Source organism: Cryptomeria japonica, chromosome 1, assembly GCF_030272615.1.
Source record: "Cryptomeria japonica chromosome 1, Sugi_1.0, whole genome shotgun sequence".
In the NCBI taxonomy this organism is placed as follows: domain Eukaryota; kingdom Viridiplantae; phylum Streptophyta; class Pinopsida; order Cupressales; family Cupressaceae; genus Cryptomeria; species Cryptomeria japonica.
In genome coordinates this window covers 59,995,467-60,067,555 of record NC_081405.1, presented here as the reverse complement: position 1 = coordinate 60,067,555, position 72,089 = coordinate 59,995,467, and the positions used below count along the sequence as shown (strand labels likewise).

At 36.3% G+C, this 72,089-nt stretch overlaps 1 protein-coding gene across 2 annotated transcripts; it reads right to left on the bottom strand.

Annotated features, from left to right (window-relative positions):
* Nucleotides 1–23,624: 23,624 nt before the first annotated feature.
* On the bottom strand, nt 23,625–64,684 carry LOC131063222 (uncharacterized). 2 transcript variants are annotated; one of them, XM_057997017.2, is made up of 4 exons: nt 64,248–64,670; nt 64,071–64,151; nt 24,195–24,292; nt 23,625–24,039 (listed from the first exon to the last, which is right to left on the bottom strand). In XM_057997017.2, exons 1-4 carry the CDS (start codon nt 64,570–64,572, stop codon nt 23,800–23,802), a joined length of 744 nt encoding a protein of 247 aa, XP_057853000.1. In that variant the 5' UTR covers nt 64,573–64,670; the 3' UTR covers nt 23,625–23,799. The 2 variants fall into 2 exon arrangements, with proteins under 2 accessions (XP_057853000.1, XP_057853001.2); XM_057997018.2 differs by lacking the exons at nt 23,625–24,039; nt 24,195–24,292 and adding an exon at nt 24,299–25,036 and having other exon boundaries at nt 64,248–64,684.
* Nucleotides 64,685–72,089: the final 7,405 nt, after the last annotated feature.

Below are 72,089 nucleotides of genomic sequence, written 5' to 3'. Positions count from 1 at the left end.
TGGCAACAACATCACATCGAAAATTTTGACGATAAATTGAGCATTTTTCTTTGAATCAACATGTGATCACACGTCGACTCAAAGAGGGGCAAAATGTAGACACCTAAAAGTTGCACAACAAATTACGTGAATTTTATTCATTTAATTATCCTTATTTCTTCTAATTAATTAAATTAAGATTTAATTAATATCCCCTTTTCTCTAAATTGACCATTAATCAAATTAAAGATTTGATTAATATTTCCCGTCTTTTAGCCATTTTTAATTAAATTCACATTTAATTAAAATCCCCCTTCTAGCCATTTTTAATTAAATTTACATTTAATTAAAACCACCCACTTGCAAAATTCAAATTCACATTTAAATAAATCAATATTTATTTATCAAATGCAAGTTGCAACCAACAATTAAAATAAATCAATTTTATTTTAATTAAATCCTATTTTCCCTCACCCACTTGCCTCCTAAACCCCTTCTAGATTCTTCTAATCACTTCCAATTTAGCCTAATTCATCTCCTAATTATTGTCACATTCCAAAGCAAAGAGAAGTCACTTCTCAAAGCCTCCAAAGTCTTTGAAATGCATTAAAGGCTTTATGTATTCAACAAGTTAACCCTCAAAGTCTTCCTAACCATTAATGGTTAACTCAACCTTCTTGCATGGTTAGAGACTTTCCTCTAACTTAACCCTCATCTAACCCAAGGGTCTCATCAAGCATTCATGGCTTTAACCTTGGTTATCCCTTTAAACCTTGCACAAGAGTTTACCTCTTGGGTAAAAGCTTTATCCAATGGATAACCCTAACCTAACCTTAACCCTTACCTCCTAAGGTAACCTTCGTGTCTTCTCAAACATTTAATGCTTCTTACATCTCCTCTCAAGCAACCTTTTGTTGACAATTGTCACCATTTCATTGGTGAGAATTGTAAACATGGATTGATTAACTTTCAATCTCGGGCCTTGTTAAGATTATCCAATCTTGATCATCCATTGCCCTATTTGCCCTATAAATAGAGCTCTCATTCCTCATTTTCATAATCTCCAAGTTTTCATGCATCTACATTATAGCCTAAATTACTAAACAATTAGTCTCTCTTTGTTAAATCATCAAAATAGCATTTAGAAGCATTTAAATACATCATAGAATATTCATGCTAGGATAGTATGTCATTTGCTAGGATAATTTGCTAGTCTTTTATCATATCATTATATTTATGATAACTTAATCATCATAATTCCAATATCATACATCTTAGAATGCATCCATGCATATAAATCAAACATGACTCGTTCTTGGAGTTGTCATTCCTAAGTCACGTTGCTCAGTGATATGAGAGCAAAACATTGACTTTAGGGATCCTGTGAGATGGAGAACAATGGGACACCCCTTGGGAAGTTGAATTGATTGAATTAGTTCATATACTTGCACCAAGAGTCTCATTGGTGTGTGGGTATCTTGGATTCGAGTTATTCATTTTCGTCACCACATTTCCCCCCCCCCCCCAACCACCACACACACACACACAAAGAGTTTTAAATAATAATAATCTTTATATTAAAAGTGTTAATTATTAATAATAAAATATAATTCTAATAAAATCTAAAGTTTATTTTATATTAAGACTATGAAGTTTCTTTATATTTAAAATAGGCATGGAGCTTTTATTCCTTTTAATAAATGCAATATGCTTTTATATATATAGATTTAAATTTATAAATAATATTGTATCTTTTTTTTTCTTTTCCTATTTCTACTTTTAAATTAGAATATGCTATTAATATTACTATTACAACTTATTTAGTGTTTACTTAATAAAATGTCTTCAATTAAATTCTCAATTTAGAATAATCAACCCATATATTTTAATATTTAAATTATAAATGTTTCTATTTAATTATTTTCTACAATAAATCTAGCTTTATTATTATTTTAATAATACAATAAATATAATTTTAAATATATATGATACATATTATTATCTATACATATATCAAATTGGAAATATTGTGCATGCAACTGCCCTTATTAAAGGATTGAAATAATGTTAATAATATTATTTATTGAATCTATAATATCAATAAATGTTGACGTTTTAATTATGTATAAATTAAAATATATTTATATAAATATTTTTACATTTTGAATATTTAATAATTGTTTAGTACTATAATATTTAATTTATTTACTTATCTTTATATGACACCAAACAAAATAGCATTTTAGATTTATGTATAATAATAATAATAATAATTTGAGTATTTGGAAGTCTCCCCTCGGGATATTCCCTCTTCTTGCATTAGTGTCATTTTTTAAGTTTTCCTTTGGTTGAAGTTTGGGGTCAGGGGTCTCTTGTTTGATTTAGTACATGGCAGGTGTATTTTGATCTTTGTTGGGTTGATCTTTTCTTTTTGCGGTCTGTGGCTTTCATCACATTCCTTGTTGGTTGCGGATTTTCTTTCGTGTATTACATTAGGGAGGGTGTTGTCTAGCCTTATGGCAACATTTTTGCTGATGGCATACTCGATAAGTATTTCCTCAATGAGTAAGGAGGGTCATGGAGCTTCATCTGTACGGTTTGTATCTTGTCTGTCAGGTCGGATTTAGTTGATATTTTTCAGGCTTTGATGCCCTCACACACTTGGTTATTATTATTAGTAGGCATTTTGTTCTGCAGGTTGGCTGTTTTTGTTTTGGTTATCATGGTGGGAAGCTTTGCTTATCTTCATTACATTAAGGAGGGTGGTAACTTTCTTTGATGATGACATTTTTGGTAAATTTTTTCTTTTTTGAATGTGGTGGGTGCTTGAACTTCATCTGTGTGGTCTTATCTGTCTGGTAGATTGAGTCTATTTGGTAAATCATAGATTTGATGCTCGGGGTTTATTTGGTTAATCATTGATTTGTTGTCCGTTCACTATTATGAGTTGGCATTTCTTTATCTTGATTCGTAGTGTTTGATTTGATAATCATGTTGTGATGAGCTTGGGTAAGGTGGCTTGCGGCAACTTCTTCATGATGTTGTATTGGTTAATCATTTTTTTGGCAGCTATCTTTAACATGGCTTGCAGTTTGCTTGCTTGATTGAGTAATTATGCTTGGTTATGCTTTGTTCACTCCCTTGGCAAGTGGGTTTGATAATTATGCTTTGATATGTTGGTTCCTGCACTTTCTGTGTTGTATTGTGCTTTGCCATGGTTGCATTCATGATGATCTCTCACTTGGTTTGGCTTATAGACGAGCTCTGTTTTTTCTTTTTCCATGCTTTTCTCTCCTTTATTCTGGTGGTTCTTCTCATATGTTAAGATGATCTGTTTCATTCGAAAGATTTTGTTAAGGCTTGGAAGATGGTGGTTGTCTTCAGGGCCTTGGAAATTGCAGGTGGTTTGGTATATGCGGTGGTTTCTCATCTCTCTTTTGCTAACTTGGTTATTTCTATGGGCTATTCTTTGGCTTGGCCTCATTTTGGTTCCATCGAGTTTACAACATCCCCTCCTTCTTCTTATATGGATTATTTTGTGTTTGCTTACGGTTTTTGTCTTGGCGGGCTCAATTGTAGTGGTTTCTCTTCTTGTTCTTTGTCTCATGCTAATCCGTGGATTGGAGACTTGTTCTCTATAGGCAAGGGTGGTTCGTGGTCGACTTTTTTTTTCTTCTGATCTTTCAATTTTTTGGTGGATGTTGATCTTCCCGATGATTCGAATGGCAGTTTATACTTGTATGCCTCTCATGGCAGCTTCTTTTGTGTCTAATGAAAATATTATGTAATATTGGGAGGGTTTTGGGTGGAATGTGCCCATGGGGCTTTTGTAATGGGTAGGTAGGCTTTGTGGATTTTGAGCAATACTGAAGGGTTTTCTTACTAGTTCTTTCCCTTCACTGCTCATTGAACTAGACACCTTGTAAAAAAAAATTATATATTAATATAATTAAGTGGTATATCCACTTTTATCAAAAAAATAATAATAATAATTTTCTTTTTAAATTGATAAAAAATGAATTGGAAGAATAAGATAAGTGTAAATATCTTTTTGTTATCTTTTCTTGATTTTTATATATGTTTTATTTTATAAAGCATATTTTTAATAAAATAGAAAAAAAAGGAGTATTATATAACAAAGATATTATTAGTATTTTTATTATTATTTTAATGTTAGAAGAATGTTGGAAGAAATTTCTACAAGAAACATATTGACAAATTTATTCATATGCACTTCAATTTTTTAATTTTATTTTTCCTTTACATTTCCCTCAAGTATATTCCTTATCTAATAATTTTTGTAACATTTAATATTTACCCAAGTAAATCTAAACAATCATCTCCTAGTTTTTCAAATGTAATGAATTCAAATAATCCTCCTTAAAATACCAAGAAACTACATGCATTCAAATTTAACTCAAACATATGTAATGTATTCAAATAATCTCCCTAAAAATACCCAAGAAACTACATGCATTCAAAAGAAAATTTACTTGCATTCAGATTTTACTCAAACAAATATACATATTTTTAACACTTTTAACAAAATGATAATACTTGCATTTGAAAATATAGAAAAGAAGATTAAATAGAAAAAAACCTAGATTCATAAATAAGATCAAATCCTTCTCCATGCTTCTGCTTCCAACTTCCTTTCTTGAAATTCCTTCTCTCTTGCAATTTTGATAGCAATCTCCCCACTAAAAGTAGTATCTATATTTTATTCAAATTTCATCAAAGAATCTCCTTCCAAAAGTAGTATCCATATTTTGTTGCAATAAATAATTTATATATTAATTATTCACTTAATTATATTATTTCACTAAATAATTGATGCCTTAGTTAGTATATAATTATTGGCATTTATTAGTTAGTTAATTAATTAATTAATATTTATCTCCATGCATAATGCAAACTAGGAAAAACAAACTATGTTTAGATTTCAAGAGTTTCATGCATTAATTAGTCTATTATGCTATTTGTGCATACATGACTGATTCATGCATTGTGTTTCAACTCTCAGTCTATCTTGTAGACTCCACCATTTAGGGTTTCTATCTTTAGAGTTAGATTTCTTTATAAGTATGTAATATCCTTCATTGTAATTAAGCAATAAGCAATAAGCAATAAGCAATAAGCAATTTCAAAGCAATACATTCAATTATTGTTAATTGTCTTCAATTCTCTTTGTTGTTCAATTTTCTCTTTATGTGTGACAGGTATTCTTGTAGAAGATAACTGGACTTGCAGATTCGCATTTCACGAATTCTAACATGGTATCAGAGCTCCAGATCTGAAGATTCTTGTTCGCCTTTTTGGAGATTATTTGCATTTACATAGCAAATTGTTCACCTTGGGTTAATTTGAAGCTCACCATTAGTTCCAAAAGGTTCAAGAAAGTCAGGATCGCCTTTCATTTCACTGAAATCCGATATACAAAGTCCATTTTGCAAGGGTTTATCTTTGTTCCAGAGGGTACCTGAAAATTCGAAGCATTTTGGGCCCAAAAGGACCTCTCAGTTGGATTCAAAAGGCCGATTCCATGAATTTTCATATATACTTTGCCTATTTTCGATGAAAGGGGCATCTGAGGCATGATTTTTTATTGGCACATTTTTCAAGGCACAAAAATATATACGGTTGTATCTATACTTGCGTCAGAAATATTTTCCAAAAAAATCAGTAAAAATAAATAAATTCATTGTTGGTTTTTAATTTAAAAAAAAAATTAAAAAAATCAAAAAGTGGGTGCATGCTATTTCAAAAAGATTGATTTTTTAATCAACTAAAAGAAGTCAAAGTACCTTCAACACTTTTCCAGCTGCTGAAATCAGCATGACGTCATGCTGATGTCAGTGATACAATCAACATGGAAGGCCCCTCTTTGACCCTTTGTGCCTTAAAAGAGGGGGTTGGTATTTTGCTCATAACTTGAGCATACAGAGTCGAAATTGCGCAAACCATATATCGTTGGAAAGCTATTTCCTAGCCCTATCCAAATATGGAAGTATATTTTTCTGATTTTTTTATTTTGTGAGTTTTTTTGCCATTTCAAGTCAGAAGTTGCAGTTTGCACTCTCGAGGGCATATCTTGTGCATCCGACTCCGTTTTTCGCAAACGATATATCGTCGGAAAGTTTATTTAGCGCTCTATCCAGATCTCAGGTCCATTTTTCAGATATATTTCCAACTCACTACCTCTTCTTGCTGAAGTAATCAGTGACTTCCTGACCCTATTCTGTCCTCCTGTGATCAGAGCTCCATCGTTTTGGCACACATCTCTATTTTTTTTAGCATCATGGAGAATAGCATTCAGATTTAGTGTACCTGTCTTATTCTCCCTTGTCAGCATTATGAGGGGGTTTCTACTATTGTTGCTAATGCTTCCTTTGTTTCGCGTTGGAGTGTTTTTTGTATTCAATACTTGTTCCTATGTACTAGGAGATGCGGGGCCATTTACCCATGCATTGTCTGTGAGATGGATTACTTACCTATTTATTCCTATGTACTATGAGATGCATCGTGGCCATTTACCCATGCATTATCAGTGAGATGAAATACTTACCATATCGACACTCTAGCATTCCTATTTTTGGAGGTTCTTTTTTCAGCATCATAATGAAAACTAGGAAAAACAAACTATGTTTAGATTTTGAGAGTTTCATGCATTAATTAGTGTATTTTTTTTTTGTGCATACATGGTTGATTCATGCATTGTGTTTCAACTCTCAATCTATCTTGTAGACTCCATCATTTAGGGTTTCTATCTTTAGAGTTAGATTTCTTTATAAGGATGTAATATCCCTTATTGTAATTAAGCAATAAGCAATAAACAATTTCAAAGCAATACATTCAATTATTGTTAATTGTCTTCAATTCTCTTTGATGTTCAATTTTCTCTTTATGTGTGACAGGTATTCTTGCAAAGATAATTGGGCTTGTGGGATTCAACAATCGCGAATTCTAACATATTTAACTCATATTTCATCAAAGATCTGTAGTAAAACCTGCTCACAAAACTTCTAATCTAGAACTAATTCATAAAATGTAAATTCAATAACATCTTTCGAAAGGAGTGTGTAAAATACATACAATATCCTCCTAATTTATAGATTTTGAAGTTGTAAATAATTTTTTACCATTCGTAAGAATAATTTTCAAATTAGAGAGATACTTCAATTAATAGTTGTAAGAGAATATGCCAAAAATAAAATTGTAACTCCCTTGTTGTCAATTTATTTATTTCTTCCATTTTTTTCAAAAATGAATTTTGTAACTCCCTTGTCATAAAAATACCATGAATAGAGACATTCCTATCATAGAATTAATTTGTAACTCCCATGTCATAGCATTTGGTAAAATAATATTTATTCCTTCCAAAATGAATAAATATTGTAACTTCCATTTGTCATAGAACACGCTTATAATATATTTCATCTTCTATTGTGCCAAGTGTCTTGGCCTTCCCCTTTCTCCTACACCATGTGCTTAATAAAAAAATATATGCATTTAAATAAATATAAAATAAGTATTTAATTACTTGCATCTATTTATTATTATAATGCTAGGAAATTTTTTTTTGGGGGTCTTCTAATAATTTTAGTTTTATATATATTAGTCTACTATTATATTGAATTATTTAATTTAGTACATTTATTAATTTTGAGTTTATTTGATTTATTCGTTTATTTTAAATTTATTATATTGAATTATTTAATTTAGTACATGTTTAGTGGTTGACGCCATTTGCTTTGGTTTGGATTTCATTGTATTGAGATCACTTTTGAAGAGTGCATACATGAAGCATGGCATGGGGTGTGTGGTTACATGCTTGGACACATGGAGGATGCATCAGGGGAGCTTAATGTTTTAGAAGTATTCATGGAAACTCTATAAGTTATTTTAATATTCTTATTGTTGGATAATGCATTGAGTGTGAATGCTTTTGGAGTCTAGGTTTTTCCCTCTTGAGGGTTTCCCTAGGGTATATCTTGTGTTATCTTGTGGTAAGTCTATGATCTTTTCATATGGTTATTATGTAAGCTTCTATGCATGATTTTCTCTTATGGGGCTATACAAGAAATGATTTGATCTTTAATGATTTATCTAACAAGTGGTATCAGAGCCATGGTTGTGTTTATGGGTTATGAGAGGTATTTGTGTTGGTTTAACCCTTGTATGATCATATTTGGTGTAAAGTTAAAGTCATGATAGTGTTGGAGAGATTTCAAACATTTCAAGGTATGAGATATGTTTTTTATTAAAATAAGCAACAAAACAAGGGTGTTGACCCTTTAGACAATAGCCTATAGGCGACAAAAAGAAAGACAACAAAACAAGGGTGTTGACCCATAACAAATCAAGGATGGAAAGGCCTTTATATAAAAAATCTAGAAGTCCACTGTTAAAACCCTATCAAACCAACAACAACCCAAAACCCAACTCAAGAGTGGAGAGAAACACCCAAAACTTGACACATAGGGGTTTAAGGCAAGGTGGAGGGGGGGGTACTTCCCCTTCTCCCTGTGACAAACAGTAGTCGAGAAAATACTACTATTAGGGACATCAAAAGAAGAATCAAGTGGGGAGGTCTCCACAGAGTTTTTGTCTGCAACAACAAACTACTGCAAAATATCATTTGGAGCAGATTCGCCATGAGTGGATCGATGTTGTAGAACAAGAGAAACAAGTGTAGGAGCCTCAGGGTCAGAGGAGGCCAAATCTGTAGTAACAATAGGGTCAACATAAGCTTCAATAGTAGTAAGAGGCACAACCTCATCATGTGAGGAGTCATCAAAATTAGAATCATAAGCTTTGACAGTCAAGTGATCAACAGTGACGTCCTTCCACCAAGTAGCAACACCTTTGTGGCATGGGAAAGAACAATCTGAAGCTAAGTGAATTGTTGAGAAGCATTTTCGATAGGGAAAGGGGAGGCCCTCATAATCCAACGATTGAGTCCATGGCCTATCCCCAACCATAAGAACCACATCCCCAGGGAGAGACATAGAGATGTCAATAACGATTAAAATGCAGGCAAAGGTAGAATGAGCCATGCTAGATGTGGAATCATCAACCTTCAAAAATCGGCCAATAGAGTTACCAATGGCCTCGTAACAAGAATGCTCCCAGAAATGAAGGGGAAGGTTAGGAAGGCGAACCCATACTAGATGCACATTAAGTGGTTTAGTAAGAGGGTTAAAAGAAGTTGTCCAGGGTTTGACAAAGAGAGAGTGAACTACCCAAGCCCAAAAATTTCCCAACATCAAATCATGATCATGAGAAGTAAAGGAAGCAATAAAAAAGCCTCTTGTACAAAGGAAAATCTCAATGCTACGAGCAACCAAAGGCTTCTAGGAATCACTCACCCAGCGATGGAGGTCCAGGAGAGAAGGCCAAAACCCAACAAATATGCATACAAACACATAGTGTTGGTAAAAACCAACATTTTCCACAATCTCCTAGCCATGAACCACCACAGTGGAGGTCTTGGCACAAGGAAGAGAACGAATCCCCTTGGGGGGATGAGCAACAAATATGGCCACGTGAGAAAATCTTCGCCCACCAACAAAAGAAGAAGGTCCAAGAGGGACCTTAGCACCCGCAATAGGATCACCATCAACAACAAAGGCAATGACACTAGATGGAGTAGCCACAACTCCAACACCCATGACATCATTACCGATACCCACAACAAAACTAGAGGCAATTATACCAGACGAAGCAACCACAACTCCAAAACCCACGACATCAGCAGAACAACCAACCATCGGTATAGAGGAGGGTGATTTCAAACTGGTATGGGTAGGAGTCACAAATGACAACGCAATAGGCAAAGGCTCAGACATCGTAACGAATTGAATTCCCTTCATTATAGGCATGATATATGTTTTGTAAATTGATATTTATAAATTTAGGGTTTGCAAATTTGTGGCAATTTTTTGTAGATCTAAGGTTTGAAAATGAGTTGCAAAAATGGTTTTTTCTATGTGTTCACCATGAGGGTTTTGTAGGGGAATTTTCGTAGATGACTCTCTTGTGACAAGGAAAATATTTCCAATGGATCTAAGAGGCTCAAGAAATAAAGATGGACATAAAATAGGTTATTTTGACCATTGTGAGGGGAAAAAATCACCCTCCCTATTTTATTGTATGGCCATATGATAGTCAATATACAAAGTGGAAAAAAAATCTCGACCAACAAAAAAATTATTAATTTTTTAAAAATATCATAGGTTAGGGGGTCCATAGATCCCCTACCTTGCTACAGTAGGCATGGTGTACCCCACTAACAATGAAGGTACTAATCATTGTTGATTGTTGACTAGTCATTAGGGTTGGAAATATCTTTATCCCTTTGTCCTTAGTTCTTGGTCAAATTGATAGTTAGTCTAGCCTCTTGTGGGCTCCAATGAGTTCAAAAAAAATAAAATTAAAAATTAAAACAAAATAAAATCCCTTTGGAAATTTTGCCATCAAGAGCTAGCCTGTCCACTCTCAATCTACAGTGTTGTCATTTCACTAGCCACCCATTGACCACTAGCTAATGCAAGGTAATGTTAGTTGACATATGGATAGGTATCTTATACCTCCTTACAAGATTTATAGAGAATTTTTTTCCAAGGGACATTAATTTCACTCACAATTTCAGATTTTTGACTTCTAATAGATGTTGACAAGATCTCTCTGAGCACTACGAAATTGTCTATGTTTGGTTGCCATATTTTGTTATTTTTATCATTTGTTTGCATCATAAAGCCGAACATTATTTTCAGAAACTTATTTGGTAATAACTTTTGCATATAAAATTAGATTTTTAATTTTGAATAGGTGATGGGGATAATTTGCAGTGTACTGCATAGTGAATCGAGTAGTTATTCACTTGGATAAGTAGATAGAATATTGTACTTGTTTGATCACTTGTAGGAGCCTAAGTTTAGAGGTATGATTCTATGAGCATCCAAATGAATTGGAAGGGGAAAAGTTGATGGAGTGCATGCTTTTATGAGAGATTATGGTATTGTAGATTACTAGATTTTGTGCTTCCTAATATAGGTCTATAGGTGTTTTCAAATTGTGGACTTTGACGAAGATATGTACATAAGTTGTTTTCTAATTTTGAGGACATGATTGATACTTTGAAGACTTGGACTCTTGGTATAGTGATGATTGGCATAGGTACAATGATGGGGATAATTATTGTGTCGTGGATCCTCATGTGCATTTGAGCTTTGGAACAACATGATCATATATGATGTTGATAGGTAGTGGTGTGGTTTAGTGTTAAGATGTTATTTTCTCTTGGATGCTTTTTAAGTTCCTTGACTATGGTACTTGATTATGGATTTTCTTGGTAAATCAGATCTACGAGTGATCAAGTGTTTGAGTCTTGAGATCTACAAGCTATCTTATTATTTATCTTAGTTTTCAATTTATTAATGTGATGGCGAGTTTGCATTTTGCATTGATTGAGGGTCTATGATTTATGCAGTTGTGTGGATTAGACACCCATTGATAAAGGGATACCTAAGACGTGGATTGTCTATATCCATAAGTTTTTTAGTGTTGTAGATTCAGTTAATTGGTTTTTTTTGTGGTCATTTGTGAATTGGTATGTTGCATTGAGATGAGAGGATGGATGACTATAGTGCTTAAAGATAGTCAATTACTAGGACTTGTAGCATGTGTTTATCATGATTTTGTGGATAGATTGGTTACACTATTCAATGGGAGATTTTGACTGTGATGTTTTGGTGGTGGTTGTATCTTCTTGTATTGAATATCTTCATTATACTTTATTCTCTAAATTTGTTGGTATTATAATTGAGTGTGTGCGGGCCATGAGTGGCCTTCATTTAAGAGATGGATACCATGATACCATGGAGAGATTAGTATCACATTATTGTGGGAGCTTTGACAATGATGTCGATTTTATCATTTGGTGATGGATGATCTTTTGTAATGGTTGTTAGTATCATGGGAGGATCTCTTGGATCATGTTTGTTGTAGTGAGTTATTTGAAATTTTCATTGTCAAGAGATGACTATATTCATGTGATTCAAGAGGTTGACATCTTGGTTATCCATGGAGAACTCTTAGAGTCTTTGGTTGAGGTGCCATTTTTATGACTTGTTAGTTTTGATAGGTGATCCTTGGTTGAGAGGATGTTTTGGTGTTGTGCCATGGTGGACTATTGTTTTCACATTATCTATTATTAGCATGCTAGTGTTAGATCATGATGTCATGATATGTTCCTCATTTTGTAGACATATAGTTGGAGTTTTGAAAATGGTCTAGATATTTCTCTTGGTATTGAATACATTGGCCATTCTCTTGGGAGCTTCATGAGAGTGTAGTGTTGCATTAAGATCTTGGCATGAAGTGATCAATTGGAGGTGCTCATGGATACTTAGAGACTTGGGTGAGGCATTTTTTGAGATTTCAAGGATAATATCACTTTAACAGTAACATATATTACATGTTCTTTACCATTCTCATTTTATTAGATTAAAAAGTTAACCCATTGTCACTTACATAGTGACAAAATTATATAATAGTTGGTTTTTTTCCCATAACTTCGTCATATGGAGTCAAATTGAGCAAACCATATATCATTAGAAAGTTGGTTTTGACGCCAATCTTCTTGTGGTGGTAGTTTTTCCAGATATTACACCAATTTTTTGTACCAAGCCTCCAAAGTCAACCTTCAGTTTTGTGTCTTTGGGGCCATATCTTGCACATCCAGACTTCATTTTTTCAAAACCAGATATCTTCAAAATCTCTCGACGTCCTTTACTAAAATCTTAGGTCCTTTTTTGTATATTTTTCATCAGGAACTCAAAGATATCAATCTTATCCTTTTTGGGTTCTTTCCTTGAAAACATGCAAATCAATTATTATTTTTTGTGATTCAAGAGGAATTTTTGGTATTGAGAGGATACATACTGATGTATCAATCTATTTCTATAGTAGTTTTTTAATAATTTTTCATGGATCCAAATCATATTTTTCCCCTTACTCAATTCAACTACTATGGCTGGAAAAAACAAATGGAGATTCACTTGAAGAACCAGGGATTACATAGAGCGACCATGGGTACAAAACTTAAGCCTATAGGTGTGATGAATCTTTTGGAATAATGTGCATGTCTATGTATCCAAACTTCGCTTTCATGTTGAGTCTTGCACCACACCTAATTGAATTTGGACTACATTGGAGTCCTTGCTTGGGAAGCAAGATACATTGCAGGATTTCTAGTTGGAGAATAAGCTTATTGGTTTGAATCCTAATGATTTTGACAACATCAAGAACTTATTCAACATTTCAGATGAAGCAAGGAAAAATTAAGGAGGACTCTTAGTTGATTCTCTTTGTCCCTGCCAAGCTTGTTCTTGATTATTCGGATTTTATTTCTACATTTTATGTCAATAAAGATTCTCTTGGTACTTGTTACACCATGCCTTCACTTGATGAGTTTGCTTCTCAACTCACTTGAGAGAAAACAAAGTTGGTTCAAATGGGTTGATTGAAGTCTTCCAAATCCTAGGCTCTTGTTACTTCTCAAGGCACCATAGATCAAAAGGCTTCACAAGGTAAAGGCAAGAAACATAAACACAAGGATTCCAAGTCACATGAGTAGCCCAAGGACACACAATCACATGATTCTTCAGACTCTTCTTCCTCTTCTAAGAGGTCGTCATCTATAATGTCCTCTTCTTAGCCAACATCAACCAATTAGTGTTAGTCAATCACCAGGTCCTCGTAGACTAACATTATGGACAAAGGATCCATGTTGGGTTGATTCTCTCAAGGTTCAAACATCATAATTAAGTGAACTGGGAGGTATCAAAGCACTATTTTATGATATTGCAAAAAGGTTGTTAAGTTAAATTGACATTTAACTTAAATTACAAACATCAAAAGTGAACTTTATGAAACAAGTCACCTAATATCTTAAAGAGAGAGTATGGACACCTTAGGAGAGAGAAAGTGGAGTTCACTGGATTTTTAGGTTATTTGTAATATTGCAAATGATATTTAAAGGTGACTCTAAAAACTAGATTTATAAAGTTATGAAAATGAATTTATAATAAAATCACTTTCCATGGACACCACTCCAAGTGGAGTTGGAAATAATAATAAAAACAGTGACTTAAAGTGGGCAACCTTTTGAGGAGAAAGAAAAGATAATAAAAGACATTATAAATAAAATAAAACTCTAATTAAAATCATAAAGTAGCACTTGGGAAAGAAACCCTAGGGTTTTGGAGTTTGATAAAAGGCAACTTGGAAATCATTTTGCCATGTTATGTTGATTATTACTCTCTTGTCTCCTAAGATGAGCTAGCTAAACCTAAGGGTTTAGAACCACTTTGTGAAGACGAAATCCTTCATGAAGATTCATACCTACATAAGTGAGAGATCTTCCAAGGGTAATCCTGCTTCAAGAGTTTCATTTGGGAAACAACGGAATTAGTTTTTCAAAGCTTCATTGCTAATTTTTTTGAGTGAGCAACCTGCCTGTCTAGCCACACCCTTTCTTGGCCATTTTGGAGTTGTAATCAGCTACCCATTGCTGTTTGGTATTGGGCTACATCAATTATTTCATGCACAACAATTTGGAGCAAGTTTACAACATTTTACAAAGGCTCAAAGGGTTATTTCAGTCAAAAATCAAATTCAGCTAGGCCATACCAAATCCTTAGAAAAGTGGAGATTCTAGGCTAAAGTCACCTAGATTTTGACAACTCTTTTGCATTTCTTGAGTGCCTAAATCAAACTTACCTGTTAAGAGGTTTTTCAAGTTGAAAAGGGCAGTTTTGGAAGAGTTACAATTAGTTTTTTGAGTGACCTATGTGGTTGCCAACTTGGTGGTTTTTGAGTATCCTATGTGGCTTCTAGCTTGGTGATTCAAACCTATAAGACAACTATTCGAAGCCTTCATCAAGTTTCAAAGTAATTTTTCTAGGTATGCTTTATTCTGATATGTAACACAATTTCTTGAACTAGGTTGCTCTCAAAATCAACAAATCTTGTCATTTCAAACCTGCAACTAAATCTGGAAACTATTGTTTAAGAGGATATTGTACTGTTACATCCATTTCTCATATCAGACAATCAGTCCTAGGGAAGTAGCCATTAAAGTCATTGTAACAACTGATATATGTTATTTTGTGATCATAATAAATACTTGAACCAAGGAGCTATTAAAAGGGTATGTATTTTATATGTTGTATGTCCAAATCATTAAGTTAATTAGGTTTACCATTGCCTACTATAGTCTGATTTTCATATCAGACGAATTATTTTGTAATCAGACTCATATCAATAGTAAATAAAGTTCTTTTGAGGTTGGGATATCATTATTATTATTGTCAAAGAAGTGGTACATGTTTATTGTATGTTGGTTTATACATTTACATTGAAAAAATCTCAAAACATGTCCTAGAATCACACAAACATGAGTAAATTAGTCACAATTCAGAATACAGAGGGTTTGTGTGTCATTTGACAAAATTCCAAGAGAACAATTTTGAGATTTTAGGATGAAACTGGATTGCCCCAGGACATTACATCATCGAAGAAGGATAAGACGAAGTGTGCATATTGCACTAAGCTAGGACATGGTGAGCATCAGTTTTATGCAAAGAATATTGATGAGCCAACAAATCTTCTATAGAAGCACAATATTCAACCGCTTTCATTTGGTACATCTTCTTCTACCACTTCATAATCTAGAAATTGTAGGTCTTCTTCATCAACATGTGGTAAAGACAAGATGAAGGGCCATGCTCTCTTTGCATCCACACATTAGTCCTTCAGGTGGCTTTTTGATTCAGGAGCCTCACATCATATGACATCATTAGAGGGTATGTTCTCTTCCTTTGAGAATAATTCTTTTTCACATATTCTGATGGGTAATAACACTCACATGAGTATTAACGAGTGGTTCTATTGAGGTTAATGGTGGTACATTCAATAATGTTCTTTGTGTCCCTGCATTATCTTCCGATCTCCTTTCCATTCACCAGATTACTCACAATGGGACATGCGAGATAGTTGAGTTCACCCCTGATTTAGTGCTCATCAAAGATCTGCATAGTAGAGAGCTTATTGCAATTGGCAATGTTAATCATGCATCCTAGTTGTATGAGTTCTCTCATTTTTCTCCCATTGAACATGCAATTCCATTGACTAGTCCTACCTCTCATGCATCAAGAGTGGATGAGAAATCTGAGGAGAGGTTCAATCACTTGAACCTATGTACTTCAATCATCCATAGTGGCTCCTGAGATTCGTGTTGATCCTCCTCCACCTCCTACAAGTTGATTGTTCCCTTCCAATTCTAGTAGAGATGGACGAGTACTTGCTAGATATTGTAGTTTTATTGGAAACATCACACACTCCAAACATTGGGGACATGACTGAGGATATTCTATTCCCCCTTGATGGTAGTTTGACCATTCTTGTCATCTCATCTTCAATGCCTTCAAAGGTTGTTCATTAGGTATCTTCACAGTTGTTTGGATTTGCTTATGTTGATTTTGCATATCTTGATTCAGATAGTTGGACAATTGAGTAGTCTTCCATGGAACACATCACGAGACTATTGCTTCCATCTCTTTTCATGGATTTGTTTGAGCCTTGGCCACTTGATTTGGTTCTTCCTAAGGGGAGGAATGTGGTTTTCTTCTCTTGGATCTTCATCAACATTCATCCTCAAGCCTTCATCTTTGGCATTGGAGCTTCTCTCTTATAGGAAGATATGTTGTCTCTTCTTTTCTCTCCTATGGGAGGAATCTTGATTGTACTTATGTGTCTGATTCAATACTTGGGGGGACATCTTAGGTCCTTCATTCTTGTCACATGTTATTTATTTTTCTCTTTTGGAGTGGAGTTCTCTCCCACTAGATTTTTCTCCTTTTCTCTATTTGTGAGAGTTGCATTGGTGTGTACATGAGTACCTGATCTGGCCTAGTTGTCGGGACTTATTCATGCGTGCATTTTGCATTCATCTATTAGCTCTTTAGCTTATCACTAAGTTAATATTAAGAGGAGGTGTTGGAGTAATTAGGGCATTTATCTAATTATTTAATTAATTAGGCCCTTTAATTGCTTTTTCACTTAAGCTAAAATTAGGTGCTTTTTTATTATCTAGAGTTTTCTTTTCTAGATGTAGTTGAGCTTAATTTGGCTCCTACTTTGCATTGCTTTAGTTCTCCTAATTTTATCATTAGGATTTTGCACCTAGGGTTTCATTCATCCTTTATAGAATTCATCCATTCATTGTAATTGTATCTCCAATATTGTTTTTGTGCATAATGCAAAATTCTCTTGTTTTAATAGAGTATACAATCTTTGCTTGATCTCTTGTGTGCGAAAGATGTTTTGCTTGCAAATGAATCTTGGCTCTTGTGGTTGATTGTCAAATTCTACACTTTGGGATGGAACAAATATTCTTTCATTTCATCAAATGATTTTTTTATATTTAGTATTCCTTTCAAATTTAACATCTTTTTTTAGTATCTTCTGAATGGCAAGGTATGATTCACAAATTAAAATATGTGTCTTCTGGTAAGCTTGAAGTTGGCTTATAATGTCTAACAAAGACATTGGTAATATGATATAGTAAAACCCAACTTCCCACTATCAATCTTGAAAACTCATTTCTTAGGAATCAACTTCATTTGTTATCACTTTAAATAGTCAAAGATTGTTCACAAGTCATTGAAATGATTGATTTTATTTTTTGATTTGCCTAAAATGTCACCCAAACAATCGTTTAGAATATCATGTAGTAATTCATGTGAAAGATTACCATATTTTCCTTTAATATGGTACTCCAAAATTCTTAAGCTTTTCTCACTTTTTATTATTGAAAATATTACAAAAATATGCAAATATATTTTAAGTTTAGTTGGAATATTTTTATTCAAATTCATAAGAATAATATCACTTATATGTTTTCGTATCAAGAAGAACTCTATCTTTCAAGAAACATGCATATTTACCCTTAATATAAGTTTTTAATTAGGTAAATTGGTTTTAAATGGACCAAAATCTTATAACTTAGATAGAACAACTCAAAGATTACACAACAATCCTAGAAGGAAAACATAGTTGCAGCTAGACTACCAAATGAGAATTAATACAATTACAACCAAGTTGCTAAGAACAAAAGAGTACCCAAGGATCCAAACTAAATAATGCTAGACCCTATCCTATTTAATTGCACACCCTTCACTCTAATATGTGTTTGAGGGATAGATTTGGCTAGATCTTTCTTCCACGTCTTCAAACTTTAGAGAAGAGGGGTGGTGGTGGGGTGAGGATTCTCCCTTAGAGGGCCCATCCAAGAGCATAACAAATACAAAGGAATATTTAACTAATGTTGCCAATCATCAATCAACTACCTCAAGAGTAGATGGATGTTGCACCAAAGTTGAAGGTAAAGGTACAATAGGAACAAAAGTATGGGACACTAAGTAGCCTAATTAGACAGTGGGTAAGACTCACCATTACAAGCTTAAGAAGTTGGTCTCTCCAGAGTCATTTCAACTGCATGAGAAACCCCCTTTAATAATTTTGATCACCATAATTAAAAAATCATTATTAGAAGATTTCTTGCAAAACATTTCAAAATCAAGATTACAAATCAACCTTGGTATTACAAAAACAATGATTAAATTATATCAAAACCTTTATAATTGAGTGGGGTTTCTTCTTTTTTGACCATTCATTGATGGTTATAATATGAGCGATGCATTTTATTTAATCATTTTTCACTTCTTTCCATTGTATGTGCACCCAAGGTAAATGCCTAAGATACAATATTGTTGAAAAAACATTATTATGTCATGTCATTACTAGTATTGCAAAGTAAAAGTGGTTTTAATGGCTTAGATTTATTTTTTGACAAATGTGATTTAAGGGGAAATTTTTATGGGTAAGGGTTCTCACATCCCTCCTAAAACAAATGTATAATGCCTTTGGACATAAAGGATTGAGCTTGCCATATGGAGAAGAGGAAGAGAAGACCCAAAATCTTGAAAAGATTTGTAATTCTAAGAAGAGCCAACAACCTCAAAGTAATAAACATTAATAGTCAAATGATCTTCATATACATTCCACCACCATCTAACAACCCTTATTTATATGCACATGCATTTTTATTATCGTCATAATAATAAAGGTTTTATATAATTCAATCATTATTTTTGAAATACCAAGATTGATTTGTAATTTTGATTTTGAACTTATCTTGAAAGAAATCTTATAAGAAATATGTTAATCAAAATTATAAAACATTCTAATTTTAATATTATGCTTTGTATAATTTTTGCTTACTATATTAATAAGTAGAAATTAATTGCTAATTATAAATGATATAAATTATGTTGTTGACAACTAATAATAAAATGCAATTATAAAATATTAATAAATTGATATATATATATATTACCCCCTGTCCCCATGCCGCTGCTTAAGTGCATTATAAGCAGCTGATGTGTCCCCATGCAAATTTTTATTTAGGGGAATTGGATAAATTGGAATCTCTCCTATTTTAGTGGAGCAGCTACTGCTTAGAAATTAAAAATTAGCTTTGAAAAAAAGGGGGGGCTGAAAATAAGCAGCAACTGCTTATGGAGAAAAATGATATGTGGCTCCACAAATTTCTTCAAAGATAAGCAGTAAAATTAAATATCCATGGGGCCACCAGCTATATAAATTGCTCCTAAAAATATTGAGCAGTGACTGCTAGCAAAAATAAGCTTAACAGCCACATCGGGACCTGCCCTTAGAAAGTCTATGCATGTTGAGATATTACATCAAACTGATGAATAGAACCCAAACGGTAGAGCTCCTGAGATGAGCATATAAGCAACTAAATTTCTGAGAATATCAAAAAAAAAAGCCCCTATCAATGGGCAAATGTCCTAAATTAACTCATAAGCAAAAACTATGTATTGACTGGGATGAGACACAAAATTCAAGACCCAAGTATGAAATTCTGGCTTTGGCTTGGTGGTTGCTCCTCAAGCAGTTCCAGAGGTTGTTGTTCAAATTTGTTATCTTCTTGAGAAATGAACAACCTTCAACCAATCCGTTGTGATGCTCCATAATTGAAATTGCCTTGTTGAAGTTACCCAGTAATGGATGCCATATCACTGGCACTCCCTGGTTGAGAAAATGAGGGATATCAGATGGGCCGGGAATACCAACCCCAATCGAGCCGCTGCTAACACCACATCCAAGTCCCCTAGGAAATCCAAATTCACCAAGGATGGAACCAATGCCCAAACCCTCCCTTTTGGCTCTCACAAGTCCAACAGGGAAGCCACAAACCTTGAGATGTTTGAGTTCACCCAATGACGATCCTATGCTACAAGAAATTCCACACCCCAAACCATTTTGATGGCTTCCAACATGAAGCCATTCGGTGCAAGAGAAACTACTTTCAATCTCTGATCAGTGATAAAGCCCAGGAATGCCATTTGAGGGCGTGAGCTCGCAAGCTGAATAGGAGTGTCCATCTCTGCTCCAAGGCTAATCTTAACTAAATTCAGAAACTGAAAGCCTAAAAACCTACTGGCCCCTTTGTCCCCAAATGGGGCTGCATCTTGCACAAGCTAAGCGAGTCAGAGAGCTTCATTGAAATGGAATTAATGAGCACCATATGTGGGAACCCCATTAACGAGGGAATTTTACAATATTATAATCGTTAATTTTTAAATAAATTATTTTAGTAATTTTAAAAAAATATGATACAATAAATTTTGCAAATTTGATTTTATGTTTTAATTTTTTAATGAAAATGCGAAAATTAATGTACTGATTTGTGCAAAAATGACACACAAAACTTATCACAACATTGACACAAATGTCGACATAAGTTGATCAAGTGTCATTTTGAAGTTCAAAATTCCTTAATTTTTTTTCCCAAACCTTGATGTAAACACTAATACAACAAATGACACAAACCAATGCAATGTTGACATTGTGATTATGCAAACCTTGCATGTATGATGCAAGAGATCTGTTATAGAGTTTAAAAATACTTTCAAATCTCTCGCACGCAAAATTTGACACAAAAGATATCAAGTTGAGTGAAAAAGCTAACATCTAAGGGAGAGGATCGGATAGTTGAGCACCCTAACTTTGCACTTCTCAAGATCTTATGTGGCAATTTCAAATCACTCCTAATTTTTTACAATAGCTGACTTGACAATCCCCTACTTATAACTAATGTTTTAAGACTACATCATCAAATATGATGCCGCCACATCAGCATGGTTTTTATTGATGTGTCCAAAATGGTCCAAAAAAGGTTATACCGTTAGTTGTTCACCAAGTCATGTTTTATTGGTGCATTAATGTGGCATCACATGATTTGTTGCTTTTTAGATATAAGGAATAGATTTCATTCAATTATTGATACTCATGATCAACACTAACAACTTTAAAGTCAAACTACTAGTGCTGTAATATTAAAAATATTAGGTATTAAATCAACAAATGTTATAACAATTATTGGAACACGTTCAACAATTAAATCCTCCCTCTTACATTTAGAAAGAAAATAAATTTAAACATTTTATTCAAAATTCTAACACAAAGTCTTATGCTAAATAAACTTTTTGACACCGTGAAATCAATATGATATCCTTAACCTTCCACCAAAGAGTTTAAGAAACAATTAAATTTTGCATTTTAATTTTAACTTCACCTTATAGTAGTGGTGTTTTAAATTTGCAAATGTCAGAATTCTTATTTCATATTGACATTTGAAAGTTTGGTGGTTGTTTAACAGACACATATAGTTAATTGTTCACCATAGGAATAGGCAGGGCCCACTGTAGGCAATGGTGGGCTAAATGTTTTTGTTTTAAGAAAAAATGTCCCAGTGTCTTTGCTTTAGCAGTCGTGAACATTACCATCTCCTTTCACAAAAGTGTTCTAAATTTTTGGTCATTTTAAATTAAATCTTTAGCCTTCTTGCTTATCTCTGAATCAAGAAGTGATTTAGCCTTCTTGCTTATATTTGAATCATGAAGGTGATGCATTCAGCCAAAATGAAAAGTAAGAAAATAAGGATGTTTGAGAGAATTCCACAGGCAATTCAAAATATGAAAGATCGAGATAAAATGGGAATGATGAAATGAGTCATAAATATTATGGAAAAGATGAATGTGAAATTATTTTGTAAAAGGAAAGTAAGAAGGAAGGTTGAAATTCTTCATGCTGTTAAAAATTATACAAATAAGTAAATATAATAAAAAATATTTTTTAAAATATGATATTATTGTAGATTTGTTATTAAACTAAAATTTGTAAGTGTTAGTGAACTTCTAAATTAGCATCTTCACCTACACTCATAATGAGATCAATTCCCAGAGGTTTCACAGTTTGTCCCACACCTCACTTCCAACCTAACTTGGAAGGATTGAACATGGGTTGTGACTTTGATACCACTTTTAAATTTGATGTTACACTAAAACTTACAAGTATCAGTGAACTCAAATCAGCATCTTCACCTATTGCTAGAGTGAGAATAAGATCAATTCTCGAAAGTGGCGATTAATCCAACATCATCCCCTATTTCTTTAAAACTAAGTAATAGAAAACGTATGGTCTGTAGGTATTTTAGCTTTCATGATATCATCCTGTTTTGCTAGCAAGATGATTGTGTCATTACAAATAATCAAATACCATTTGAAGAATGGAGCACAGGTAGACAGAGGGACTTTATTTCATATTAGAAATGACACCATTACACCTGGACCAGTAAATGCGCAAGTTACCTAGGAGTAGAGCTCTATTATCTGTTGTTAAAACCATCGATGGAGGAGAGGGAGGAAATTGGGAATATATTAAATACATCACTTAAACAGGCAGCCACAGGTCAACTGTTGCGCAAGAGCTTGTAGCATCCAAAACATGGAGGCCATGGGACACCTGGTACCACCACCTCCATGCTGGTTATGCGTGTCCTTGGGTGAAAAATGTTTTCTAAATGTTGGGTAAGCTTGTTAGACACATTTAATACAATTCCTTGATTCTCTAATGAAACATCCCCACCCAACAAAGGAACGAATTGAAATTTTAGAATCATCCTGTACAATCATCTTCATCATCTCCAAGATGATCATTGGGTTCTGTCGAGCCACACCGGTCGGTAAAAATCTTCTTATTGTGAAAGATTAAAAATGAAATTGAGGAAAGCTTTATTGATTTGATTGGTTGAGAACATATGAATTAATTGAAAAATTTAGAAGATCGAATGTAAAAGTAGTGCCGCACGCAGATGCTAAAAACAACAGGATTGAAATCATCCGTAAGAGAAAGTCCCTTTCATAGATATCAGAAAAGGTGCTTCCCCATAGGAAGTGCAAACTCACAAGAGGATGTAAATACTATCTCAGGCATTGATTTAGAAGACAGCTGACCCTTTTTTCAAATATCGCTAACAAGAATTGGAAAACCTAGTGGAATTAAAATTTCACAATAGAGTCCAATGTTTATATATTTTACAATTTTATCTTGATGTGCTTTCTGATTAAATTTATTTTGCGTGTACATGTTTTTTCAAACTTGTAAGGAAGAATTTTGGATTTTCAAAACGAGTAGTAGAAGAGAAGAAAGGCAAGCAAGCAAACATACTGACCGACCAATCAGCCAGTCATAAACATTGATAAAACCACAAAGTGAAGAAAATAGTACTTACAAAGAACAAGATTAGTGAATTCTAGGGCATTCCATTATATACAAGAGTGTGCAGCCTCTCATTGTAGCTACCACAGAGATTCTATAAAACAAAGACTATTTTTTCTTTGCTTTAGGATTTGGCAGCTGCCTTGAAGAGTTATAGGCTTTTCTAGCAAGTTCAGCCTGGATAAAATTGGTATTTGTTGATGACGTCTTAGTTGTTGGAAGAGGTAGCCTTTCCATGTACAACCAGCGATCTCCTTCTTGAACAAAGCCGCTCAATTCCACTAGAAAATTTTTAACACCCTTGTTGCTGTTTCTCGACAAGTAGGTAACCTTGAATAAAACGCGAGCCTGTAGAATGAAAGCCATGGATATATAAATCGAGTCTTTAACCAAGTGAAAATGGAGAGAGAATAAATCCTGAACTAAAACAAAATATGTTTCACATAATTAGATGTAGCATATAAACTCATTTAAATAAACTCACATGCAACTTTATTCCTCACCTCATTTTCAGAAAGATTTTCTGATTCAAGAATCTCAAGCTTGGTAAACAATAATCTTGCACATGTAGCCCGCACATCTGCTGCTAGCACGTCAGCATCTACAGATTGAAATATTATTGGCACTTTGTGAAACTTCTGTGCACAATATCTCTAATATGAAATCAAATTTTAATCCTGTTCTTATTATGATTAAAAATGCTAATGAAGGTGATACTGCCAGTAGCTCAACAGTATGCATCTATGAAGAGCCACCCATATATTGCCACGTTCTGGAGAGAGTTGTTGAGCAAATGATGTGACCATCCATTTTATGCTGTTTTCACACCATTCATCGGTTCCTCTTTGTTTAGATATTTCCGGAATCTTGTTTATAACTGTCACTGCAGGTTGCTTAGTGGTATTTTAGTGGTTTCCCTACTTTCTTTGTGCAGTTTTTTTGTTTTGAAAGGCAGTTTTTCAAGTGATACAGTGATCTGAAAAATAATCTCAGTTGTATGTATTGGAGATGATAGTGTGCTGTCTGGGGCAAATGAGCAAAAGCAACCTTGTGCCAAAAATGGCAGGAGCAGAAGGTGATGGCAAAAATTCGCATGGCAGGCGCGACACAAGTATCTCTGGGAGCAATGGGGTGTGAACACATTGTGTAAACCGATTGCAAATGGTTTTTACTTGGTTACCCTGGCATCGATGGAAGACAAGCAGAGGGCTCTCAGTTCTGCCCCTCTTTTCATGAATGGGGCGCAGATGCATCTTTTTGACTGGAAACCAGGATTCAATCCCAAGACTGAGAGGGTTCCTGAAACTGCAGTGTGGTTCCGCATCTATAACCTGCCATCGGAATTCTGGGGCGATGGAGTCCTGAAAAGTATTAGTAATTGTTAAAGTAAATTAAATTTATTTCAGACTGATGCAATTCTTACAATATGCAGATTATAATGTACTGATTTCTTCTTTTGATTTCAGGGTATATATTCAAAATTTAATCCTTCACAAATATGAATGTTAATAATGATAATGTATTGATGAGATGCTGATGTACTTCTTTTCTTAAAGTCTGAGATTGCCGATCAAAGGGAGAGAGAGCATTTTTTTAATATATATGTCTTCTCTTTATGATATCGGCATGTATAAATATATATGTGGAGAGGCACGTCATGAGGGGACATGTCTCCACAATGTGGAGCCATGTCCGCTCATGACACGGCCCTCTCTCAAACAATACAACACTTGCCAAAGGGTGCTTTCAAGAGGCCCGATCCTCAATCGGTTTAGTTAACATAAAAGCCAAAAACAATATTATGAAAGCCGCCGATCTGCTGTGCATTACATTTGATCATTACGTATGTTTGATATAATAAATACGATCATTTCTTGATCTGCTATATATAAAACAATGTTGCCGTCAATGATCATTGCTCGAAACATGGCAAGAGAAGATGAAATAGAATCTGATTACACAGATTAATATACTTGTATATGTATAGTATCTCAATCAAATACAAGGATGATGGTTTTACAAAGCATTTGAAATAATTATTCTTATAGGCACAAGAAATGTGTACGTGTCTGACATACATACATACATACATACTTATATCAATATAAACGATCATCCTTATATCTGACCAAAGCTACTATGCATCAACAGTAATAAATTGGGTAATTTCCTGTATCTGGACAATCCTCTGGAAGACCAGACCAGACAATGGGAACTTATTTCAGGATTTGTGTGAGTGTATCCTCGGAGGCAAAGATTCCCGTAGAAGTTGAATTGATATCGGAGGTAGGCAATTGGACACAGTTGATTGATAGGGAGGATATATTGGATTAATGTCCGCATTGCAGGTTGCAAATCCACAACCCGGTCAGCTGCGACTTCAAGATCTCTGTTGATGCTAGTCACAGAATTGAACAATTCTTTATTGGCAGTGTAAGGGCGAAATCAAGTGGGGTTCCACTAACTGACATGGAGAAAGAATTGATTGACCTGATCTGGCCAGAGAAGATCATTCAGGAAATTGGAAATTTGGAGCCGGTGTAGGCAGCCCCTGAAAAAACCAGGGACAATTCTCTCGAGGACACAGAGGGCACTCATATTCGAATGGAGCCACCAACACAAGCAGTGAGCTCAGGGGAAATTGAACTGAAGATGCCAGAGCTTGAGCAAAAGGCGACGGAACCTCCGCAAGAAGCTTGGTCTGAGGCAGAGCATCTGAGCCTGTCAGATATCCCTCTGCCTAATCAAGTGGATCTTCTGGAGGATAAGATAGTTCTACCCACAGAGAGCAACCGAGGTAAGGACACAGAGTCACCCAACCTGGGGACAGGAGAGAGGCAGAGTGTTGAGGACCCAATTGTAAATGAGGAAGTTGAAGATGAGCTAAATGCAGATTCAGACATGGATGACAGCTTTGAAGACTTTCAGGCTGGAATCCTAGAGGAAAGGGGATTAGAGCAAATCCAATTTTCTTTGAAAACCCCCAAATTCTGATCAAGCAAGCAAAGGGGACGTTAGACAAACAAATCCAAATTGGCAATGGCTGGCTGTGAGAAAGGGCAGACCAAATTGTTCCCAAAATTCTTAGAAACGGGAAGCAGTTACCCCTTCCCGAGGAGCCATGAGGATACTGAGATGGAATGCAAATGGCGCCTTTTCAAGCGCCAAATAGAGTCAAGTAAGGCAGACCTAGTTTTGATCCAGGAAACTAAATGGAGTAAAGATGAGCAGGAGAGGAGGATGACGTTCTGGAGGCAGTGGGAGGGATTATTTGTGGAATTTATGGGGGCCTCGGGTGGAATAGGCTTTCCTTGGAACCCTTCAAAGGCACGATGTTCCTTGATGGAAGCCCATAGCAATTAGATGATGGTAGTGTTTCAAGCTTTCAAGGATAATCAATGCTGGAAAGTGATCAATGTATATGGACCCATTGCCACACCAACTAAAAGGGAGCTTTGGCATGAATTGTCTAGGAAACTCAGCTCAAAAAAGGATGAGAAGATCATTATTGGGGGGGGATTCAATGCAACCCTCAATAGCTCGGAGAAGGTGGGAGGATCTATGGTGAAGAACGGAATACAACAAGACTTTCAGGATTTTGTTGACTCCAATCAGCTGAGGGAGATTGTGACAAATAATGGTAAATATACCTAAACCAATATAAGGTAGTGCTTCACTAGCATAGCTGAAAAATTAGACAGATTCTCTCTTTGGAGACTGGTCTGATATCCCCGGATTGGTAGAGTCTTCAATTCTTCCATTCAATTGATCAAATCATTTCCCAATCCAACTGGTCTTTGCTTCAGATCCATACTCTAGTGGGTCCCCATTCAAGTTTGAGAGAATGTGGATCAGGGATCCATCCCTTTTGGCTTTGTTGAATCAATGGTGGAAGGAATGTAGATTTGGAAACCACTCCAAGATGTTTATCTTTCATAAAAAACTCTCATACATAAAGAATAAACTCAAGGAGTGGAATAGGGCACATTTCAAGAACATCTTCACTAAAGGGCAAAGGATTGAAAATGAATTAAGGGCTCTAAATGAAGTAGTGATAGTGCAAGGCATGAGAGAAGAAGAGTTCAAAATGGAGCAAAAACTCAAAGTGGAGCAAGCAAAAATATTGATTAGAGAGGAACAGTTTTGGAGGCAAAATTCGCGTGAACTTTGGCTCCAGGTAGGGGACAAGAATACTAAATTTTTTCACAATTCTACAATAACAAACAAAAACAAAAACAGAATCTTGGAGTTGATTAGAGAGGATGGGACTGTCCTTAGATCTAAAGATGAGATCAGTAGAGAAGCGATGGGATACTTTCAGAATTGAGGATTTCAAGACATTAATCAAGGAGATACAAGGAGTGAGTTTCTCAATCATATACCCAGCATCATCACTGAGGAGGAAAACGGGGTGATGTCTAGACCTATATCCATGGAGGAACTCAGAATGGCCACTTTTCAACTAGCCCCTGATAAGGCTCTTGGACCAGATGGATTCCCGGCTTGCTTCTATCAAACCTTTTGGGAGACCATTAAGGATGATCTCCTCAAGGCAGCGGAGGAATCTAGAAAAAAAGCAACGATTCTGGGATCCATTAATCATACCTTCTTAGCCCTTATCCCTAAAAAGAATGATGCCTCGGGTATGAATGATTTCTGACCAATTGCTTTGTGCTATACGTATTACAAGATAATCACTAAGGTAATGGCAAATAGGTTAAAGAAGATTCTGGGAAAGATCATATCGGAAGAACAAAGTGGCTTTGCCCCGAGTAGGTCTATCATGGAGGGTATCATAGTTGCTCATGAAGCGATCCATACAGCCAGGAAGCTAAGGGCTCCCAACATGATCATCAAGTTGGATATTTTAAAAGCATATGACATGGTAGATAGAAACTTTTTACAAGATGTTCTCTCTAGATTTGGGTTTGATCCGACTTGGATTGAATGGGTCAGAGGATGCATTGAAGCTCCGAAGTTCTCAGTGCTTATCAATGGTTCGGCCAATGGGTATTTCAGCTCAAGCAGGGGTTTAAGGCAAGGGGATCCATTACCTCCTTATCTATTCATTATAATGGCAGAGGCACTAGGGAGGAGTATCACGGCTGCACGGGAAGGGGGCTGGTGGAAGGGCATTAAGGTCCTTGGGGCTAAACTCACTTGGACCATGACCAAATCAAACCTGAAGTGGGTCAGAATACTTAGAAAAGAGTATCTTGATTCGGATGACCCTCTCAATATTCTAAGAGTTAGAAACCCCCCAAAAGGTTCTACCATCTGGAATTTTATATGCGAAAGAAGGGAGTTGGTGTCCAGATATATAACTTGCGAAATATGTAATGGCCAATCGGTTGCATTTTGGGAGGACTCGTGGGATGGTAACAAAAAGTTGGAGATGGACCACAACTTGAGGGAGATTAGAGCAGCAACCATCAGGGCCTGGGGGTCTAAAGTATGCAACTTTGGTGATGTGATCAATGTTAATGGTACTAAAAAATGGTATTGGAAATCATTGGATGCCATTGATGCTCCCCAAAATAAAAAAGATTCTTTAACCAACATCCTCAAAGATAGAACCATACATGTTTCTCAGGAAGCTGACAAAATCAGATGGTGTGCCTCCAAAGATGGGGAATACAAGGTGAAGCTCGGGTATAGGTTGAAAGAAGCAGCTATGGAGGAAAGTCATTGGCCAATTAAACTTCTCTGGGGTAAAGATGTTCTTCCTAAAGCCGGGGTTTTCTCATGGCTAGCCATTCAGGGTAGGATTCTGACTTAGGACAGACTCCAAAATTGGGATTTGTGGACCTAGCAAATGCTTATTGTGCAAGAACAATGCAGAAGATGTGGATCACCTCCTCTGGGCTTGTCCATATGCTCAATTTTGTTGGAAATTATTTTTGAGAAAGCTAGGCTTTCAGCATGTGGAACCTCAGAGCATCAAAGAATGGTTTATATCTTGGCCAACAAACATGCCTAAAGGTATGTTCGGCAGCATATGGTATGTTCTCCCATCCACAGTTATATGGGAACTTTGTAAAGAAAGGAATATGCGGGTTTTCAAGGATCAGGCAATGCCGAGGGAGGTTCTTGTGTCAAAGATGGAAGTTGCAATAGTGGAGTTGGTAAATGAAGCAGCCAAAAGGCTTTTCAATAAATCCAATATTTTCACAAATCAGGATAATGAACTGAAAAAGAAATTCTCGGGTTTGATGGTTCCTAAGGGTTACAAGCTAGAGCAATCGGTGGTGGAGAAACGCAAGGCTACAAGTTGGCAAGCTCCGGAGAAAGGTTGGATCAAAATAAACTTTGACGAAGCATCCTTGGGTAATCCTAGACATGTAGGTGCTTCTTGCATAGCCAGGGATGACCAGGGTCGTACTATTGGGATGTCAGTTGAATACATTGGAAAGACCACCAACAATATAGCAGAATTTCGAGCAACCTTAAAAGGAGTTGAGCTTGCTAGGAGATTGGGGGTCAAAAAAATATATCTTGAAGGGGATTCTTTGTTGACGATCAATGCAATCAGGAACCAATGGATGGTGAATTGGCAACTTGAGAGATGGCTGGTGCCAATCACAAATACGTTGAAGAGTTTCAAAGAATGTAAAATCTGCCACATCTATCAAGAAGGCAATGGGTTGGCAGATGGCCTAGCGAAACAAGTGGCAGAGCAAAAAAGGAATGTTGAAACTATTAATTTTGCAGAATGATTTGGAAATGACAAGCAATCGGTGTGGCAATGATTTCAAGGATTGGGTGGCTGATGGTGGTACAATTTCCAAGGAGTTGGCGAGTGTGGATATGACATGCAAGTACCCAATAACCAAGAGACATGGTAGTGGATATAAACAAGTGGCGAAATATTTATTACCCGAGATTAACCGATTATGTGTTTTGTACTCGAATCGGTACGAGGCCTAGGTGGCGACGGCCTAAGCTTTCATGCCGTAAGGAATATTAATAAATAGAAGTTGCATCCTAGATATATTTTAAGTACAAGTCGAGGCAGGTTTTCATTATGATGGGCAATCAATACAACCCGTAGCCTTTTTCAGTGAGGGGGATTATATATTTGGCAAGCATGGTTGTAATTGCATCGCATAATTCATTCTCTCTGAGTAACTTGGAAGTTGTAGGCATGGACACCCCTGTTCTGTTGGAATCAACAAAGCAGCAAATGGCATTTCTTGGAGAGATCACGGAGAAACGGCTCCTGATGGTATTGGAATCAAAGCACCCATTAATTCTGCATGCGGTCAGAAAGATTCTGGGTTCGGAGTTTCTACGCGCAGTGCATAAATACAAAGCAAACACGAGCATCCCGACCATGTTCTTGGCTATTTGCATCCAGATGGGTGTTTGTAAACCCATAACGAAGAAGGTCTCTCAGATGGTTTTCAAGAATTCTTTTTTGGGGGAAATTGATGCGGTCTTGGACAACATAGACGACCATAACTGAATTCTGTTGGCCCATTAATATTACATGTCCCGTGATGCGGGGGGAGACGAGGAAATTCTGCATTCTACAGACCATGGAGTTGGAGAAATATAATCAAGGTCGTGCGGAGAGGAACAAAAATTTGATCTTCATATTGTTTGTGACTGGCAAGGTCGGAGGACTTCGACCTAGGAAAGTATGTGAGGGAGGAAGGTCTGCAGGGAAGGCGGGATATTGGGGTGGATGAGAATGGAGTGGTGGTGGATGGCAATGACTGGGGTCTGGGGCGTGGGGAGTTGTGGATTCCAAATGATATGAGGTTGGTGGAGGAAATTGCGGCTGGAGAGGCTCATGTGGACTGCAGCACAGACTACCCTGTTGTAGCACAGACCCTTACTGCTCAGAGGTTCTATGAAAGCATCCTAAGCCTCTCGGACAGTAAATGATGGTGCCCCCTTTTCCACAAGTTTTTTTGTATTTTGACATACTTTTATGATGTTTAGTTCTGTTTTGTAGCTACAGATAGATGATGCAGTGTAGATAGGGTATAGGACTCTGAGCCCAGATTTTGTACTCTTGGCCAGAGCTGGTATATAGACAATTGGTTTTTTGTTGTGTGTATCTGAACTCGACATATCAGTTTTTTGGAGGAAACGGTATATAAACACCTCTTGGATGTTAAAACTTTACTATTAATACAGGTGCTGGCCTATCCAACTATTTACTTACTAAAAAAAAATAGTGTGCCGTGTGGGATGAGTGCTTTTCACTATTCAGAGGCTTTTCTATATTGTGCATTCATATTTTGTAACTGTATCAATCATGAATAAAAGAAGCCTGATTGTATCTTCTCTTGGTATAACTCGATCATGATTATTCCACATTATCTTTTGCAATTTTGGTACTATTTTTTGTCTGGAGTATGAATTGCCTAAATAGGGGGTTATGTTGGAGTTTTTCTATAGGGTAAGAGTACTATTTTAGAGACCAACTTGCAGGAGTAGAAGGTTATATGCATCAGTTTGAGAGCATGTGATTGATTTGTAGCCACAGAGATGGTCTGCATCAACAAAAAAATTAGGTATCTAGAAACAGAAGATCAAGGATAATTCATACATCACTTGTAAGATGAAAATCAAGTTTAGAGACTAATAATCCTACAAACTGCAATATAAGAGCAAAGTTCACTCAAGTCAAACCTTGCATTCCATAAAAAGAGTTGTACAAACTCGCCTTACTGTGCTATCCATAAGTGTATTCCACTACAAAAGCCTTTAATTAATTATGATAAAATATGACTCACCGCATTTACTATGCCATTTCTTGAGGTTTTTTAGGTAGTGTTAAAAATGGTTTTGTTTTTTCTATTTAATATAATATATCTTTAAAAAAAAATTGTGCATTTTTATACCTAGAAACAAAAAAATACAAAGAGCAAAGATAGGCTAAACATTTTTGATAAAGGGCTAGCTGGTATTTTAATTTTTTTCATTTTATTTTGAATAGATTTTTTTTTAAATTTTAAATTTTAAACCATGATTAAATTTTTGTTAATAATTACATTAATGAAGCTTTATGTTGGAGTAAATAATTTATATATTAATTATTCACTTAATTGCATTAATTCACTAAATAATCTGTGCCTTAATTAGTAATTAATTATTTAGTTAATTAATTAATTAAGGATAATTAATTAATATTTTTCTCCATGCATAATGCAAACTAGGAAAAGCAAACAATGTTTAGATTTCGAGAGTTTCATGCATTAATTAGTCTATTATGCTATTTGTGCATACATGACTAATTCATGCATTGTGTTTCAAACTCTCAGTTTATTTTGTAGACTCCACCATTTAGGGTTTTTATCTTTAGAGTTAGATTTCTTTATAAGGATGTCATATCCTTCATTGTAACTCTAAGCAATTTCAAAGCAATTCAATCAATTTCATTGTTATTGTCTTCAATTATTTTGCTGTTCAATTCTCTCTTTATGTGTGACAGGTATTCTTGTAGAAGATAACTGGGCTTGTGGGATTCACATTTCACGAATTCTAACATGGTATTAGAGCTCCAGATCTGAAGATTTCTGTTTGCTTTTTTTGGAGATTATTTGCATGCACAACAAATTGTTCATCTGGGTTAATTTGGAGCACACAATCAGTTCCAAAAGGCTCGAGAAAGTCAGATCGCCTTCTGTTTCGCAGAAATCGGATACACGGAGTCCATTTTGCAAGGGTTCGAAGTTAGAGGGTTTTCTCTGTTACAGAGGGTACCTAAAAGTTTTCGAGCTTTTTGGGCCCAAAAAGACCTCACGGTTGGATTTAGAAGGCCGATTCCATGAATTTTGATACATAATTTGCCTATTTTCGATGACAGGGGCATCTGGAGCATGATTTTTTTATTGGCATGCTTTATGAGGCACATAAATCCGTACGGCTGTACCGCCTACACGCACGTCAATACTTGCATCAGAAATTTTTTCAAAAAAAAATCTGGTAAAATAAAAAATCATGCATAAATATTTTTGTTAAAATATTTTGGAGGGTGCAAATCACAAAAGAGTACGTACCAGGCATGCATCAACAAGTACCGTGATGACGTCATCATCTGCATCAGTGAATCTGACAGACTCACTAAATTTGGAGCTCTTTTAAATTGAGTTGATTTTCTCTATTTTTAGCCCTTCAAAGTTCTAAAAAGCAGCGTGTGGTTTTTTGCTCATAACTTGGTCATACGGAGTCGAAATTGGGCAAACGAGATATCATCGGAAAGCTGATTCCGAGCACGATCCAGAGGTGGAGGTGTTTTTTTCTGATTTTTTCATTTTGCAGGGTTTTTTGCCAATTGAAGTCAGAAGTTGTTGTTTGCATTCCCGGGGGCATATCTTGTGCATCCGGACTTCGTTTTTCGCAAACAAAATATCATCAGAAAGCTGATTCAAAGCTCTATCTAGATCTCGGGTCTTTGTTTGCAGATAGTTTACCAGATTTCTGTCTCTTCCTTCTGAAGTCAACAGTGCATGTTTTGGTCCTATTCTGCCCTCATGTGATCCGAGCTCCGCCATTTATGTTCTCAGAGGAATTTTGTTCTAATTTTTCTTATCTCAGATCTGTACTTTTTCCAACATCATGGAGAAAAGCAACGTGCCTCTTCTTACCACTTCTAATTTTCTCGAGTGGAAGTCTCACATTGAGATCACTCTTAAGAAGTTGGGGTTGTATCGAGTCACCATGGGTACAAAACTTGAACCAACAGGTGTTGCAGAAAAGAGGAAATGGTTCAATAGATGTGATGAGGCTTTTGGCACTCTTTGCATAGTATCTCTCCTGATCTCTTGTTTCATGTTCAGTCTTGTAATACACCGCAGGAAGTTTGTGCACAACTTGAGCTTCTATTTGGTAAGCAGGACACACTCAGGAGTTATTAGTTGGAGAATGAATTGATATGTCTTAATCCTTCTGATTTTGTCACGATCCAGGACCTCTTCACAAAGCTTAAGTCCTTGAGGCTTCAGCTAAAGCAGTCTGGTAATGAGAAGAAAGATGACCAGTTGATCCTTTCTATTCTTGCAAAGTTTGGTCTGAATTATTCTATCTTTGTTTCTTCCTTCTATGCTGCAAAGGATGCTATGGGCTCCAACTACAAAATGCCTTCTCTTGATGAGTTTTCCATTCAACTCATGCGAGAATAGTCCAAGTTGATTTAGAAGACCACAGGGAAAGGAAAGGATTTCAGTTCACAGAACACCTCCGGTTCACCTTCTCCAAGGGAGAATCATCGAAGAAAGAAAAACCTATTTGTGCTTATTGCAACAAGCCATGGCATGATGAGTCGCAATGCCATCACAAGAAGTTTGATGGATCTGAGAAACAGATTTCAGATTTGAATGCAAAGAGCAATATTCATTCTTCTTCTTCTAACGGGTCTTCTTCTTCTCCTTCATTCCAGACAGATGGATAGTCCAATGGAATGGGTCATGCATTATGCACAACCACTAGTCCACCCTTTTCTCGATGGCTACTGGATTCAAGTGCTTCACACCATATGGCATATTCTCAGGATATTTTCTCATCTTTTCAAGCTTCTCCTACACCACACATCTTGATGGGCAACAACCCTGTTATGACAGTATGTGGGAAGGGTTCTATCGACATTGATGACGGTACTTTCAATGATGTACTTTGTGTACCATCTTTGTCTACTAACCTTCTCTCTATTTATCAGATTGCTCATAGTGGGACATGGAAGACAGTTGAGTTCACAAGAAATTCAGTGCACATCAGAGACAGCGAGACTGGAGACATTGTTGTCACAGTTGATCATTCTTTCCACTTGTACTCCTTTTCTCATTTTGGTCCACCTTATCCATTGTCTGAGAATCACTCTTTTTTCTCAAGAGAGCATGTTGAGGTGAAGTCAGGTCACTTGAACTTATGTGTTGTTCCTGAGACCAGTGTTGTGACTTCTACACCTTCACCTCCTGTTGAGTTTGCATCTGTTTAGCGGGATTCCTCTACAGCACCTCCTGACATTGTAGCTCCATGCATGGAGCCCACTACTACTGTTGTTGAGGACATATCAGAGGATGTTCATTCCTTCTCAGATGACAGATCCAACACATTTGTTATTCCACAATCATTGGAGCTTCCTTTTCAAGATCATCATGCGTTCTCCTTTGATCAGCATCCAGGTCTTCCAGTTTTGCCTTACATATAGGTTTTTCCTCTTCTTTGTTCGTTGACTTTGTTTCCTCCACATTGGAGCCACATCGGTTTGATCATCGGCACAGGCGTTCTATCATTTTGGGGGGGCTTTGGAGGCTCGATCCTCTCTCATGGGGGGGTTGGTTGTACATATGTTCTTGAGACATTGGTTTTGTACTTTCTTTTTTGTTTCTTTTTTGAAGAGGACTTTTGTTCCCACTGGGTTTTCTCCTTGCTCCGCTTCTAAGAAACTTGCATGTTTGTTCCTGGGTACCTCATCAAGCTTTATGTCGGGGCCCATCTTGCATTCATCTTTGCATGCTTGTTTCCTACATCTTTTTTGCCTCTCCCCAGTTGTGCATTCAGGGGGGGTGTTGGAGTAAATAATTATATATTAATTATGCACTTAATTGTATTAATTCACTAAATAATTTGTGCCTTAATTAGTAATTAATTATTGGCATTTATTATTTAATTAATTAATTAATTAGGGATAATTAATTAATATTTATCTCCATGAATAATGCAAACTAAGAAAAACAAACTATGTTTAGATTTCGAGAGTTTCATGCATTAATTAGTCTATTATGCTATTTGTGCATACATGACTGATTCATGCATTGTGTTTCAAACTCTCAGTCTATCTGTTAATGCATGATAGCTTCGGTAAGATAAATGATTGAATGAGAGATAAATGAAGTCTATCATTCAATCATTTATCCTATCGATAAATTATGATGAAAAACTTCAAGCTATTAATCCTTCATTTGATAACCATTCTGCATTTGTATATGATCAATCTACTTAATTTGATCAAATGCTTAACTATCGATAATCATCCTATAGCATAGAATCCCGATTTAATATCGGTTATATTATTTGTGTTCACCAATTATTAAATCGGGCTAACTAATGTATTCCGATTTATATCGGTTAACTTTAACAGTGAACAATAATGATTATCGGATTAACTAAACACCGATTGGTATCGGGTGGCAATGTAAGCTTGCACCGATTGATATCGGGTTGAGTATGCATCGATTGATATCAGGTGGCAAGGTAAATAAGCACCGATTGGTATCGGGCTGTTAAGTTAAGCATACACTGATTGGTATCGGTTTGTTAAACATGCACCGTTTGTAATTACTGCAATAAGCCAAGGGGCACGATCAAGTAATGTCTTGATCGGTCATGTCTAAAAGACATGACCAGTCAAGGCATTGCTTGATCGTACCCAGCTTGCATATACATATCAATTGGCATTTGTGAGAAGGACATCGAAATCAATAAATGCTCCTCTCACCTGCCATACAAAAGAAGATAGTCAGATTTATCATATAAATAGATAATACATAGATCAAGAAAATATACACTAGAATATAACTTGCATATTGAATTGAGAATTGGACATCATTTACATGGTATCAGGGCTATAGTTAAATCCAACCTGAGGCTGTTCAATTTTGTGGAAAATTCAAAACAAGCATATATTCAACATCACAATTCTTCTCATGGCTAGCGCTATCAGATTTGAAGATAGACTCGGAGGAGGTGATGACTTCTCAACATGGAAGTTCAGAATTCAGATGATTCTAAAAGAAAATAAAGTCGAATCATTTGTAAAAACTGAAACTGCAAAACCTGAGACTGAACCTGACAAAACAATTTGGAGAGAGGGAAATGAAAAGGCCATCAAAATCATAGTTGATGGGGTGAGAAATAATATTATGCCCATCATAAGGAAACATGAAACAGCCTACAACATGTTCAAAGCATTTGAAGATGCATTTGAGATATCTAATGCTAGTAGAACCTTGGCTTTAAAAAGAGAAATAAATCACATAGCCATGATCAAAGGAGAATCAGTCAATGCCTACTTCATGCGAATATCAGCCCTAAGGGATGAACTAGCAACTCTTGGATATGAGATCCAAAGCAAAGAATTAACACTCATTGCTCTAAATGGGTTGCCTAGCATATGGGAAACATTCGTCCAAGGCATCAGTGTGAGGGATGAATTTCGAAAATTCGATAAGCTAAAGGCTGACTGTCTCCAAGAGGAATCAAGGCAAAATAAGAAAGTTATCAAGCAAAAGAATATAGATGAAGATCTCCAAGTTCTAAATACAAACTCAAACAAGAAAAGCAAGCAGAAACAATTTAGAAAGAGAAAAGGTCGTCACGGCAAGAACACCTTCAAGAAGGACCTTTCACAGATTCAACATTACAGATGTGACAAATTTTGGCACTATGTTGCCAAATGTCCAAAAAGAGCCAAACAAGCAGCCACATTTGCCAAAACAGGAAAATCTAAAGGGAAGAAGACCCCGAGAAGTATGTACTCTATTCAGCACTCACAAACCAAGCATCAAACAAAGTTAACTCCTAGGTGATCGACAGTGGCTCATCCAGACACATTACAAGATTCAGAGAAGTGCTAGACTCCATGAAAGAGGAGAATGATGAGGAAGTAACTATCGGAGATGACTCCACACATCCATTCAGAGGAGTTGGAACCCACACCATAAAACTAAAGTCAGGTGTATCATTACAACTTAAAGGAGTACTATATGTCCCAGGCATCAAGAGAAACCTATTCTCAATATCAGCACTGGAGGACAATGGATACAGAGTGACCTTCATGGACAACAGAGTATTGGCTTGGCCAAAGAATTCATCCATCAAGAAAGCTAAAACTATTGGTCAAAGACAAGGCTACTTGTATGAGCTATGCACAAAGCCCAATTTAGTCCTAATCCATGAAACTACAGATGCTAATGAAGTATGGCATAGAAGACTAGGCCACCTGAATTTTAGAGCTTTATCATCAATGGGCGACCTTGTCACAAGCCTACCTAAGTTAAAGCAATATCATTCAGGGGCATGCAAAGGATGTACCCTAGGTAAAAATACTAAGGGTGCTTTTCAAAATAGTACTAGGAAAACAAGTAAAATTTTAGAGTTAGTTCATTCTGATGTATGTGGACCCATGTCCGTACCTTCTTTGGGGGGGTTTTTGTATTATGTAATATTTGTTCATGACTACTCTAGGAAAACTTGGATCTATTTTCTGAAATGTAAAGAATCAGAAGAGATCCTCAATAGGTTTAAAGAATTCAAATCACTAACAGAGAACTACTCAGGAAATAAAATTAAAACCCTAAGAACTGATAATGGGGGGGGGAATACACATCAGAATTATTTAAAGATTTTTGTAAAAATTCAGGGATTAAGAGGGAGTTAACAATACCTTATAATCCTCAACAAAATGGGGTAGTGTTGTGACCATTTCACACATCGCCCCATTGCAAATGGGGACCCCCTCTTTTGCTCATTTTTTGCTCGCTTTTCGCTTCGCTTTTAGGATTTTGTTAGTCAGTCAGTTGTCTGGATTTAGGGTTAACCCTTAGGGTTTTAATTAGCGTCTTTTCAAGCCAGAATCCAGTCAGTTTTGAGAGTTTTGAGCTTCCTTTTCTAGGATGCAAATTTTGAATGCAATGAATTCGCCAGAAGGGTCTAATTTTCAATTGGGATGTTGATGCAGAGCTTTAATTTGTCTAAGTGTTGATTATGAAATGTGAATTTTTGTCCAATTGACTAATTTTGACCAAATTTTGACTTTTTTGATTTTTGATTCCGGGCATTGAGAATGATTTGTTTTCGCCTCGTGAATTGATAAAATGTGTAAAATCATGATATTTTGGCCTGTAGGAGCAAAATCGCTCCTGTCCCTCAGTGAAGGACGGGAGCTCGTTTTCAAATATCTTACTATTCCTGCAGGGCCAAAATGAGTTACGAATTGGAAGTGATGGCGAAAGGCGAGATCTTTCCATTGAATATAAATTGAAGATTTTCATGAACACAGAAATGCCCCCAGGAGCAAAATCGCTCCTGTCCCTCAGTGAAGGACCGGAGCTACAAATCAAATTTTGCTTTGTCCTTGCAGGATTTTAACGTCTTAACGACTTGAAGATGTCTAAGGGAAGGTGTTTTATCAGATGAATATAATTTGAAGTGCAAATATGAAGGAAAATGACCCAGAATGCTAAAATCGCTCCTGTCCCTCTCCAAGGGACCAGGGCGAAGTACATTATAGCTCCCGTCCCTCTCCAAGGGACCAGAGCGATATTCTTCATAGGACAAAATTCGGGCAAAGTTCAAGGCAAGTTTGTGTTTGATGGCAAGGAAGACGATGAAATGAACTTATTGAAGACAAATTGAAGATTTTGAAACATCAGCAAGGGTCCCAAAATGCCTAGTTCGCTCCTGTCCCTCAGGAAGGGACTAGAGCGATTTTTGTTATGCATGATTTTCTTGTCCAGTTTCAATCGATCCCAAGGCATGGATGAATGGAAGGGCGCATTACGAACCCGTTGAATATAACTTTGAAGTTGATGAAGTGAAATGAAGACCACAAGAGCTAGAATCGCTCCTGTCCCTCTCCAAGGGACCAGGGCGATATGATGGTGATATTGCTTCCTATTCAAGTTTAAAACCGTTCCTCCAAGATCAAGACCTTCCAAGATGAGGAACAAGGAGGCAAGGACGTTTCAAGGCATTTCGATCAAGCACAAGGTTACAAAGGTCGCCACGTTGAAGGAATTTGCACTCTAAGACCCAGTTCGCTCCTGTCCCTCAGGAAGGGACCAGAGCGATATTTCCATAAAGGCATGAATTTCAAAAGACAAGCAAGTGTCAAGCTACCAAGAGAATCGAAAGGACGTCATTTTACGCATTGAAGATGATTGCAAGTTGAAGAAAACAAGAACAAGCTCGCAATGTTGAACTTCGCTCCTGTCCCTCAGGAAGGGACCAGAGCGATATTAGGTATATTGGCCAGCTCATGCAAGAATCACGTAAGGTCAAGGTTTTGCAAGATCGTAGAGGGTCCATGGTATGATTGGAAGGTGATACGTAAAGATTTTCGAACGTAAAATGATCATCAAATTGAACATAGAGACCATATCGCTCCTGTCCTTTGGACAAGGACCAGGGCGATTTCATTAAAAACACTCATACTCCTTCAAAGTCAAGGCAAGGCGAGGATGGACGAGGTAAAGGACGCTATTTCGAAGGCAATAAACGATGAACCAAGGTTAAATGTTACCAACTTGAGCTCAAAATGGAGAAAAGACATGGATCGCTCCTGTCCCTCTCCAAGGGACAAGGGCGATGATCCTTATAACATCCAAACACCTCATGAAAGCAAGTGGGACGTGCGTGGAATGGACAAGCAATGATGTTATTCGCCTTACAATGGAAGTTCGAAGATCAAAGATGCGAGATCAACGTGAAAACATGGAGATCGCTCCTGTCCCTCTCCAAGGGACCAGGGCGATGTTAGCCAAAACACATGATATCCTTTGAAAATCACGTTAAGATGAAGACGCACAAGGTTTTAAATGGCATTTGGAAGATGATACAAGGAAAAGTTCATATCAAGATGGAGAATTTCAAGCGAAAACCTTAGGATCGCTCCTGTCCCTCTCCAAGGGACAAGGGCGATGATACATCCAAAGCCACTTATGCGCACATGCAAGGCGATCTAACTTGAAGGACCCGACAAAATGGGTGATTTGAACGTGGAAATGAAGAAGTTGAACGTGGAAATTGCTAGGATCACGACAAAAATGGTGAATCGCTCCTGTCCCTCTCCAAGGGACTAGGGCGATGAGGTACGCATTTATCATTTTCAAAATTTGGCGCTCAAATGAACATTTTAAATTTACCTTAAATGCTAAGATCGATGAGTTTGAAAATCCTATTTAAATTAGCATTTAAAAAATTGCGTTTGGCATTTATTAATTATTTTGCCTTGTTTAAAAATCGAAATTTATTAATTAAAAATCAAAGGCATTTAATAATTAATTAATTAATCAATTAAAAATCGAAGGGAGCGCTTAAATATGGAGGTCGGCCTTCATTATTTAATTAAAAATCGTTTGAAAATTGTTTTATATCACCAAGTCGGCCTTGATAAATGGTGAGGTGAGCGCTATAAAGGGAGAGTGAAATCTTCATTTTCACATCATCATTTTACCTATCTCATATGCGATCAAAGGGAGAAGTGCGAATTTGTATCCAAGGAAGTGCGAAATTGTGTTTGAAGAGGTGCGAATATCATCCAAAGGTGGCGCTAATACTTCCAAGGTGGTACGATATTTGAAGATCTATATTGAGCGAATTTGCCAAGATTTGAAGGTCACGTTAAAGGCGATATTTGAAGATCACGTCAAGGACAAAGGTGGCGAAATTGATTTCTTGAGGAGATCACGTTGAAGATCATTTGTACCTCAATTTTGCCTAGGCGATTTTGTTCTTTTTGCATTCTAGAGTTAGCTCTCTATTGAGGTATGGCGATTTGATTTTATTGTTTTATTTATTCATCGTCATATTTTAAATTTTGAATTATTTTGAATTTTGAATTCCTAGCTCAATCGTTTTTATTTTAGGAAATGATAATTCAAAGACTTATCATGAAGTTTCCTAAAATTTATCCTCTAATCTATGTTATTTATTGCAAAATCTAGCTTCTCATTATGAAATGTTGTGTAGGTATGGCGACCCCGAAGGCAGGAGCATCCACCAGTCGCTCAGCTCTCATGAAAGAAGATCAGAAGACCGAAGAAGTGGAGACCAAGATCGTGTCGAAGTGGAACAACATTGGAGATACAAACTTAGGGAACTTCAGCACGAAGAAGTTTCGAGAGGTCCCTTACATTGGCAAGCCATCACCTGTCGCCCGGAGAATAATCGAGAGTGGTATCATTAAGGCGGCCGGCTTTCCTCCAGCTGTTCAGTGCCACGAGTTGATGATCGAGTGTGCTCGTCACTATGATCCACAGTCTAGGACGATCGTGTCCAATGAGGGAAACACTTTGGCGTACCTTTCAGAGGAAGCTATAAGTGAAGCTTTCCATCTTCCAGAGCACAGGGACATGATATACAAGAGCATAGAAGGAGCCAGATCAATGTACGAAGATGATCCAGATGCTTGTCTAAGCATTATCAATAAGAACTGGCTACTCAAAAGCCGTCCCCGTCTGAGCAAGGTCCCGAACACACCGCACAGGATTGATTTCCAGGAGGAGTACAGAGATTTAATTACCATGCTCAACCGAGTTACAGGAGCCCCTAATGCCTTCTATTTTGAGAAGTGGATGTTTTACTTTATCCAGGTGATTGTTCAAGGGAAAGGTACGATACATTGGGCTAGGATGATTAGCCATTGCTTGGACGTACAGTTGAGGAGACTCAAGGCTACTAAGTCCTTCCACATGAGTTCATACGTCATCTATGCCTTGATCAGGAGTGTTGAATACGCAGGACTACCTCACAGAGGAGTGATTGGAAGAGGACCCGGCGAGGTCAGAGCTTGTGATTCCTACGCCTACTTGCATCATCCGCCAGGGAGCAACTACAAGTTGGTTAACGATACTTTCACGATGAACATCACCAGGACGTTGCAAGGTGGAATTCACAACAGATTATCTCAGGATGCCCAGGAATTCATAAAGAGGTACGGTGCTTGGTTCATTCAGTTTCCCAAGTTCACTTATATTAGAGTGCATGGATGTCCTTTACCTCCATACATGTTGCCGAGATATCCGACAGACAGAATTGTGTTACTTGAAGTAACAAGACAGTTGGCAGCATATGTGAAGGCATTCAGACACAGACATCAGAATGGAGTTCCAGTACCTATCATTTTGGGTAATTCAATTGAGGTATGTCCTAATGCTTTAGCTATGGATGACGCAGAGAGGGAGTTAGCCTTGTATTCTTTTTCATCTTTTGCTTTGAGAGAAAGCTTTGATCCACATGGACATTTAGAGGAGACAGTCGGCAGGAAGTTTAGGCATGAGTACCAGATTGAAGATTTTATGATGAATCTCTTGGATGATCTTGAAGTGAAACGGAAAATGCATTCTAGATTGCCGTTGGATTTCATCAGGAAATGCAGGATTTACAGAGTGGCCAACCAAGCTCAGGACAGTGGCAGACATATCCAGTCTTCCTATGATCGAGAAAGCAAATCAATAAGGTTGGATTGGAATGAGCCCGAGGTCGTGGATTTAGATACTTTGATGGCACCAGTCTTGTCTTGTACTCGCAGATGGGTTGACATTCAGCATCAGAAGTTGAGAGAACAAGGCATAGCTATGTCTTTCACTTTGGAAGAAAAACCAGCCGAAGGTGGAGCTAGTGTGAGTGAAGGCAATCCTAATCCTAGGAATTCAGGTGAAGGTAACCTTCGATGTGCCAGTGAGGGCAATCTCCATTCAAGAGGTTCGAAGAGGAAAGAGAGACCTGGAAAGAGAGAGTCTTCCAAGAAGAAACAAGAGGCTAACAGAGATCGATCATCCGGTACTTCTTCTAGACCTGAGAAGAGAACAATTCAAGTTGAGGAATCCATGGAGTCGATGGTACAGAACGATAGGCAGGAGGAAGGACAGGCACAGCATGGTTCACCAGATGGATCTCTCCAAGACTATGAGTTAGATGAAGACAAAGAAGACAATGAAATAACATCTCCTCCCAGACAAGAAGAAATAGTGCATAAAGAGATTCAAGTTCAAGAAACCAGATCGATTATCCCAGATTGGTTGAAGGAAAGATTAACCAAGGTGATCGTAGTAGAGGACGAGGACAATGCAATTGATTTAGAGAGCCTTGTTGGACGCTCACATGAAGTAACAGAAAAGAAGAAGGCTACCAAGATGTCCAAGATGATTCGAGATGAGACTGGATCCAGAAAACTGCAGATAGCTACACCGGCAGCAGACAAATATGAAGGTGAGATCCTAGCAGAGGAATATGATATACAGACTTTTGAGTTAGGACCATCCACAGCAGAGCAGACTTTAGATGATGCTACCGATTCATTTGAAGCATTGAAAGACAAGCTTAGAGAAGAAATGGAGAAGAATAGAAAGCTTGAGAGAGAGAGAGGTGCATGGAGGACATATTTCAGTCACATCAATGAACCTTTGGGACGTCAGGATCCAGTTAGATCACCAGTGCAAGCATTGCCGCTTCAATCGGTCAATGAAGCAGAAAGATTCAGGAACATGGTCCAACGTACAAGTAATTGGATGGATAGATCTCATACAGTGGCTATTGAGTTTGTAACAAGGATGATGAAGATTATTCATCAAGCTATCCAGGTTCTTGAGATGATCCACAATTTGATGATAACAGTAGCTGCATTCGCCCATACCAAGGACGTTATCATTCCTGTCTTGAAAGTTATTAGACACACATCAAGGAAGGTCTTAGCACAAGAGAAGATCTTGGATGGAGAACCTCACAGTTTATTCCATTGGTCAACCTTACTCCATATGAAGAGTGTTTTCTTCGAAGACACCAGTACTAGATGTGGCCAAGTTGAGGAGGTGATCAATCCGATCCAGGACAGAGTATTTGAGGTACTTCGTACCATTCTTGGCAGAAGGATCGAGGTCGAGACAGATGTGGATATGCAGGAACTAGAGGATAGAATCAAGATCATCTTTTGCAAGGACGCAAATGTTACAGATGAGCAGTATGATCAGATGTTTGCCATCATGCTCTTGATTGAAAGAACGAAGGAACTTGAATCTACTTGGGACGCAGCTCTTCTAGATGCATTCGATCAGGTCATCCACTTAGAAGAGAGTATGAAGAATCTTCCCGAGATTCCAATCGCAGAAATCGAAGGAATCGTTTCAAGATTCATTACATACGCTAAGAAAGAGAATTGGAAAGGGAATAAGATTCTAGATGAAAGGTTGTTACAGATGACATGACATCTTATTTCTCATTGGTTTATGTCTCCTAGGTTTTTGTGCCAAATTTAATATTTGGCTATGCATTTAATATTGTTCAGTAAAAAGGAGGCCATTTGTAACAAACCCTAATTAGGGTTTAGGTGTCATGATCTTGACCGTTGATCTACTTTCGATCTGGACCTTTCATTGTAACTGGGGATGCTATTTATACCCCCATTTTTCATTTCATTTGATAATAGTTAATAGTGTAATAGTCAATAGTTGATGTAATAGAGAAGAGAGATTAGAGTTAGAAGCAATTTTATTTTGTAGCAAGATTGAGTTTGAAGAGAGAAATTCAAGCAATTGTTGTATATGATGACTTGGAAATCAATAAAATATTGAAGTTATGGTGTTTTGTTGCAACTTTCTTAAGTTATCTTCATGGTTGTTTAACTTACTTGAATCATGCTCAATCAAAGTAGCTTGTTAATTTGAAGGACATTGTGTGAGACTTGATCTTTGGTAGGATTCGTAATCCAAACCACTAGCTTCTTGCTGATTGTAGGAACGCCTTGCGTGGTCGACTGGAAAATACTTTGAATCCCCTAATCTTCAATCATTATTGTGTCTTGGATATGTACCTTCGTGGTAGTGCCCATGACCTTTGATGCATTGAATATCATTTTATTACCTTAGAAGATCGCACTAATTTCAATTGAGTTGTTATCTTATGGCAAAATTGAAGTTGGTTGAATCTTGCCAAGTCTTGTCCATACTAAGTCATTCATAGGGTTAGATTAGATTAGACCTCTTTCAAACCCTACTCTTTTGTTATTTTTGAAAAGTTTCTTTAGTTTAGTAAAATCTTGAACTTTTGGAATACGTAAGGCCCCTTGGAGGAAACAGCAAATCACATCATACCGCTAAAAGCTTGTCCACACGTAGTGACCCTACTAAAAGAACCTTGGAGTCTACCTAACTGATCCATTACGCGAATCTTCAGCAGTTGGAGACTATTTTCTCAAGAGAGGATAAGATGCCTATTGGTATTTTATTCTGTGTATGATTGTGTATAAAATACACGTCAACAGGTAGCTAAGAGGAAAAATAGGACAATCGTTGAAGCTGCCAAAGCTATGATTCTTGATCAGAATCTAAATGTCAATCTTTGGGCAGAAGCAACTAGTACTGTTGTATATATTCAAAACAGATGTCCTCACTCCCATCTTGAAGATAAGACCCCTAAGGAAGTCTTTACCAAATCGAAACCAGATATCAACCACCTTAGGATATTCAGATGCCCTGTCTATATTCATGTACCTAGGGAGAAAAGATTAAAATTAGAGCCTTCTGAAAAAAGGGGAATCCTTGTAGGATATAGTGAAACCTCCAAGGCCTACAAAATCTATATAACTGGTCAAAAGAATATTGAACTAAGTAGGGATGTGATCTTTGAAGAAGACTTAGCCTTCAAAAGAGCCCAAAGCTCACTAGAGCCTGAAGTCTATATCCCTACCCCTAGCATAGATGAAGATCCTACTCCTGAGCTTCAGAGGGAGAATCCTGAGGAAACTATAGGTGAAACTCAAAGTCCACCTAGAGAAAACCTCAAGAAAAGACCACTATGGGCCACCAAGACTGTAGCAGAAGCTCAGAAGTTTGTTGCTCCTTCAGGGAAAGAAAAAGGCCTAATAAATTCACTAGCTATGTTGCCCTTATGAATGATCTCTCTAAAGCCAAACCAAACAATGTATCAGATGCACTTGAACATCAAGTATGGAAGGATGCCATGTCTAAAGAGTATCAGTCCATTATGAAGAATGATGTTTGGGAGATTGTTCCTAGTCCAACTAAGAAATTATGTTGTTTCATCTAAATGGCTTTTCAAGATCAAACATACTGCAGATGGCAAGATTGAAAAACACAAGGCTAGATTTGTAGCTAGAGGGTTCTCACAAAGGGAAGGAATAGATTATGAAGAAACTTTTGCACCTGTTGCCAAGTATACATCAGTAAGAGTTGTATTAGCCATTGTAGCAGCAAAGGGGTGGAAGGTACACCAAATGGATGTTAAGACAGCATTTCTAAATGGTGAGATCTCAGAAGAAGTCTACCTAGAGCAACCTGAAGGGTTTGAAATTCATGATGCCGAGTCTCGTGTGCAGACTCAAGAAAGCTCTCCATGGGCTTAAACAGGGTCCCAGGGCCTAGTATGAAAGAACTGACACCTATCTCTCAAGACTAGACTTCTCTAAGAATGATGCAGATCCTAATCTCTACTACAAAAGAAATAAAGGTGATATGCTAATATTGATTTTATATGTTGATGACTTATTAATCACAGGAAATGATCACCTTATAGATCAATGCAAGAAAGATCTATCCAAAGAATTTGATATGAAGGACTTGGGACTCCTTCATTACTTCCTAGGATTGGAAGTATGGCAGAATTTTGACAACATTATACTAAACCAAGGAAAGTATACCTTGGACATTTTGAAGAGATTCAAAATGCTAAACTGTAGGCCCATGACCTCTCCTATGGAAACCAATTTACATAAACTTAAAGAAGCAGCAGCAGAGTCACAACCCATTGACCCTACTCAATACAGACAGATGATAGGGTCCCTGATGTACCTGGTAAATACAAGGCCAGATATCTGTTATGCAATTAATGCTCTAAGTCAGTTTATGTGTGAACCTAAGGAGATACACCTGGTTGTAGTAAAACACATTATGAGATACTTACAAGGTACCCTAAAACTTGGTCTCAAATATGAGAAAGTTGATATAAACCTACATGGATTTACAGATTCAGATTGGGCTGGAAGTGTGACTAACAGAAAAAGCACTTTAGGGTGTTGCTTCAGTCTAGGTTCAGCCATGATATCTTGGATCAGCAGAAAGCAGTCTTCTGTAGCTCAAAGCTCCACCGAGGCCGAATACATTGCAGCTTCTATGGCTGCTCGAGAGGCAGTATGGCTTAGGAAGTTGCTTGTGGGGTTGTTTGGAGAGCCTATGAAACCCACTGTTATACATTGTGACAATCAAAGTTGCATAAAACTTCCAGTAAATCCAGTGTTCCATGACAGATCCAAGCATATTGAGATTCCATACCACTATGTGCGAGATATGGTAGACATGAATGTGATCCAATTAGAATATGTTTGTACAGGAGATCAAACTACAGATATTCTGACCAAACCTCTTTCCAGAGTGAAGGTTGATCACTTCAGAAAAGGCTTAGGTATGATAGAAAGGTAATTTGCTTTGTAATTTGTATTTGCATATCAATAAGATGTTTAATGTGTAAACTTCTTTGTCTTGATAGGACATTTTGGATTTTATCCCCTGGGTTCACATCTAAGAGGTGACGATCTCTCAAGATAATGAACACTTGTATATAGACATTATAAGGTGACGATCTTATGATGTCCAAACCAGTTATCATGTTGGATCTCTGGTGTGTCATGGATGTGTCATGATTGTGTTGTGGTAAAAAATTTGTATAAGATGTTAGTGCACATACCACAACTTGGATAAGATGAGAATTTAATCTTTCTCATATGATTATCCTTAAGTATTGCATGTTTAGGCAATACTGATATCACATGCTTAGGTGATATCCTGTCATCACAAGATTGACGTAATGGACGTTTGTATCGCGTGTTTAGGTGATACTTCATATCATGTGATTAGGTGATATGATTTTCTAGAGAGTCAGATTGTGTAAAGAATACTAACCATCATTTGAATTGTGATGCTTGATATATTGTTTTTCATTTATCTTACCTAGCTAAGAGGGAGTGTTAATGCATGATAGCTTCGGTAAGATAAATGATTGAATGAGAGATAAATAAAGTCTCTCATTCAATCATTTATCCTATCGATAAATTATGATGAAAAACTTCAAGCTATTAATCCTTCATTTGATAACCATTCTTCATTTGTATATGATCAATCTACTTAATTCGATCAAATGCTTAACTATCGATAATCATCCTATAGCATAGAATCCCGATTTAATATCGGTTATATTATTTGTGTTCACCGATTATTAAATCGAGCTAACCAATGTATTCCGATTTTTATCGGTTAACTTTAACAGTGAACAATAATGATTATCGAATTAACTAAACACCGATTGGTATCGGGTGGCAATGTAAGCTTGCACCGATTGATATCGGGTTAAGTATGCACCGATTGATATCGGGTGGCAAGGTAAATACGCACCGATTGGTATCAGGCTGTTAAGTTAAGCATACACCGATTGGTATCGGGCTGTTAAGTTAAGCATACACCGATTGGTATCGGTTTGTTAAACATGCACCGTTTGTAATTACTGCGATAAGCCAAGGGGCACGATCAAGTAATGTCTTGATTGGTCATGTCTAAAAGACATGACCGGTCAAGGCATTGCTTGATCGTACCCAGCTTGCATATACATATCAATTGGCATTTGTGAGAAGGACATCGAAATCAATAAATGCTCCTCTCACCTGCCATACAAAAGAAGATAGTCAGATTTATCATATAAATAGATAATACATAGATCAAGAAAATATACACTAGAATATAACTTGCATATTGAATTGAGAATTGAACATCATTTACACTATCTTGTTGACTCCACAATTTAGGGTTTCTATCTTTAGAGTTAGATTTCTTTATAAGGATGTCATATCCTTCATTGTAACTCAAGCAATTTCAAAGCAATTCAATCAATTTCATTGTTATTGTCTTCAATTATTTTGCTGTTCAATTCTCTCTTTATGTGTGACAGGGATTCTTGCAGAAGATAACTGGGCTTGTGGGATTCACATTTCACGAATTCTAACAGTTTAGGTGAAAAACGGAAGGCTGTCTTTAAAATAATATACCCTCCGTGACAAAATGGCCTACAAAAAAATAGGCCATGCTTTGTGACAAATTGATCTACTGTCTTAAGGTCAGCTGTATGTTTTTTAATAAACCTTTGAGGGAAAGTAAAATAAATTTTAGAAGTTCTATATAAATTTCTATAAGTAATTTTTTCATAATTTCTGACATTTGTTTTTATATATAGACATTATATTTGAAAAGAACTAACGATCTCTATTCTAAAAGAAATAACAATCTGATTTCCTATTTTAAACCTATGTAATTAAGTTCCTTTAATTCAGCATATCAATGCCCTGTAAATGGCATGGTGCTATAGTTCTAAATTTCCTGCTATTAAATTTTCAGCACAAGGTGACCTACACTATATTTGTTTTAAGCCTTTCTCTGTATCCTCCAAATGCATTTAGTTTTTCCTATGTTGATCTTTATTAACCTTAATATTACAATTTTGGATGGTGATGCAGTAACTAAACTGAATAACGCTATAATTTCTTACTGTAAATTTTCAATTCCGGTCATACTTGGGGAGAAACAAAAGTGTTGGGTGGCTACTTTCTACTAGTAATGACTTGTTCTGAAATTTAATTTTCATCTGAAATAGTTCGTTAACTCCATATTATCACATGAGTGATAATGATCACAAAGGGCATTTAAATGCTTTTGGCCCTGAATTCAAAGCTCTAAAAGTGATCCTCAGTCCTCCATATTTCATACCATAATTCACCAACATGAATCTTTTTGCATACATACTGAAAACATGCTGCTACAAACATGTGAATGCTTAATCCAATTTACAAAAACCAAAAAGCATTAGAAACAAACATATCTACTTGCTAAGTCACAAGGTTCGAATTCGACAGCCATGAAATTCGGATGAAATTCGGCAAGGAAAAAATTGGAAAAAAAAAATCGGATAAAATTCGCCTTACATAATTTTGTTTATTTTTAAATATATGTATACTTCTTATAAACTATCAAAATAGCTTAACATTGCTGAAGTCATTATAAAAAGATGGCACATTTATAAAATATAAACCATAAGAAACATGTGAAATCATTAAACAAAACATTATATTATCATTATATAATTGCTTAACATTATTAAATACATTAAACAAAACATTATATTGTCATTATGTAATTGCTTAACATTGCTTAACATTATAGATTTGAAGTCATTATATTGTTGGGCAATACTGAATACAGATTATATGAATACCAAAACATTAAAAAAACATTAAACATTAAAAATTGGGGCAAACCAAAACATTATATGAATATTGAATACGGATTATATGAATACTGTCGGGCAAACAAAAACATTAATAATTGAAGAAGCCTTCCTAAACACGGTTGTTGGCAACGATGGAGGAGGTATGCATGATAGCGACAACAAACACAAAGATAACCCGCCACAAACACAAAGAACCAACTGCAGACACAGAGAACCCGCCGTAGACTCAAAAATCGTTGCTGCAGACCCGCCGTAGACTCAAAAACCCTAAAAAAATGCTTTTCAGATTTTTCCTTCAATAAAAAAAAATGTAGTCTTTGTCCGTACGAATTAATGGTTGAATTTGAACGATTTTTTTATAAATGTTTGAAATTCGATTAAATTCGAACCTCATCCTTGAAAATCGCTGTATTTTGTGACTTAGTCTACTTTTGCTATTATTGATGTTTAATAACTTGCAAGTTTGCAACAATCATAAGCAAGCAAACAAATAAAAACATCACCATGGAAAAAGAACACAAAGATAATTTAAATTATAGAAACTCAATAAAGGAAAATTTCTATTAAGCAAGCAACTAAAAACATCACCATGCAAAAGGGATATAAAATATAATTTACTTTATGCAAATTTAAGAAAAGAAAAAATTCTAAGAGAAAGGATAACAAAAATAATTAAGTTGTGGTGTTTGTGTGCATGGGCGCATGAAGGAGATTGTAGATTTCATTGTTCTGTCTATATTTGGTGTCCTCACCAGTCATGGAGTGATGATGTTTGCGAAGAATAACAAGCTATGTATAACAGGGTGATAGTGGAGTATTTGAGGAGTAAACAAACAGAGATTTAACAGTTGCTGCAAATATTAGAAGATCAGAACTCTCATTTGTGAGTGAGCACTACCACTAAAGCTAACAAAAGTGTTAGAAGATCATACTTCATTATGTGGCAAAGGAATCTAGAATTGGCAGGTTACTAAAATCTCTGATTCTTGGACAATATTCATTGGTTTTCTGTGAGTAAAGCATCCATCCTTGCTGAGTTTAAATCATTTCATTAACTCGGTTTAAATCATTTAATTTGTTAGATAAAAAAACACTTGAAAATTAAGTGCAGATAGTTTAAATGAGAATTTGTCTTTATGCTTATGATCTTATCCTTGAAATTTGAAAGCTTGAAGATATTCACATTGGTCAAAGAATAAATCTTGAAACTACTAACTTGTGGTTTTGTAGGACATTTTGTTGAAGATATTTTATAGACATTTTTCCTTTTTGTGTGCTTTATCTTTTGATTGTTTGGTCATACTCGAATTTGGGTTGAAATTAACAACATGCATTTTGATTTGGGCTTAAAATTTACAAGTGTCTTTTGATCCTGAAGTTACACTTGCATATGCAGACCATCTCTCATGCCTTAGGGTGATCTTGAGGATCAGAAACAAGTGTTATCCTTTTTTCCTTAAGGGGCCTGCCTAGGGATTTCATCACCCAAGGGAGCAACCTCAACCCTAGTGTTTTCATTATGTATAAATAGTTGGGGTTAATTAAAAGACATGCCCATTGGATAAGGAGATTTGTCGTTTTGGCTAAACACCCAAGAACTTTATACCTTGGGATAAGAAGGAGAATGATTTATCCTCTCAAACCAGGCCATTAGACATATCATTTCTCCATTTCACAGAATAAAGCCTCATGTACTCTTGTTGTATATTGGTGATGCCCCTTAGAAAGCCTTGTTAAGCTTAGTTTAAGAAATTTTAGCCGCCTTTTCTTGTAGTGTCTTGGTAAGTGGTTAGCCCTAGAAAGTTACTCACATTGTATCTCTTGGAAGTGGCGGTAGTAAGCCATGGGTATGCATTTGTAGTCCTCCCATGTGTTAGGTTGTAGGTGAGAATTTTGTTTCTGCACACCGAGGTCCTAAGCAAAGGCCAAGACTATCTAGTATCCACTCCTCAGAGGTGGTATATCTATGAGCCTACAAGGATTGATACTCTTTTAAATAATCTAGGTTTGTTAATATGTCCTCTTTGTTGTGTGTTGGGTTGAATCTATGCTTGTTTGTATACCTTAAAACCTAAAAAATAAAAAATAAAAAACTAGAAAATTAAAAATCCAAAAATAAATCTAGAGAACCAAAAACCAAAAAAAAAGTTCAAAACCAAAACTTAGAAGTCAAGGTATGTTAAATGTTGAAGTTGACCCACTTCATCATATGCCCCCAAACAAAACCGATTAGAAATACAAATAGAGGATGATATTAAAGATCTTGTTGACCAAAGTGAGACCTACAACAATATTGAGGACATGCTCAAATCTAGAGAAGGTTGCAACCAAGCAAAATGATACCTCTTTAAAAATAGAGAGGAGATCCTCAAACGTCTTCTAGAGGTAGGAATGAAAATCCTTGAAGAATGCAACCATGATGTCTTAAGCAACCTCATTGACCAAGACCTTCCAAACAGACATGCCACTACTAGTAACCCTAATCACAAAGAATAAGAAGAATTTTTTGATGGAAAATCCTATAGTTCCCCATGACCATAAAGGGAAAGCCATCCAACATGACTCAAATTCAAACAAACTCATGAGTGACCAATTGCAACTTACAAGTCAACAATTAGCAAACATGGCATATGTGCATCACTTAAACTCAAAACATTAAACTCAAAACAATCCAACCAACATAATCAAAGCAACTCTAGCCAAATGTCTAAGTCATCCCTAAACCCATCGTTTGTTTAGGAATGGCAAGGCCTGACAAATGTCATACAAGACCAGCAAACAAAATCACAAAAACAAAACAAGAAATATAAATTTAAGGAGTTATGTCCACACGCTTTTGGTCAGTCTATATTGCAAGTCCCTCTCCCTCTCCACTTTGAAATTCCAAAATTTGACAAGCATAAAGGGAAGGGAGATCCTAGAAAACACATTAAAGAATTATGGCATGTCAAGAAGTTGCTTACAACGATAATTACCTAAGTAGGCTATTCCCACAAAGCTTTGGGGGACAAACATTGGAGTGGTTCCTACATTTTCCTAAGTGATCCATCACCACCTTTGCCGAATTAGTTGAGAAATTTGTTAAACACTTTTCATACAACATGGAACGTGAGCTCGCAATAATGGATTTATGCAATACGAAACAAAGGAATGATGAAAGCTTCTCTTCATTTCTCCAACATTGAAGAGACTTAATTAGTAGATTCCCATGAGACCTCTTATATCTTTGTCACTAATTTAAATCAAGAGATGGCCTTCCATTTACAATTGTATTGCGTAACCACATTTAATGAAATCATTGAAAAGGGAGTTCAAATAGAGGACATTCCTACTAAAGGACTTCCAGAGACAATCAATTGGATAAACCTAAATTATTTAGCAAGCATAAGAATGTGGTTGGCAATGGGGTGACATAATATAAATATATTCAAACAATTCACTTCCTTAGGAGAACTATTAGAAGTTGTCTTTCATAAACTAGTAAATGCAAATATGATAACATTTTTGAAAGTTAAACCTTTCGATGAGAACAAACCTAAGCTAGCTTGGTATAGAGAATATGAATATTGTGACTACCATAGGGTTCAAGGACACTCGACCAATAGATGTCTAAAACTTGAGAACTATGTCCAAGGTATGGTTGATTATGGAAGTATGAAAGTTAAACAAAATGCATCTACATCACCTTTCCCAAAGCATGATTTATCACATACACAACCTAATCAAGGTCAGAACGATCATACCAAAAATGTTAATATCAAAAGTGTTGTCCATTCACATAATACCATTGTGGGGCATATTGACAACCAACTTGCCACCATTAAAATCAAAGGCCCTAATGGGTCTCAAAACCACTACTCCACTTCCTATAGCCAAATCTCACTCACAAGGTCAAGGTTGTCATCGTGAAAGTAAAACCGACTCATCAACAAACTATGGAGTGTTAATGGTCAACTTTACGAGAGTAGGTTAGATCTCCTACACGTCGAGCTCAACTTAGACTTGAGAAGATATACATTAAAAAGTATTGAATTCACACAATGTATGTGATCAATAAACAATGGCAACCAAACCCAACTTGATGTTAGTCCCAAAGACTATCACTAGACTAAAAACAATTGGCTGCCTCTCTAACCCCTATATAGATGATAAAACTATGCAAGTATGACCCACACAAAATTTATCTATTAATTGTTCACTTGAGGATAATACCCCACTTATACTAATAGTCATGGGTGCACAAGAAAGACCACCTAAACTAACTACTGATTAGAACATTTTAATTTTATGATGTGAGATCGGTGAATGGTCTTGAACAAGGGTCTATACATGGGCAATAATGTCACAAAGCACTAAGGAGAGAACAAACAAGAAAGGAAGCACATGCAGCCATGCATTGACATACACCAGTGGATATGAAACCTTGCCACAAAACATACTTAGCGATCTAGATACAACTACATATATTCATACATAAAGCGAGAAAGACCATTACAAAGCTTTCAATGTTTTCAAAATGCTATCAAATTCATCTAACTCAAAATTACATTCATACTAGCAAATGAGGCAAGGATAAATATCTAACTACGATTACAAGTCTTCTTGAATACATACAAAATACCATAGAGATATTCAACAACAAAATCCCATTGCAATACAACCTTTCTTCTATTCTACGGGCCCACAAATTCTCAATAAACCAAACTAGCGTTAATAATGGATGCCCTACAATTTCCCTTTGGCATTTGGAGAACCATTGCATCACCAACCTCCCTTGAAAATGATCAAAATACCCTTTAAAACAACAATAGGATGAAACCCTAATTGTTGCACACTGTACTCATTTGAAATCAACACCCAAGATTCATTCTGGCCAAAATGGGTGTCTAGATTGATGGAGGACATCCACATTTACTTCTAATAGTTGGGAAAAACAATGTCATTAACGTTGGTAAGTGGAGCAGGTGGAAGAAAAGTTCACCATCAAAACTCATGAAAAGGCTTCTTTTTACATTACCAGCCCTTTGAATGATTTGTTATTAAAATTCATGGGCCCCAAACAAGTGGATCTACCGAGGGTCGAGCCATGAGCTTAATGCCCATTGCTTACTAGTTGGGCCCCAAAGCAAGGAGGAGAAATCACAAAATCATGCCAAGAAAATTGCCCATTGGGTTGTCAAGTATCAACCTCCAAGCTTTACATTTATATCCTTCCTCAATCGAGTGATGGAATATGTAGAAAAGTTCAACATGCCTTTTGTTAGGGGTCGAGCATTGGGCCCAACCTCTAATCTTTGCCACAATTGGCAACTGGCAAAAGATCAAAACGCCAATAGGCATTGGCTCGTCAAGGGTTGAGCATTGGGCCTAATCTCTAACAGTTGTCAAAAAGCAAAAAGAGGTAAAGAGAAGGCCAAAAGGTTGATACTTGAATGATTTAGAAGATTTCGACAAGGGGTGAGGGAAATGGATTGGGGGTAGGGAATCAGGAGGAAGTGATTATAAGAAGAATGTTAGAAAGGAAACTTGATCGCTAAAGACCGAAGATTGGGTCATCAGGGATTGAGGATTGGGAAGAATGTCAAAATACAAAGAAAAATAGTTAAAAACTAAGACACATGCTTGATAACTAAAGCCTGAAACACTTATTATTTTTTTAGGACAAGGTATCAAAGATTAGGGAGATGGGGATGGATGGGGAAGGGGAATAATAGCTATAAGAGTTATGAGGGTAGAGGGAACCTTGATGACCCAAAAGTTCGACAGAGTAAGCACTTGGACAATTTTTTGAAAGGAAGGATCGGGATTTTGGGGATTAGGGTGCTAGAGGGAGATGGGAGGAAATGGAGAAAGAGGTTAGATTGGAAGACCAACAATTGACAATCTTAACACTTAACTAAATATTCAACATGGGCAAATAGCATGATAACCCTTACTAGCTATCTCAGATCGGTCATTTATGAGGGACCATGAAATGGGCACACAAAAAGGGAAGGGACTCGAGCCAAATAGGAGAATGTCAAGATTGAGTCCCAACATGCCCTTATTATGCTACTACAACAAGATGCATCAAAATCTCTATCCAAGGCTCTCCCCCACCTACTCCTATAGATCTTGATGATCTTCTATCCACATCTAAAATTCATCATCCAAAAGCCACTTTAAGATCCTTGACAAGGGTTGTGGCAAGTACAAAATCCAATATGCCTTTAACATGGGAAGCTTCCCTTTCCACCCAAATTGCCATCTTCATGTCTGTTTGACTTGACAATATTTATCAACTTAAGTTTCCTTGCAGAAGAAATTATTGAGAGTTCATGGCTTTATGAAGATGAATGAGCATTGCATTATACAAATATTGAATATCCTATTGTTATTAAGATAATGCAAAAATAATGAAACACCAAGGAAAAGGCCTAGGTATCCATGAACAAGGTATTTTAGAGCCTGTATATATACATGAGAATGAAGGAACTTGTAGAGGCTAGGATTCATTCCTCTTGATAAGCAAACCCAATACATGTGTGACACTTCTACAATTACCAAAGGAACTTCATTTGACACAAATAATGAAATGAGATCTCTTCATAACCTCTACAATGAGCTTGTCACTATCAATATCTTTAACAGCATTGTAGTACTAACCATCCACCTTAAACAAGCTTATCGACTAGGATCAACAAGATCATCCATCATTCAACTAGTTTCAATACGATGAAGCAATTGTCGAGTTCATTGGACTAAGGGACCACATCCCACAAAGGGATCATAAAAAGGGTTTTCAAGAACAAGGAGAATTCCTTAGTCATAAAAATGAAAAAAAAAAAGAAACAAGAAAAATAAAAAAGTTGAGTCCTCTAAGTGTAAAACCTCTTTGAGGCGCTATTAGATGAGAAATTCAACATCCCCCTGACATTGGCACAGTTACAAGATAGTTCTACATTGCTTGTTGAGGAAGATGAGGATGTTAACCTGGGAAGAAATGAGTATCCTAAAATCACCAAGATTGCACTCACTCAATCCTAAGGAAAAGGAAATTTTTGTTCTCCTATTGAAAGAATATTTAGATGTTTTCACTTGGTCTTATGCCAACATGCTCAGTTTGGATTCATCTCTTGCGGTGCACCATCTAGTTATACGTCCTAATGCAAAACTTGTAAAGCAAAGCTTAGGAAAATGCACCCTGAAGTAGCCCTTCTTGTTAAGGGAGGATTATAGAAGCTTTTGCAAGTAGGATTCGTTTGTCCCATTGACTATTTTGAGTGGATCTCAAACATTGTACAAGTTAGCAAGAAACCCTTCGGTATTAGAGTGTACATATTTTAGGGACTTCAATAAGGTGTGCCTAAAAGATGATTTCCCATTACCAATATTGACATGATTGCAGATTTGACAGCCAAGCACAAAATTCTTTCCCTCCTAGATGGTTTTTCTAGGTGTAATCAAATTTGCATTACACCTAAAGATCAGCATAAAACAACCTTTATCACCCCATGGGGGACCTTTTGCTGTCAAGTCATGCCTTTTGGCTTGAATTCTAGTGCAACCTATCCAAGAGTCGTGACAATAATATTTCATGATATATATACTCCATGACATTGTTGAAGATTATGTAGATGACATATGGGTAAATGAGAGACTAGAGCTAAATATCTTGTTGTCCTCTAAGAAATTTTCGGTCGACTAAGAGAGTACAAAGTCCATCTAAATCCCACAAATAGTATCTTCAATGTAGCTTCTAGAAAAAGACTAGGATTCATTGTATCCATTAAAAAAATTGAGCTAGATCTAACTCAAATCAAAGCAATCACAAAGATGCCTGCTCCTAGCAATCTTAAGGAGCTTTGTAGTCTACAAGGCAAACTCCAAGCTATTTGCAAATTCATTTCACAACTTCCTAATAGATATCAACCATTCTCACACTTATTGAAGAACATAGTATTCCATTGGGATGAGCAATCTCAGAAAGCATTTGATTGACCCAAACAATATCTCGAGAATTTTGTAGTGCTTGTTTCACTTGTTATAGGAAGACCTTTGTTATATATTTCAGCCACTCATGTTTTCATAGGAGCTCTCTAGATCAACATGACAATCAAGGCAAAGAAAGAACTATATATTACCTTAATATTACTTTGGTTGCTCAGAAAACTAAACCATCATGGAAAAGGCATGTTTAGCTATCATTTTTGCATCCCAAAAGTTCAGACACTACATGCTCAACAACAAAACACAACTTATCACTAAAATTGATCTCTCAAATACCTCCTGCCCAAAACAATGCTTATAGGAAGAAAGGAAAAGTGGGTCATATTTGAATTTAGCATTTAATACATAAACAAAAAGGCAATCAAAGGGCAAGCTCTTGAGATTAATTGGTAGAAGCACCTTTAATAGATCATCAACCTTTGATAACAAAATCTCCAAATGAGTTCATCCCTCTCTCAAAGAATCATTAGCATGGAAAATGTATTTTGATGGCTCCTTCACCTCTCATGGCTCAAGGGCAAGAATCCTGTTTCTCACATTATAATGTGCTTTTGCTTTCAAGATTGGATTCCCTTGCACAAACAATATAGAAAAATATGAAGCAATCATCTTAGGTGTGAAATTGGCAATACAATGGAACATTAAACACTTGCAAGTCTATGGTGATTCTTAATCAATAATTAAACAATTTAATGATGAATATAACACAAAAGGTGAAAAACCCATCCCCTACAAGCAAATGGCTAACAACTTTAAGCAATATTCCACCTACATTCAGTTTGAGCGGGTTCCCCATATCAACAACAAATCTATGAGTGCTATGGCTACTATTGGTTCTCTTCTAACCATGGACATGGATACCCAACACTATCAATTCTCAAATGAATAGTTGTTGATCCCAGCATATGATGAACTAAAAGTTCATATGGTCTGCAAGATTGATGGTCCTAACTCCTCCAAGTATCATGATACTTACACTTACCTTCATAACCAAACTCTACCACCCAACTTATCACATAATTGGCATAAACCCTTCATCCAAAAAGCCTCCCGTTTCACTCTCCTTGGCAGCACCTTGTATGGTAGAGGCTATGACAAGACCATATTATGGTTTTTTTTCTCAAACGAGACCACCTTGGTTACGAAGGAAGTGCATGACAATATTGTGGGGCACACACAAGGGCATCATCTTAGCAAAGAAACTCCTTGGAATAGGATATTATTGGCCAACCATGGAAAATGACACCTATAAGCTAATTAGCCTATAAGTATGTTCAAATGTGTAGCTTATCAAAAACATGGCAATCTCATTCATGCTCCATCTCAAGAATTGTAGCCCATTACAATTCCATGGCCTCATTAATGTGGGGGGCTTGGTCTCATTGCTAAGATTAATCCTTCTTCCTTGGATGGCCATAAACACATCCTCAATGCCACTAAATTTTTCACTAAATGGTTTGAAGCCATTCCTCTTGTTTACATAACCAATACCCAAATTTCCAAGTTCATCCTAAATCACCTCATTTTCTATTATGGAATCCCTTCTATCCTCATTACTGATAATGGAAAGTCCTTCAAAAATCAAGAAGTCAAAGCCATCAAAGCCCTCTACGATAAATTCCACATTCAACATGGATTGTCCAGCCCCTATTACCCTCAAGGTAATGGCCAAATCGAAGCATCAAACAAAACTTTGATCAAAATCATCAAAAAGGTTGTTAACAATACAGATCAAGATTGGCATCTTCAGATCTATCTTTCCTTATAGGCTTATCAAACTAGTATTTTCACACCCACAGGGGCAACCTCTTATTCACTTGTCTTTGGTACCGAACTTGTCTTGTCAATTGAGATTTAGTTACCTTCTTTGCACATCTCCCTACAAAATCTAATTGACATGAAGAATATAAGACCACACATCTTCATGAGCTTGAAATTTTTGATGAAAAAAGACTCCATGCTCTAAATCACCTACAAGCGTACCAAAGTAGGCTATTTAGAAGTTACAACGAACACATCAAGTACAAAGAATTTGAAATTAGTGATATTGTCTTAAAAGAGAATCAGAAAAATAAACCAAGATTGTGAGAAGAAAGGAAAATTTAAGCCTAATTGGTTGAGTTGTTACATCATCAATGCTAAGTATGGATCAAGAGCATATAAATTGGCTACACTAGATGGTCAAGAGCTAGAAGAGCCAATGAATATTGTGCATCTCAAGTTTTTTTATGCGTGATGCAGAGGCAAAAAAAGATAAAAATTAGAAAAAAAAGCAGAAAAAATTAAAAAATGGAAAAATAAAAGTAAATAGAAAATTTTTGTCCAATGGTGAAAACCATTCCTATGGCACCTTGGGCAAGTGTCATGATGAAAACCAAGCAAACAAGTGTCATTTGTAAGCCTGTTATCCATTGTCTATACGAACCTTACACTTAAAGGCAGGTTTGTTCCATCTACCTATGGCTGTTTACAATTATCCATCCACCCTTTGCAACTTCCCATCGTTGTCTTATCTCAGTCCCTTTCCCACCTTGACCTTGACCTTGACCAGAGCCTGATAGAAGTGATTGATGCTTTGGAAAAAGAATCTTGATACCCACCATCCCTCTTAGGCAATTCTTTGGTGCTTTGATACATCATACCTGTAGCACTGTTCTTACTTGAAACTTAAACATGCAACCTAAATAAACGCTTCCTAATTAAAACATTCAAACACAAATCCTTAAAATAATGTAGCCATCAACTGTAGGTCCATGTGTACCAAACATCCAGAGACACAATTCAACACTTTTGAAGAAGATCCCTTGAAAATCAACATCCTAAAAGCAGATTTCAGCACATTGATACAACTTTGAATGAGATATATCGTTCCCAATCCACCTCTCTTGCATATATCATTGCTTGAAAGTGGAAGGCATAATAGAGTTGTCATTAATGCATGCCATTTTCTTTGTCTTTGGTTGATCTTCAGTTTTTTGGCTTGACCAAGGACATTGTCTTTTTATCTCCATTTACTCTATCTGAGTGCGATTCGTTAATTGAGTTTTTTGGTTTGTTTGTTGTTATAACTCAGTTATTGCAGTTCAAATAGGGGGTACATATATTAAAGAAAGAGTTAATTTTGGGAAGATGTAGATTCTTTGTATTTTGAGCAAAGACTAAGATGTTAGCCGATCTTTCCCTCATCGAATGAGTCTTTTTGACTAACACTAGTGATCAACTGATCCAACCCAGTTTTTTTGTTTGTATAAGACATATTTCCTTCAGTTACTTGGATAAAATTCCTTTTTTTTCTTTACTTGTTAATTCCACATATTTTCCTTTTCAAGTTAGTCAGTTGGCCTTAATAATCATCTAGTTGTTAGGCTTCAACTGCTCATCATAACTGTAAATTTCCTAGGCAGTAATTGGACAGTCTTTATAATATTTTCTGTTTAAGCATTCCTTCCCTCTCTTTCAATATGTATTTATTAAGTCCCTGATCCGCTGGTTGTCCAAATGAAATTATCATCTTCTGGCTACAGATAATTCCCAGTTGTTAACAATAATCACCAGTTTCCATCGAGCAAAAATGACCCAGTGTTGATCAATTGAAACTGAGTCTTCTCTGCTTGCCAATTTTAACAAAAAACTGTTGGTGATTGAACCAAATCATTTCTGCTTGCAGCATGAGAGCTCTTTTTCAACTATCCACTTAATGTTTGTGTAGGGAGCAGGGGCACAATCTGTCTGCCAATTTTATGAAAACTATGACACCAAATACATTACTTCAAAGAGGAAATAAATTCACTTTTTTTTTCTTGCATTTGCATCACTTTTCTGGAAGCATCTAACTCAAAATTTACATGGTGACTTGAGGATCCGTGGCATAAACAATTTTGAATACAAAAAACTTCATAAAAAGTATTACATGGCAGGCTATGCTATGTATAGGTCGGAATACTAATCAAATAAGGCTGCAGATGAATCTGTTGTTTTAAAGGTCATCCTAAGGATCCCTATTTTTGGCATATGTAATTTAACGATCGGAAGGCAGAAAGCTACATTGTTCTTCATTTTACACCATGAATCTATGAATGCAGTATACCCTACACTGTTTTCCATTTGAGTTTATCTTGTCTTCAATTTGTTGACCAGTCTAAATCCACACATTGGCCACAAAGCCTGTTCTCGATTGGCAAAGTTCAAGGGGCATGCATGACCAATAAATCTCGTCTCACAATTATAATCAATGTGGCACAATCTCAACCTATATTTATACTTGTTAATTAATTGTAGTTTCTACAGTAGCTTTTATTAGAAATTACTTGTACATTTCTAAATTATATGACTAAGTCATCACTCACATCAATGAAAGTTCAAGAGAAGAATCACACCTGAATAATCTGGGTTCTGGGGATGCGTTGTCTTGACAATATAGTCCACAACTCCATTGGCATAAGCTGTAAATCTTGCCTCTGCAAACAAAAACAAATATCATGCTACCATCATAATCACAAACTTTGGAGAGTTAATTGATTTCCCAAATGGGTGTACAAAAGGATTAAAATTACTCATAAGAGTAAGGGCATCTGGTTCAGTGGCGATCCCATCATGAAAAGGCTTGCAGCATTTTTCATATTCCAAATTGAGGCGTCCTCCCCCGCAGGGACAAACGTCAGTAGTGCTTTCTTTGACCATCCTGTTGGATTTTTTTCTAAGACTCTTTCCAAAGCCTTTTCCAGCAGTGGCATTTACTCTCACAGTTGCGGGCTTTGAATGCAGGGTATGATTGCGAGCAGTTGAGGATTGTTGTATAATTGGAATTAGTTGCAATGATTTGGGAGTACTGGAAGCCGAAGAGATTGAAGTGTAAGAGGAGAACGTTATGGTCTCCATGCACACCAGTTATCATTCACTGTGCTAAGATATCCAAATCCATTCAACCGCTCATTTAATCCTAACAATGTGTCCGACTAGTTAAAGTGATATTTTGATTAGTAAAGGTTTGTGGACTAGTCGACCTCAATTTTAAGGGGAGTTAGACATGTACCCTTGCTGCCGGTTGAGTCCATTTTCTTGAAAATAAGTAGTGTCCTCATACAAAATTATAATTATAAGAAAAGGATAATTTAGAGTTTTTTCTTATTTTTTGTGTGTTAGTCTGTGTTTAAAAAATGAAAAATAAGCTATAGTAAAAAGAGAGGATTGGACCTAAGAGCAATTGCATATTAAAAGAAATGTCAAATGGTTGCACAAATTTCTTTGTTTCTATTTTTACCAATTTTTTTCTTCGAGATTTATTACATATATTAATTTTCAATACGATTCAAATAATTTAATATTTATGTGACAAAAGAATTTAAATTGAGTTGACTGAGAGAAAAAATAATGTTCATGGGCCACCAGCTCCACAAATTGCTCCTTAAAATCTTGAGCAATGACTGCTAGCCAAAATAAGGTAAGCAACCACATGGGGACCGAGATCTCTTTCTTAGAGTTGTCCAAGCCATTTTTATCAACAAAATTTTAGTTAACCAAACACACATGGGGAGAAAGAATGGAATATATGAGGTTCTTTTAACAATTGTAATGATGTGATTCTAGATATCAATGCGTGTTGATTTTTTAAATTTAATCATTAATATTTGTAAATTTAAATAAAAATAGTTGTTATGTTTGTATTCAAAAGTATTTATCTTTAGAAGTTATATCAAAAAAATAATTAATTGGTACTGTATATCCTAATGTATATGTTTTGTCTAATTTAATCAAATGTTTTTGGATAATTTAAGGAAGCCATAGCCAATGTGACTATATTGTTGATGTTTAGTGTTATTGTGAGGATCCGGTTATTACTGAGAGGGGGGAGAATCAGTAATAACAATAAACTGAAATCTTTCACCAGTCTGAAAACACTTCTCAAAAATAGTTCATAACTAGTACCAATAACTACTCAATCAATCACTTAAAGCAGAATTACCAAACTACTCATTCATGTGTTCATCAACATGCATGAAATGTAAAGATATCAAATCCACACATAAACAAATCAACCACCATATGAACACAGAGATTTTTCACGTGGAAACCCAAATGGGAAAAACCGCGATGGGAATTGGTACCCAAAAAATATTTTCACTCTATCGGAATGTGCCCTGTTAAAGGCCTAGCCTAGTTAGGAGCTTTACAATAATGCCTGGTTAAGAGCAAATCCTGTTAGGAGTCACCCAATGAAGGAATTTTAACCTCAGCTCTGTTAGGAGCTATACCCTATTAGGAGTAACCTTGCTAAAGGATTTAAACACAAATTAATGAGCCACCCGATTAAGGGATTTACAAGATCAGGCCTGTTAGAACCTACCTTGCTAAGGGATTTCAATACTGCTACAACTGTTAGGAAACAACAGATAAATGATCTGATCAATGCACTCTCTGCTTGCTAGTACAGATCCATTTCAGCTCCAATCTGCTTGACACATGCAGACATCTCAATTTGGTTTGGCACACTCTCCTTCTCTGATCACCGACACACTAAACCTTCTCAAACTCAACCTAAATACACTTTTCAACTAGGTCGGTTACAAAACCCCAACAACATTCAAAATACATTGAATTTACATCATAATCATATCAGATTGAATTACAAATCATTACAATAAATTTCAAGACAATTACAGTCGTTTGATGATCATAACACATCATCGCACATCGATCTGATAAGTTGTCAAACCCTTATCACATTCTACTAACCACTTCGTTGTTTCCCAAGAAATTTGCTCCTTGTATGTGCTTAAATGCAATCTTATCATCACACACGGTTTATGACACACCATCACTAAGTAATAAAAATAATAAGATTCACCACCAAACCATAAAACATCACCAGTTAAACATCTTGACATTGGTTCTCAAACTCTGCACTGAATAAAAAACAGTCAATTATAAACATGACTTCTGGTTCTCCAAACATGATGTGGTTCCAGTCATAGACTCATTATAATATCATAAGCATACATTCCAAACCGCAACACCAAACTCAACACGGATCTCTACCGCAACCAACTCCTTCACTGTTCCTGCTTACCGATTCACTATCAACTTAGCAATCATTCCATTACCAGTTAGGCTTAGATAACTTAGATGCTATACCAAACATAAACAAACATGGTTGCCATCAATGACAACACAAATAACTGATCATAAAACATCATATCATAATTATATCATTACCAACAATCCATCAATATATCATCACCAACAGCCCTTCAATATATCATCAACATCCTTTACCGGTACATCATCATCTCCATCGGTTATGCCAATATGCCAACATTCTCCCCCTTTGGCATTGATGGCAACACTAAAAGAATGCAACACCAAAATAATCAACTGATGACAAATGTCAGGAACTCATCATGCCATGATGTACTGATTTGTGCTTCACTGTATCTTCTCCTCATTTGCATTATTTCTCCCTAGCATTGTTCTTCTCCCCCTTTGACAGCAATTCCAAAGGTGCAAAGGAATATTTTGTCTTCATCTTTGTTGCTTCATCTCTGCTGCTCCCCCTGAGGAGTAGCCCACTTCTCATCAATCCATAGTGAAAGATATTTAATGAGTCCATTGGATTGATGCTTCCACATCTTCTTAGTTGACCTTGGGTAGGGGTATAACCCCTAACTTGCCTCTGAGATATTCAAAGGTAGTCTTAGGTAATGGCTTAGTGAATATATCTGCCAACTGCTCCTTACTTGACACATGCTTCAATCTCACTTTCTTTTCTTGTACTCTTTCTCTTAGAAAGTGATACTTCAATTCAATATGTTTAGTCCTAGCATGCAGTATCGGGTTCTTTGAAATGTTTATAGCACTAGTGTTATCACAATGTATGATCACCGGTTCTATCATATCCTTCTTGAATCCTTCCAAGACATGTCTCATCCATATAGCTTGTGTACAATTCATGCATGCAGCCACATACTCTGTTTTTTTCTAGACTGGTAAATACAAGTTTGTTTCTTACTGGTTCAAGATACTAGTCTTCCTCCTAGAAAGAATGCACCACTGGTTGTGCTCTTTTGGTCATCTACGTTTCATGCCCAATCTACATCAGTGAATACCTGCAAAGAAAAAATGCCTTTATATGGATACCACAATCCATAATCAATTGTCCCTCTAAGATATATGAATATTCTCTTCACTGTTGTCATATGTGTCTCCTTAGGGCTCTCTTGAAATCTTGCTACTAAACCAACTGCATGGGCAATATTTGATCTACTATAAACAACATAATGCAGTTTCCCAATCATAGATCTGTATTCCTTCTCATCCACTGAGTGTGAACCATCTTCTTTTGACAATTTGCAACATGTAACCATAGGTGTTCCAATTGGTTTACAGTCTTCCATTCCAAAAGTCTTTAACACTTCCTTCACATACTTAGACTGACTAATAAAAATTCCACCTTTCAGCTGTTGGACCTGCAAACCAATGAAAAATTTAATCTCACCTATCAGAGACATCTCAAACTCTTCCTTCATCTCATCTACAAAAGTCAAACTCATATCATCATTTCCTCCAAATATGATGTCGTCAACAAATACTTCTACAATCAACATCTTGTCTCCTTTAGTCTTCAAATAAATATTGTTGTCCTCACTGGTTCTCTGAAATCCTATCTTTATCAGATGTGCATGAAGTCTCTCAAACCATGCCCTTGGTGCTTGTTTTAATCCATATAAAGCTTTATGCAGTTTGCATACCATATTCTTTTCTTCTGACAATGCAAACCCATCTGGTTGTTCAATATGCACCTCTTCTTCAATAATACCATTCAGAAATGTCGACTTTACATCCATTTGGTAAACTTTAAAACCTTTAAAAGCTGTAAATGCAAGTAGCGTCTTAACACCTTCAAACCTAGCAACCGGTGCAAAGGTTTCTCCATAATCTTCACCTTCTTCTTGTGCATACCCTTTGCAAACTAGTCTTGCCTTGTTTCTAACAACTTCTCCTTCTTCATTCAGCTTGTTCTAAATACCCACTTTGTACCAATCACATTTTTATCATCAGGTCTAGGAACAAGTGACCAAGTATTATTTTTCTCATTTTGATCAAGCTATTCATTCATTGCCTTTATCCAATCATCATCCTTAAGAGCTTCTCTAACTGTCTTCGGTTCAACTATGGAAATCAGACATGCACTTTCTTTGATTTTTTCTTCTAGTTTGTACTCCAGCATTCTTGTCACCTATTATCTAGTCTTCATAATGATTTTACCTTACATACCTAGGTATAACCCATTCTAGTGCAATAACCTCTTCTTGTTCTTCTTCTTCATCTACCGATTGAGCATCTCCATCTGCACTGTTCTGCTCAACATCTTTCTGCACTTTCGGTTCAATAATCACAAGTTTGTGTTCATCATCTATTGGATCAGATTTGCTAGTATCATTAGATCCATCAGAGTATTCATCAACTTTTACATTCACACTCTCTACAATATTCTTTGTCCTTATGTTAAAACACTAGAAAATTTTTCTCTTAGTAGAGTAGCCAAAGAATGTTCCTTCATCACTTTTGGGATCAAATTTGTTAGTATAATCATCTCTTTTTATAAAACACCTGTTGTTAAAAACTTTGAAGTGACTGACAATAGGAGTTTTACCATACCATAACTCATAGGGTGTCTTGTCATTACCTTTCTTCACAGTACCCGGTTCAATGTGTATACTACAGTGTTGACTGCTTCTCTCCAAAACATCTTAGGTACATCTCCTTATATCAACATAGTCCTTGTTGCTTCAACAATGGCCTGGTTTCTCCTTTCTGCAATTCCATTTTGGTGTGGTGTCCTTGGAGCATATAACTGCCTATTTATTCCATTATCATCACAATATCTCACGAACTCATCTGATGTAAACTCTCCACCCCAGTCAGATCTTAGGCACTTAAGATTCTTACCAGTTTCCTTTTCTACTAAGGCTTTGAATGCCTTAAACTTGTTGAAAGCTTCTGACTTTACCTTCAGAAAAGTAACCCACATCATTCTAGAAAAAACATCAATAAATAACATGAAATACTTGTCACCATAAAAACTTCTAGTCCTCATAGGACCACATAAGTCGGTGTGCACCAAATCTAGAATATGCTCAGAAGAAAAAGATTTACTCTTAAAAGAAGATGTAGTCATCTTACCCAACTGACATTCTTTACACATCACATTGTCTGGTTTAACAAGTTGTGGCATACCTCTAACCATATTTGACTTGCTGACCTTAACCGCATTATCAAAGTTCACATGGCAAAACCTTCTATGCCATAACCAACTATCTTCAACCTTAGCAGCCAAACAATTGTTTACACTAGAATTCAGATGGAATAAGTTACCTTTAGTTTTTTTTACCAGTAGCATTAATTCTCCTTTGCATCCTAAGATCCTGCACACTCCATTCTTAAACTCAAGATGATAACCTTTGTCATTCAACTGACCAACACTCAACAAGTCATGTTTCAAAGCTTCAACCCAATAAACATCATCAACATTACTTTTACAATTCAAAGAGATAGAATCTTTACCTTTGATGTAAATCTTCACTCTATCACTCCCTATTATGTAGTTGTCCTTAGTGAAGTTGGTACCCTCCTTCTTCATCATCTTCTTGGATCTTTACCTCAAGCGGTTAAGCTTATGCACAAAGAGGACCTAATGCTATGATACCAATTGTTATTGTGAGGATCCAGTTATTACTGAGAGGGGGGGGAATCAGTAATAACAATAAACTGAAATCTTTCACCAATCTGAAAATAGTTCATAACCAGTACCGGTAACTACTCGATCAATCACTTAAAACAGATTTACCAAACTACTCATTACCATGTTCATCAACATGCATGCAATGTAAAGATATCAAATCCACACATAAACAAATCAACCACCATATTAACACAGAGATTTTTCACGTGGAAACCCAAATGGGAAAAACCACGGTGGGAATTGGTACCCACAAAATATTTGCACTCTGTCGGAATGCACCCTGTTAAAGGCCTAGCCCGGTTAGGAGCTTTAAAATAATGACCGGTTAAGAGCAGACCCTGTTAGGAGTCACCCAGTGAAGGAATTTTAGCCTCATCTCTGTTAGGAGCTCTACCCTATTAGGAGTAACCTTGCTAAAGGATTTAAACCCAAATTAATGAGCCACCCAGTTAAGGGATTTACAAGATCAGGCCTGTTAGAACCTACCCGGTTAAGGGATTTCAATACTGCTGCAACTGTTAGGAAACAACAGATAAATGATCTCATCAATGCACTCTCTTCTTGCTAGTACAGATCCATTTCAGCTCCAATCTGCTTGACACATGCAGACATCTCAATCTAGTTCGGCCCACTCTCCTTCTCTAATCACCAACACACTAAACCTTCTCAAACTCGACCTAAATACACTTTTCAACTAGGTCAGTTACAAAACCCTAGAAACATTCAAAATACATTGATTTTACATCATAGATCATATCAAATCATTACAAATTATTACAAATCATTACAACAAATTTCAAGACAATTATAGTCGTTGAATGATCATAACACATCACCACACATCGATCTGATAAGTTGTCAAACCCTTATCACATTCTGCTAAGAACTTCGATGTTTCCCAAGAAATTTGCTCCTTGTACATGCTTAAATGCAATCTTATCATCACACGCGGTTCTGACACGTCATCACTAAGTAATGAACATGATAAGATTCACTGCCAGACCATAAAACATCATCGGTTAAAGATCTTGACACCGGTTCTCAAACTCTACACTGAATAAACTACAATCAATTACAAACATGACTTTCAGTTCTCCAAACATGATGCAGTTCCATTCATAGACTCGTTATAATGTCATAAGCATACATTCCAAACCGCAACACCTAACTCAACACGAATCTCTACCGCAACTAACTCCTTCACTATTCCTGCTTACCGGATCACTGCCAACTTAGCAATCGTTCCATTACGGACTACACTTAGATAACTTAGATGCTATACCAAACATAAACAAACATGGTTGTCATCAATGACAACATAAATAACTGATCATAAAACATCATATCATAATTATATCATCACCAACAGTCCACCAATATATCATCACCAATAGTCCTTCAATATATCATCAATATCCTTTACTGATACATCATCATCTCCATCAGTTATGCCAATATGCCAACAATTTAGAACCTAAAACAATAGCTTTAGACTCTTATATGCTAAATTATTTGCAAATTTTGATAATATCATTTAAAAACTTAAAATGTGTGAAATTAAAGCACACAATTATTGTCCTCTCCCCCAACCCTCGTCATACCACCATCATGAATAAATAAATAAATAAAATCTAACAAAATAAAAATGAGAAGATTA

Excerpts from the sequence above, each read along its gene's own strand:
- LOC131063222 (XM_057997018.2), bottom strand. The coding sequence starts at position 64,572 with ATGGAGACCATAACGTTCTCCTCTTACACTTCAATCTCTTCGGCTTCC. Across the intron at positions 64,152-64,247 it reads AGATGCCCTTACTCTTATGA|AGGCAAGATTTACAGCTTAT; the intron begins GTAATTTTAATC and ends TTTTGTTTGCAG. Across the intron at positions 25,037-64,070 it reads CCAGAACCCAGATTATTCAG|AATTCCGATGGCAGGTTATA; the intron begins GTGTGATTCTTC and ends CCATCGCCCCAG.